This window comes from Alosa pseudoharengus, unplaced genomic scaffold, assembly GCF_046254945.1.
Source record: "Alosa pseudoharengus isolate Yale_2024_CS ecotype anadromous, Long Island Sound unplaced genomic scaffold, YU_APseudo_1.1 YU_APseudo_1.1_scf_13, whole genome shotgun sequence".
Taxonomy (NCBI): Eukaryota; Metazoa; Chordata; class Actinopteri; order Clupeiformes; family Clupeidae; genus Alosa; species Alosa pseudoharengus.
In genome coordinates this window covers 32,010,866-32,071,813 of record NW_027468598.1, presented here as the reverse complement: position 1 = coordinate 32,071,813, position 60,948 = coordinate 32,010,866, and the positions used below count along the sequence as shown (strand labels likewise).

Genomic DNA, 60,948 nt, shown 5'->3' with positions numbered 1-60,948 from the left:
TTAGTCTAGGCCTACTAGAATTAAAGCTCATAATAAGATGTAAGGCCTGGCTTTAAAGCTATCTGCCACCAACCAGAAAAAAGAACCACAAGTGCAAAACTCATTTTACTCGGGGAATTATATATTTTTTACTTATTTGGGAAGTCATTAGGTAAAACATCAGTTTTATGCCTGCAAGGCAAATTAAATGTTTTCTTTTTTTACTCGTTTACATTAGTGGCTTTTTGTAGCCTATTATGCATTGTTGACGTTTCGGTGTCAGGTTGTTATTATGCACCAGCCTGTTCTGGAAACATGCTTACATGAGCTAAATCGTAAAAATATGGATTCCTGTTGGCAAAATAATCATGTTTACCCATAGACTTACAGTCTATGTGTTTACCACAATGCTGAGCTTCAGCTATGGGTCGCCATTGTTTATGACGTCACCGCCAAGTTGTTCGACCTTGTCGAGAATACACTGTATCAAAGCCGCTAATACCGAAGCATAAGTTGTTTTCGTGTTGTAATTAAATAGCGTGGTCGTGTTATATTACAAACAATCACAGTAGGGATCTGCGTGTAGACCATTTCGAGCGGGCACCTTTTGTTGCAAGACAGAGGAAGGGTATGTCGTCTCCCCACCCCCTGTTTCCTCTGCTCTGGCGGAAGTAACTCATAAAGCTGAGGCCTCATCCTTCCAATGGCGGCTGCTAGCTGGCTGAATAGAAAGCGGGAGCAACTGTGGAGGGGGTCCGAGCAGTGGAACCGAAATTAAATAAATATATCACACTATTTTCTAGACCTAAAGTTAGTACCAAAATTGTATATCCCGAAAGCTATGGCCGATTCAGTGGCCAAAAATGGAAATATTTCGCTCCTTGAATCGGGTAAGCTGTACAAAAGTAGCAACATAGATTCACAGAATTTGCAAATATTAGCCATTCTTTAATTGATATTCCATCTTATTAACCATTTCCTTCTGTCCACTTACAGAGCTTTATTATCTTATCTCACGGTTTCTGACAACGGGTCCTTGTCGGAGAGCGGCTGAGGTGAGCTGGCTCGCCGTCGAAGCTTCACTCTGTATTGTGTCTTGTATGTTGTTGAATTGCTCATGTAGACCTCTCTGAGACATAGTTTAATGTGTTGCAGGTTCTTGTGAGCGAACTAGAGGAATATCAGGTGTGTAAATATCGTCCCAGAGCACAACGGTGTCGCTTTTCCTTGCATCCCCTGCCCAGTGCAACAGACGTAAACTTGCCTTGCTAGCTCCGGCTACTTCCCAAATGCTTCTGTGTGACTTTGACACAATACCTCCCAACATCAGTCAGAGAAAACAAAAATAAGACCATGTGGTGTTTGTGGAACTTTAATTTGTACATCCAGTTGTATTTGGAAAGCTAATACAACGACCTTTCCCCTTTAGCTCCTTCCCCGTAGGCTGGACTGGGAAGGAAATGAACATCCAAGATCTTATGAAGACGTGGTAAGTTTATTTGCAGATTTTGCATCAGGCATGCTTTAATTGTTTTGTATTAATAGTCGAACAATTAACACCGACAGTATTTTTCTGTCAAGCTTTGATGACTTTTACTATCTCAATGCTTTTCATGTTGGGTAATGTTATTCTTTAGCTTTAGGCCATGCACTATTCTGGAAGAGGGAATTGTTTTTATCTTTGAAATATGACCATCGGGTCTGCGGAAACGTGTTTTCACTGTCTCGTATTATTTAGTGTTGTATTGCAGATAGGGTGGGGATTGAGCAGTTTAGGGTACATCAAGTTCATCCAGTTAGCCAATCCGGACTCCTGAAACACTGTCAGTTCTTTAATTCGCTTGCAACACGCTTTGTGATTGGCTGTGTTGGAGAAGTGTTTTGCATGCAGCGATCTGCTAGGCGACGTTTGTTTGCAAGAAATCGAAAGATCCGACATTCGCATGAACTGTCAAAAATGACCAGTTTCAAACGTCTCGATATAATTAAGAATATCTATATTTAATTCAAAGAAGAAAAGACAAAATGCTTATTGTAGCTCCAAGCTCTTTGCTAGGATATACATGTTGTGTTTGTCAGGATTTAAACTGTGACCTGCACAATATCCCCTACCTACTCACATTTTATTTAAAAAAAAAAAACTTTTGTTACAGGCCTATTATGGCCATTCGTTTCAGAAAATTCCTTTAAATGTGCTAAATGAGAAATAAAATCAACACTCAACACACTTTGAGTGCTCCACACTTGAGGCTATGAAAATTTCATGTGCTTTTTGTTGTCTTGTAGGTTGCAACAAACAGGCACATTGCACCGGACCACTTGTTGCAAATATGCAAGCGCATTGGGCCCATTCTTGATAAAGAAGTGCCATCCAGTGTGGCGGGAGTTAGCTCGCTGCTGGGCACTGGGGGACATTCGTTACTCCGCACATCAAAAGGTGCCGTTGGCTTACTGCTTCTATACAGTTTGAAATAACATCTGTAGCCTTTTGATCTTTCTTGACACTCAGAAGGGATGTTGGGGTGACTGCATATTGCAAGCAGCAGTTATTTCATGTGCATCTTTGAATCTAGTCTAGCCCCAGGTCCAGATGTCCCCTTGTGGATCATGGTTATTTTGAAGCTAATAAATGTGTGTCCAGTCTGTCGGGACTGTTGGCTTTCTAGTTTATAATCCCCCCCCCCCATTGTAAGAGTGCACAACTGCTGGGGTTTTAACTGATGAGTATGAGTGGTGCACATGTATACAGCCGCACATCCCAAAGTTGCCACATGTCCATATGCCAGTTGTCACCACTCTCTTGAGGGCAATCGTATGTGTTGGGCAAGGGCTTCAGCTGCAGACTGAGAATGGAAAGAGATTTTTTTTTTCTTCCCCTCTGTTTTCCCTCCCGCTCTCAGATTGCGGTGTCGTGAAGTGGAAAGGCTCGTCCTTCGCTGCACTCCACAGAGGCAGACCACCAGAGAGGCCTTCGAGTTACAGAGGCGCCCCAAATTTAGGTGAGTACTTTTGTGGTTGCTTTTGGTTCAAACACGCTTTAATGTTAATATTGCATCAGTATATATCATAACATATGAATCAGTAAGATTGAAGATGAGTTTTGTGTCCTGCAGGTTGTGTTTAGTGAAACATCATCTTTAAGCTTCCACTGCTGTGCAATAACGGTTTCTGGTTACGGAGTCTAATTATCGGTTCATTTCATTTGAGTTGTGTTGATCTTTCATAAAAGAGAGGGACCTTCTCTTAAGGTTCTGTGTACATGTTCTGTAAGTGTTGTGACATGAGGACAGTGCTAAAATAGTCACCTCCAGCAGGAGACCAGACAGAAACGGCACTCCCGAGGGTGCATCTCAGCCGGTAGTATTTAGTGTGCAGGAGACAAATGAAGAGGCATGTACATTTACGGCAGCTTATTTGGGATTTGAGAAGTAGTTTTGGATTAACAGTGTTGGAGAAGAGACAGTTGGATCTAAATTAGCTAGGATTTTAGGGGGCACAGTAATGTAATGGAGCCTCTTGATTAGTGTTATAAAGCTATGCTAGTAGTTATTCAATGATGGAGAGACTATTGTTTTGGATATTCTTCCTCTTGTCTTTAACCACAGTGGTTACTCAACAATGCTCTTGGGAAATGTAGTCCAGATATTCAATTGTAACAGCTATGCATACCCAAGTGCTTATGACTAAACTGAGAGTGAGCATGGTGGTTTACATGTTAAATAGCAAACAACTGAAGTCTAGTTTTTACCTTGAATGCTTGTGTGTGGGCGTGAATGTTTCACCTTGTGTATATTTGAAACTGGGATTTTTGGGTGCTGTTGGTATTGCTGTGGTGCCAGAGGGTGCCAGAGGATGCCAGCGAGCAGGGCTTTGCCGTGGTGCCAGAGGATGCCAGCGAGCAGGGCTTTGCCGTGGTGCCAGAGGGTGCCAGCTAGCAGGGCTTTGCTGTGCTCGCTCTGTCTGTGTTGCTTTTTCGGAAGCTTACCACGCGTTCGTCTGTTCCTGCACAGTGGAAGTATGTCGTGGGAGAGAGTTGACCGGCGCGCAGAGGTTCAGCTCCGTGAGCCCCGTAAGCAACTATCAGCACATGAGGATGCACCGAAGGATCCTGGGCCACCTATCTGCTGTCTACTGCATCGCCTTCGACCGCACCGGCCTCAGGATCTTCACAGTGAGTGTCTCAACAACAACAACAACAACAATAACAACAACTTGCATTTATATAGCACTTTTCAAGACACCCGAAGCACTTCAGTCTCGAACTGGCGGTTTCGGTTTTGTTTTGGGCTAGTAGTCTGCGCATCTGCACCCTGAATGACTCCGGCTAATTCAAATGTGCTAACAGGTTCATCTGGGTTGAAACAGGCTAGCATATTTGTAAAGGTTAATGAATTGTGCTGTATAGATTAACTCTTTCCTTCACCATTTAACCTAGTCTCAAGCCACAAGGCTTTCCTTTCAGTTTCACCTGTGCTTGAGTTGACTTTGCGCCTTCCTTTCAGTTTCATCTGTGGTTGAGTTCAATGTGCGGACCTAGGTTTCTGAGGGGGTCGTTTGTTTTTAGAGCTAGGACTTGTTACTTTGTCAGGTTCTAGTTGACCTATTCGTTGAATCATCAATTTGGATGATCTCCCTCTGCATTTTGTCCAGTATTTGAAAAGGAGATCTGAGGATAAAATGTGTTCGAAACAGATTATATTATATTAAATCTTTATGAGTTTTCTTGCATCAGGAGGTATGTACAGAGAGGAGTTGAAGTAGGCTGAATTAACACGTAGAGTAGACTACTCTTGACCTAAATGTCTTCAGTGTTTTGCTGTGTAGAAAACCTAGATTGACACAAAATAGACTAAAGGATGCTCATACATTGCCCTTTAAACTCCTGCCCTTTGGTTGTGTCTTTGGGGTATAAAACCTGTTCGATTTGACCATCTAGGGCTCAGACGACTGTTTGAAGTTCTGGTTGTGTCCTGCGGGTGTAAAACATGTTTGATTTGACCTTCTAGGGCTCAGACGACTGTTTGGTGAAAATTTGGTCGTCATTCGACGGGCGGCTTCACTCCACGCTGCGGGGCCACTCGGCCGAGATCTCGGACCTGGCCGTGAACTTCGAGAACACTCTGATCGCCGCCGGCAGCTGCGACAAGACCATCCGCGTGTGGTGCCTTCGGACCTGTGCCCCCATGGCCGTGCTGCAGGGGCACACCGGCTCCATTACCTCGCTACAGGTACACTTCACCTGGATCTCGCCTGGGTAGGGACTGAGTTGCGGCCCCAGCCTAGATGGCTCAGGAGAAGCCCGCATGGGGAAAGCCGTAGTGTAGTTGGAACGTCAGCGTCACACACCATAAGTGACCTCACTGTCCACAGGGATCCAGGTTTGAGTCTGACTGGAGGTCATTTCCTGAACCCACCCCCCACCCTCTCCATCCGACTCACTTCCTGTCCTCTTTTCACTGTTCTGTCTATTAAAGAAGTATAACTATAACAGAATATAACTGTAATGACTTTAAGAAAAGGAAAGGCCTACATCCAGATCCTAAATCTGGAGTTGGTTCTATTTTTGGACCAGCACCTATTTTATGCGACACTTTTAGCAAGTTGAGTAAGAGGGCAATAGTATGTGATCTTGAAATTGGCTGAAATTTGTTTTTGGCTTTGTTTCTACTCCTTTTTAGTATGACACTGACATGAAATGTATCTAATATTTTTTTTTTCAGTTTTCTCCATTTGCCAAGGGCTCAAAACGATATATGGTATCCACGGGTACTGATGCAACAGTCTGCTTCTGGCAATGGGATGTAAATAATATCAATTTCAGGTGAGGAAATGTTCAATCATGATAAACTATACATCAAAACAATACTATAGATACAGTATGTATCCTAGTTATCTAGACATCTGGAGATGCAGTCTGTATCCTAGTTATCTAGACATGTGGAGATGGTGTGTGTGTGTGTGTGTGTGTGTGTGTGTGTGTGTGTGTGTGTGTGTGTGTGTGTGTGTGTGTGTGTGTGTGTGTGTGTGTGTGTGTGTGTGTGTGTGTGTGTGTGTGTGTGTGTGTGTGTGTGTGTGTGTGTGTGTGTGTGTGTGTGTGTGTTGGATAAACCATTTCTAGTGGGTTGCTGATCTGGAGGATCCAAGACCATGATGTTGGTGAAAGCTAATCTTGACTTGTCTTCTGTCTTGTTTTGCTCTGAAGTGATCGGCCACATAAGTTTACAGAACGGCCCCGGCCAGGCGTTCAGGTGGTTTGCTCGTCCTTTAGCCCAGGTGAGCCACAACAGTCACATCACCTGTCCCCACTGACATACCTGTGTAATTCTGTTCACACTGGTATGAATGCAAACATATTCAAATGTATGCCCTGTAATCTGTTAATGCCCATTGCTGTGTGTGTGTGCATTGTGCCCCTCTTGACAACTAGAGTATGTCACTTCCAAGACCATGACCTTTGTTGTTGTTGTTGTTGTCATTTTTAGACTAGTAGATTGTTGACGGCAGTATACAAGTAATTTACATTTTCAGGAAGATTTATAGGAATTCTCCTCCAGATTGTGTTTTTGGGATTTTGTCTATCATATATCAATGGGTATTGGACACAGGATAGATTGCTGTTCTTTGTCTTTCTCATTTGTGTGACTCATTCCAAACATTAACAAAGTTGTTAAAAACCATTTGTTTTACATTAGGTGGCATGTTTTTAGCAACGGGCAGCACAGACCATGTTATCAGAATATATTACCTGGGATGTGGCAATCCAGAGAAAGTATCTGAATTATCTGACCACACGGTAAGACACCTTACAGTCTAGTGCAGACAGTTTCTTTGGCAGACCTTAACCGTGAGATTAACTGACAGTTTTTGTGATGTATTGTATTGAATATTTGTTTGTTTGTTTGTTTGTTCTCAAATCCGTTGCGCCTCCTTCTGCAGGACAAAGTGGACAGCATCCAGTTCTGTCACACAGGAGAGAGGTAGGAGGAACATTTCAAAATTAAGCACTGGGTTTGGGCGGGGGCAATTCTTGTCTTTTTTTTTTTTTTTTTTTCTTTTTCTAAGTGCATCATCTGCTTTCACAGTGTTCATCTTGCAGTGTAATCATCTGCTTTAACAGTGTTCATCTTGCAGTGTAATCATCTGCTTTAACAGTGTGCTTTTGCAGCATTGAATGCCTGATTTAGCTTATTTGTCTGATTAAACTCTGAGCTACAGAAGTAATTTCCTCCAGGCATAATATTTCTCTAATGTGCTCAGACGGAAGTGGTGGTGAGGAGGAGGCAGCTGACAAGCTTTAGCTGTGAGGAGAGTGTGTGGTTGGATGAGGGAGAGAGAGAGAGAGAGAAAGAGAGAAAGAGAAGAGCCCAAAGGATGTGTGGGAGGACATGGAGCGAGCCAGAGAAATGAAGAGCTGTGGAAGGAAGGAGAAGGCTGTACTGACTGGGAGAGACAGACAGACAGACAGACAGACAGACAGACAGACAGACAGACAGACAGACAGACAGACAGACAGACAGACAGAGCACTTAGATGAGAGATTGAGAGAGCTAGAAGTCTGGAGGAAGGAGCTGATGGAAGAACAGAAAGAGAGAAGGAAAGAATCACACGTATCGAGTGTGTGTGTGTGGGGGGGGATTGATGGGAGAGAGTGAATGGTTGTGACCTGTGACCCCCCCCCCCCCCCCCTCCCCCTACTCAGGTTTGTGAGTGGCAGTGGAGATGGAACGGCACGAATCTGGCGGCTGCATCGGCAGCAGTGGAGGAGCCTTCTTCTGGACATGAGTGCCACTCTGCCGTAAGCACCGCCCACCGTGACATCACTTCCACACTGTGCCAAAGTTAAAGGACTTTTGTCTTATGTGTATATGAAGTAATTTAATAGGTTCTCTTAAACTGCGTATACTTGAGCTATACAGTATCGAATGGCTAGTTTGTTTGTTTTTGTCATGAAAATAACCAGAGGTGCTGCTGAAAATATGTTTATATTTTCTAATGTTTTGTTGGTTTATGACATTTTTGTTTCTCCAGGTCTGAAACTGTAACAGTGAGGGAGGACCTCTTCTTTAAGGCCAAGGTTACCATGGTGTCCTGGGATCGGCATGACAACACGGTCATCACCGCTGTCAACAACTATCTGATCAAAGTGTGGAACTCGTACACAGGAGAGCTGCTACATATCCTAAAGGTAAGGATCCACTGCGAGCTTCTCTGTCACCTGCCTGGGATGGTTGGCAAGACATGAATCAGACCTTGTCATCTCAACGTTTTCATTTTTATCCCATAACCTGGTTTTTCCTTTGGCTGCAAGTGTCCCTGGTGGTTGTAGTACAGAATTGCATTTGGTCCATATGACCTATATGAGCTAAGTACCAGCACAGTAAGGTAAAATCCAGACAGGCAATGGCTGTTCCTCCAGTATAACTCTGGTTAGCTTTCAAAGCTGACGGAAATGGACCCATGTGGTATCTTTTGCGGTGGCGTCTCCAGCAGAATTGTTTCATCACCTGGCGTTCAGGTCACCGTCCTTCCTCTTTACTGCATTACCCAGACCATAGACAGATGGGTTGAAACCATTCTCAAGTGAGAGTTTTCCACTATGTTCTAGAGTTAAAACTCTGCTCTTGTAAATCTGAACGCTTTGTTTTGATGTGAACGTCCTCCCAGCATGATGTAGTAATATTCAGATCAGTTATATTTATTTGTCACCAAAACAACAATTGAAATAGTCTTTTAAAGATGCTTTACAGAGCTGGAACCTCCTAGAGCAAGCACTAAAGCATGTATTCAAATATGCATTCTGTAGGAAGTAGTAGTAGTAGTAGTATTCAGTGTGCTCTTGAATGTTGTAGTACAATTTAGTTTTTTTAGTCTTCGGATCATAGAGTGTGCAGTCCCAAACAGCATGGCAGTGTTGAGACAGTGGTCATCCTGTGTTCTCCGCAGGGTCACGAGGCCGAGGTGTTTGTACTGGAGCCACACCCGTTCGACCCCAGGGTCATGCTGTCGGCCGGCCACGATGGCAGTGTCTACATCTGGGACCTCCTGAAAGGCACAAAGACACAGCACTACTTCAATATGGTGAGTGAGCAAACTCCGAGCCATGAGTCATGCACCATCTGCATGGATGACCTGCATTGACTCTGCACTCTGCATTTTCCTGGCATGTGGCCCTCACACAGGCTAAAGGATATCACAAAGTTGCTGGTTCTTTGGAGAATTTGGTTGATGGAGAAATAGGAAACTTTGGAGAGATCAGAGATTTTGTTATTAAAAACGCTTACACATAGACCTCTAACAACAAAGCTTCATTCCTCATTTGAAAGCCCAGTTTTGTGTGTGTTTTTCCACTGTGTGAAGTGACCTATGTTGAAACTATTGTTTCATCTTGTCATTTTGATCTGTGTCTGTGTCTGTGTGTCTGTGTGTCTGTGTGTCTGTGTGTGTGTCTGTGTGTCTGTGTGTCTGTGTGTCTGTGTGTCTGTGTGTCTGTGTGTCTGTGTGTCTGTGTGTCTGTGTGTCTGTGTGTGTGTGTGTGTGTGTGTGTGTGTGTGTGTGTGTGTGCGTGCGCAGATTGAGGGCCAGGGTCATGGCGCCGTCTTTGACTGCAAGTTCACGCCGGATGGTCAGCGCTTCGCCTGCACCGACTCCCACGGCCACCTCATCATTTTTGGCTTCGGCAGCTCCAAGCCCTACGAGAAGGTGAGAACGCTAGTTTAAACATCAGATTGTTCCATACGACAAGCTGAGGCCGCTAGTTAAACCATTAGATGGTTCCATACGACAAGCTGAGACCGCTAGTTAAAACATCAGATGGTTCCATATGACAAGCTGAGGCCACTAGTTAAACCATCAGGTGGGTTCCTACCAGAAGGTGAGGCTGCTAGTTTAAATGTGGTTTGGTGTTTTTTCATAAGTGATTGGAGACCAACCTGTAGCTTGTTAAAAATGTGGTGTGAAGTTGTGAAGTTCATGCCATTTGGTCTGCATGTATTGGTGCTTTAGTACCAGTTCAATGCCCTGTGAAGGTGAAGTGTAAAGTGGTGGTCTGATTTAAGTAGTAAAGGACTTTGGAGAAATTATATTATATAAATTATATTATATACATTATATAAATTATATTATATATTATATACATTATATTATATTGTAGAAGGAAAGCTAGTAGTGTCCCTTCAGATGTGGTTTTGGAATGAGCCAACATTTTGATGTCTTCGCAAACATCTGTCTGTCACAGTTAGTCCAAAGTCTGTTTTAAGTCCCCCAACTCGGCGGCCATCTTGCAACGCACTTTGGGCCATTATCGGGCAGCTACGTATGCAAGTGAATGGGCAGGCATACAGCGTGATGTGTAGAGGCTACTGCCATATTGGTGTTACCAACTAACCCCATCCATTTCTATGGAGCATTCTTTGAGTGCCATGTATCCTCATTAGAAAGTCTCTGGTTAGTCACAAGTGTCAGAGTTGGGGTTTACCTTGTGAAACAAAATGTGTCAGACGGGCAAGCCATAGGTGCCAAGGCCCTAAGACTAAGTGCTAATCTTCTCTAATCAACTGCCTTGGGTTGTTAGCATAAGATTAGCGTAAATCAAACAGATTGCCTACCGCTCAACTGCCCTCTGGGTGAGCCCTGCCTTTGGGCATGCAGCAGGATTAGACATGACCACAGCCTCGGGGTCAAAGGACAGTTCAGGTGAGCACTGTGCAAGAGCTATTGGCAGCGTTCAGACTTCATATTTAGATGTGAATTAGGTGTGTGAAATATTGTGTGCATGTGGTGTGTACAATAAAGGAGAATTTTGGCAATTTAAAAAAAAAAAAAAAAAAAATCCACATAGGTCTCTGTTTCTCGAGGTCACCGGTACAAAAAACCCCAAAAACAATCGGTTTTACTTTGCTCACAGGCTTGAGTTGCTAGTTTCACCAGCTAAAGCACCGGCAGCTACAGCGCTACACTCTGGGGGCATGAACATGGGGGCTCACAGATTCCTCCTATAACACACACTCACTCTGAACAAATGCATACTTAAAAAAAAGAAACAATTTCATAGTTGGTTGCTGATATATTAATGTCTTAATTTATTTGTACTGTAGGTAAGAGGTTTATCGTTGAACAAGTGTTTGTGTGATGGGCTTTTGCTGCTACAACTCCCTCCACCCATTGTGTTGTGTCCCATAGCTTCCAGACCAGGTGTTCTTTCACACGGACTACCGGCCACTGATCCGCGATGCCAACGGCTTCGTTCTGGACGAGCAGACGCAACAGGCGCCCCATCTCATGCCCCCGCCCTTCCTGGTGGATGTCGACGGCAACCCACACCCCCCCAGGTACCAGCGCCTTGTGCCGGGCCGAGAGAACATCGCCGACGAACACCTGGTCCCGCAGCTGGGCTACGTGGCCACAAGTACGTAATGCAAGCGCATCTTCATTTGCCCTCTTTTTACATCCTTGATGTATGATATGAAAATTACTACAAATGTGTTTTATCATTTATAATTCTAAATGATTTGTATAGTATTGGATCATGTAATTGTATAGTATTTGGATCATGTAATTGCAGTTACAAATTTGCATAATTGTCATTTGCATCAAAATGATGCTGTATAATGCTAAAGTTTTTCAGGCTGTAGAACTGTCAGTAAGGGGTTACATCATTTGGATTTAAATATGATATGTTTTTATGTCATGCAGCTCTGTCAGTCTGATAGAAGTGACCTTAAAGGGAATGTGTGTGTGTGTGTTTCCCCCAGGTGACGGGGAGGTAGTAGAGCAGGTAATTAGCCAGCAGCCTGGCGAGAGCGTGGAGGTGGCGGTCGGTCGGAGTGCTCTAGACCAGGCCATCCGGGTCCTGCAGCAGAATCAGGACCGGCGCATCCCAGCGCTGCCCGAAGGAGCAGTGGCGCCCCCCCCGGCCCCCCTACCCGCCCCCGGAACACCCCGCAGAGGTGCGACGACACCGCAGCACACATCTGACCATGTTCACTAGACCAGAGTCAATATACAACCCCAAATCAGCACACATCTGACCATGTTCACTAGACCAGAGTCAATATACAACCCCAAATCAGCACACATCTGACCATGTTCACTAGACCAGAGTCAATATACAACCCCAAATCAGCACACATCTGACCATGTTCACTAGACCAGAGTCAATCTACAACCCCAAATCAGCACACATCTGACCATGTTCACTAGACCAGAGTCAATATACAACCCCAAATCAGAAAAGAAAATGTCCCAACTTTTTCTGTATTTGGAGTTGTACAGCTCCGGGAAAAAAATCAAGAGACCACTGCAAATTTTTCTGAGCTCATCCTATGGTTGGGGGGAAAAAACGACCCACCGTAACAACCGCTCTCTAACTCTCCCTCCTTCCCTGTGTTTTTCTCCCAGTGTCCATGAACGAGCGCATGGAGCTGCAGTCGTCCCCTAACGTAGGGCTGCGGCGCAGTGGTCAGGTCGAGGGCGTGCGGCAGATGCATCAGAACGCACCCCGCAGCCAGATGGCCACCGAGAGGGACCTGCAGGCCTGGCGGCGGCGCGTGGTCGTGCCCGAGCTCACCAACAGCACCTACCGGTGAGGGCAGAGTAACACGCACACACAAAAGCACCAAGGATATCACATAATACACAAGAACACCCACGCTCGTGCATGAGTAGAATCACCTGTAACACACATACATACACACACATACACGCACCAAGAATATCATACAATACAGAATCACAACCTCACTACTTGTCCAGGAAGGACATGTATCACTCCTGTGTCACTCAGGCATACATGTGCATACACACACACACACACACACACATACACACACACTGCAGTGCCATTACATAATCCACATATATGACAAGGTAAAAAATGCTAAAGAAACACATTGCATTGGGTTACATAATTTCAAGGTTTTCTCTTTCTTGTGCATGAAGACATTCTAGTGTAGCTTAGCATGCTTCGTGTTGAAAAGTGGGTTTAGTTCTATCCTTTAAACCAGCTATACATTCTTGGGGAATTTAACACATTACTTTTGATCTGACACTCATCACAAAACACACACGGAATTCACAGTCCACTTCTCTGTTATGTGCAATACCCATTTTAATTGTACTGCTTGTTTTGCATTGTCATCAAGGACAGTAAAGAAGTTGTTTATTTACCATGGTTTCAATTGTAGACAGCGCCCTCTGTTGGATTGAAGTTTATAGCAGTAGGCTACATACTTGCATACAGAACTCGTGAGTGTTTTAATACCATAAGCTTAACAGAATGGCAATTAAAACAACATGTACACTACCATCGGTCCTGTATAAATGTTGGCACAAATCCACTGTGTGCATGAGCCATTTTGCCAAGCGCTGTCAGTCAAACTAAACACCTCTCTCGATCTGTCTTTCCCCACAGGTATCAGGAGTGCTTCCGAACAGCCAAAGGCGAGGAGGAGACGACACTCTTCAACATGAGGAAGCGCAGGATCATTCATGGCGGTTTCAGGGTACGACACGCAACCCAACCCAACACACTTGGTCACACTTGTGAAGCCATCACTTGCTATAGGTGGACAGAGCAAAAGCAGGGAAAAACTGTTTTGCCTGAGGTTATCACTGCCTGCCTTGATGGAGTTGATGTCGCTGTCATTCACATGCTTGTTGCTCTTACTCCTTATTGTTGAGAAAAGAAAAGATGCTCATAGCCCAGAGTCCATAAGGATGGGTCAAAAATATCTAGTATACTGGGTCTAAAAATATCTGGTATACTGGTTCAAAAATATCTGATTATGGGATGAACTGCACATTGTATAGCAGTCATTTACATTTCGGTGTGAAGTTTAGAACCCAGAGTTCTTCGTCAGATTTCTTGCTTGTTTTTTGAACTCTAGCTGACTAGTGATGCAGACTATTAAAAGATGTGTGAGCCCCATTCATTTCAGTCCCGTGGTCTGGGAGACCCAGAGGATAAGCCTGGGTATTGACTGATGTCCTGTATTGTTTCAGTTCCAATTCACAAGGTCAATTCTGATAGGGATACTTCCAGTTATAATACTCATTTTGCTTGGATTTGAAGATTACTCAGATGTTTTCTTGTGCAAAGTACAACATTAGTTTCTCTAACATCATACCTTAGTAAAAAATATTGATGGTTACTTTAAGGATTGGCCTATTAGTGTACTTTTTATTCACGCTTCCATAAGTAAAGGCACATTACATTACGTCATTGATTATTTTTAAAACGATCGATTCAAATAGATAGAGTACATAAAGAAGTAATGATATTGTGTCCTGCTGGCTACGTAGTGTTCTGGGTCAATGAGTATGTTAAGTGACCGGTCTTTGGCTTAAACCTCCTCAGGACGACTCGGACGATGAGGTGCCTTGTGTGAAGCGGGTGCCGTCACGCAAGCGCCAGCGGAAGGATAGCGTCGCGGAGGAGTTTATCGAGTTTTCCTGTGAGGAGGGCGAGGAGACTGCCGCAAGTTCTGAGGTACGGCTGACCTCAGATTAGCATCCCGTGCTAATGTTTACCTGCTTGCTTCTGCCTGCTACTCACAGCTGTGATTCTCAAACACTGACTTCAGACCAGGGTATCTGGTCACTCCTGCAAGCTATTCTGTGTCATTTAATAAAATGCAGTAGAGATAGACATTATACATCCATTCATATTCAAAACACAACACATCGTCTTTTGAAAATGCACATTCTTGTTGCTGACAAACGTGTGTGTGTGTGTGTGTGTCATTTTATGGATTTCTTGTAGCATATGTCTGTATGGAGCTGCTGTTGAAGTCCTCAATCTAGGGCCGCAAACTGAAACATTTTAGAGTAGTTTTAGCCGTAGAGGCAAACTGAAACATTTTAGAGTAGTTTTAGCCGTAGAGGCAAAATCCATCCATCCGTTGTATGACCTTGTTTGTGTTTTTGTTTGTTTTTTTAGGACCCTGACATGGAGGCCACTGAAAATGACTCATCCAATGAGGAAGAGTGGAAGAGTGACAGCTCTAGGTACAAATCGGCGTGAATCGTTGTGAAACAATATCCTGTTTATCTACATACCTAAAAAAGGATAGAGTAGTAAGAAACAGTCCTGAGGTTTGTGTATACTTGTGGTACTATTAATCTACTCGGAAACATTGTCTGACATGAACTCGGAAGAGCAGGACAAATTTGGCTTATTTACAGTGATGAAATCAGAAATGGGTAGAAATAGACTGAATTGAGATTGGACTCTTCACATGGAAAGAAATAGTCACTGATGTCTGATTGGCTCATACTTCTCTTCCCCTCACAGCAACTCCTCTGGCGAGTATTCTGATTGGACGGCTGACGCCGGCTTAAACCTAGATCCCAACAACCCGCAGTCATGGAGACGGTCACGACGCAAGCTCAGCAGCTCGGAGGAAGAGGAGGAGGACGAGGACGATGCTGAGGAGGAAGAGCAGACGACACGCGATGAAGAGGAACAAACGTCTCAGTCTCGCAAACAGAAGAAGGCCAAGAGTAAAGCACCCAAGGTGTGTGAGAAACTCGGGGATCCATGGGACGGGTGAACTGCCTATAGCATCACATGATAAGCATATGTTGTAATTATGTTGGAAAGAGTGCCACTCTAGGGAACAGTAAGACATGTACAATGGAGGTGTCCTTAGGTTAATATGGAAAGCAGTGAAGATCCCATTTATAGATTTCTTTATTAATTGTGACAAAAAGTCTAGTGTCTTGGTGAAATTTAATTTATGGTTAATTTATTTGTGCTTTCTGACCCTTTGGCATTCCCAGCATCCCAAAGCTCGGCCGTCCATTAACAGGGAAGTGTCCAACGAGTTCAGGCCCTCTGTATGGATCACGGACGTCTTTCCCAGGAAGTCTCCTTTCGTCCCGCAATTGGGAGATGAGGTAAGCGCTATTTTTAGATTTTTGTTGTTTGTGGTGTTCTTGACCCTGGTCTACATGGTTTAGGTGTAGAAGTAGCATAAGTACGGTTTAATCACGCACATCCATATAATTCAGGTGCAGGACCAAAGATATGGTTCTAAAGAAAAAGTGAAGATCTGCACACCTAAGAGCTCCCATTCAAGTTTTTTTTTAGTACTAATAAAACATAAGTTAAATGGGAGCTCTCCGGAGTGCAGATCTTCACTTAGGTATAGTATGTAAAGTATACATATCAAAATTGAGAGGTTTAGATTCTTTGTGTGTGGGCCCTTTACCACTAACTAAAATAAATCACGTCTTCCTCAACTGTTGTCCCGTGTACGACTGACTAAAATAAACTGTTGTCCTGTGATGACTGACTAAAAAGCTGCCTGTCTTCTCACACTCCCCCTCTTTCCTCTCGGCTCTCTGGCGCACCCTGCAGGTGATCTATTTCCGTCAGGGCCACGAGGCCTATGTGGATGCGGTGAGCAGGAATAACGTGTACCCAATCAACCTGGACAAGCAGCCCTGGAAGAAGATGGAGCTGAGGGTTGGCATGGCTTTATTGATCTGCACTTCTCCCCAGCAGCTCACCCCACACGCATTAGTTTAGACATCTCTCAGTTCAACACACACACACACACACAAACTAGTTTAGCCGTCTTTCAGTTCACCACACACACACACACACACACTAGTTTAGCCGTCTTTCAGTTCACCACACACACACACACACACACACTAGTTTAGCCGTCTTTCAGTTCAACACACACACACACACACACACACACACTAGTTTAGCCGTCTTTCAGTTCACCACACACACACACACACACTAGTTTAGCCGTCTTTCAGTTCACCACACACACACACACACACACACACACACACACATTAGTTTAGACCTCTCTCAGTTCGCCACACACACATTAGTTTAGCCGTCTTTCAGTTCACCCCCCCCCCCCCCCCCCCACACACACACACACACACATTAGTTTAGCCATCTTTCAGTCCACACACACACACACACACACACACACACACACGCTAGTTTAGCCATCTTTCAGGACACACACACACACATTAGTTTAGCCATCTTTCAGTCTACCACACTCACACACACATTAGTTTAAAATCATATTGGAGTTTTGAAGTGACATCCAGCCTGTGATGTGTCTTGTCGTATGTTTTATAGTCTTATGTTTTATAGTAAGTCTTATGTTTTATAGTAAGTCTTATGTTTTTGGGTCATTAACAAACATCCCTAAAGTATGTGCATGTTGAACCAGAACTTTAAGCAGAGTCTAAGCTTAAAGCAAACTGTTTTTAAATCTCTTTACTGTTTTAGGAGGTGTGTGTGTGTTTTTAAGGTTTTTAATAATGAATGCAATGTGTGACCATTTTTTAGCACCTGCTGCATAGTTTTTTGGTTGTGTGTGAGTCTAACTTTGACTGTGTATGTGTGTCTGTGTCCTATGTTGCAGGACCAAGAGTTTGTGAAGATCACAGCGATCAAGTACGAGGTGTGTCCTCCCACCCTCTGCTGCCTGAAGCTCACGCTGATTGACCATGGTACAGGCAGGACAACAGACAAGTCTTTCTCCATCAAGTGAGTCTGACGGATAGCTACTGGGTATTGTATTGTGCAAACACATGGGAGGAGAAGTGTTAATAGCGATTGATTAGGTGTTCCGCCATATTTATGAATACAGCGCATGTCTGTTTGGGGCGGTGGTTGTAGTGTAGCAGTTAAGTAGTGTAGTGGTTAAGGAGCTGACCTAGCATGCAGTAGCCTGAAAAGTTGTGGATTCAATTCCCGGCTACCACCGTTGTGCCCTTGAGCAAGTTGTTCCGGGGACAATGTAATCCCTTTGTAATGTAGTTGACATATGTAAGTCGCTTTGAACAACAATGTATGCTAAATGACTACATGTAAATGTATTGATTTTAAGAGCTATCATTTGTAATTTAGTTTGACTTTATCACCCTAGCCGTTCATTCTTGGAAAAGGTTCAGACAACATTGCCACATTAATCATGGGTTCAGTACTAGTATGTATGCATTCTTAGAGTTAAGGCCTGTGTGTGTGTGTGTGTGTGTGTGTGTGTGTGTGTGTGTGTGTGTGTGTGTGTGTGTGTGTGTGTGTGTGTGTGTGTGTGTGTGTGTGTGTGTGTGTGTGTGTGTGTGTGTGTGTGTGTGTGTGTGTGTGTGTGTGTGTGTGTGTGTGTGTGTGTGTGTGTGTGTGTGTGTGTGTGTGTGTGTGTGTGTGTGTGTGTGTGTGTGTGTGTGTGTGTGTGTGTGTGTGTGTGTGTGTGTGTGTGTGTGTGTTGGTAGGGTGAGTAGGAGGGTGAGTAGGAATGTGTGTGTGTTTGGTAAATTGTGGAAAGTTATTTTATTTTTCTGTCCTGCAAAAACCTGCGTAGTCAGCTGTGTAACCACTTGAGAAATGGCAAACTGTAATGCCACGGTCTCCCATCTCTAGGTATCATGATATGCCAGACGTGATTGACTTCCTGGTTCTGCGGCAGTGTTACGACGACGCCCGGAACAGACTATGGCAGCCAAGTGAGTAGACCATTTCCTTTAAGAGTCAACATCAGCCATGTGCCAAAACATGGGGTCCATAAAAACATGTCTTTTTTTAATTTTGAATGATCTTTTTTACAGCAGGCACCAATACAGGCACTGTACTTGTTCTTAAAGGTTGTAGGCCCAAATATAAATGATGACATTCATCTAATCTTTCCTAACGATCTGCTAGCTGCCCGCCCCATAAGCAGGCTGTCAAAAAAACACATCTCTGTAGGCAGCCTAGTTTCTGAGATCTGGACACAAAAACAATTACTAACAAACAGTGTTGCCAACAACTCAAAGGCAAAATAAAGTGTTCCAACCAATAACCGACGTTCGGTTCGCGTTTAGATTGTGCGGGAAGGGAGTAGGGGAGGGAGTAGCGAGCTAGCTCTCTGTTTTGTTTGAAAGCCAACAGAAATGACGTTCCCCCACCATCGCTGATGCAACCTTTAAGAACATTAAGATATTCTGTGCATGTCTGACAGTAAGTCTATGTTTTTGTCACCTATTCCCATTTAAGCAGGCAGCAGTGGTTTCAAAGAGAGTGCCGACCATTGGACCTCATTGCGTTTTATTAGTTATTAGTCATTCGTTTTATTCACGACAGTTCCGACAGCCCCTGTACGTGCTCTCAGTCTTTGTTTTCATTTCTCTCTCTCGATCACAGACGATCGGTTCCGCTCCGTTATCGATGACTGCTGGTGGTTTGGGTCCATCGTGTGTCAGGAGCCGTATCAGCTCGAGTATCCCGACAGCCACTTCCAGTGCTTCAAAGTCAAGTGAGAGAGAGAACCATCTCATTCAAAGCCACTTTAAGACAATCACATGCAAAGCTACTTTAAGACCATCACATTCAAAGTCACTTTAGCACCATCACATTCAAAGCCACTTTACCACCATCACATTCAAAGCCACTTTAGCAACATCACATTGAAAGCTACTTTAAGACCATCACATTCAAAGCCACTTTAGTACATTCAAATCCACTTTAGCACCTACTCTGAGGCGTGATTACTATGGCCCAGTTGTGTTATTGTCATGCAGTTGTCCTAGTAACTGTATCCCATGGTGCTTTGTGTTGCTCATGCCAGGTGGGACAATGGGGAGACTGAAAAGCTGAGCCCATGGGACATGGAGGCCATCCTAGAGAACGGTACTCACTAGACCTTACAGCTGCACTCCATGCACTCCAGCCATTGATTAGCCCCTAAATACCATTCAAAAGATACATATACATTACATACATACATATACGTTACCAACATACATATTCAACTAAATATACAAATACAGCTAACATACCATCTAAACCAGAAGTGTGTGTGTGTGTGTGTGTAGCCCAGCAGCCTGAGTCTGAGGGGGGAGGTGTGCCAGTTACCGGAGAGGAGATGATTGAAGTCCTCTACAAGCCCCAGGCGGGAGAGTGGGGCGTCAGAACGCGCGATGAAGAGTGTGAACGCATCATGGCTGGCATCGACCAGCTCATCACCGTGGGTACGTGCAGTATTGTGTAACTGGTCGTGTATACTTCTATCAATACTGACTGGCACCTGATACTGAATTTACGTAAGCACTGACCGCAGGCCTGGAGACAAGTGAAAAGAGCATGTCGGGCCAGTAGGTTGGCCAGTTGTTGGACTGCAGTCACCAGCACGAGTCGGCTCAGCTCACCTTTGGTGCTAAGTGGTTGAAGCAGAGACTTTCTAATGGGGAGACACAGCACTCAAAGAATAGACTAGAATAGATCTTTATTGTCATAGTCACAGGTAAAACTAAATTTAAAGTGCTCTCCAGTCATTGCATCATTCATAGAGTCTATATATATAAAAAAAAGAAAATAAATAATTTTTTAAAATAATAAATAATTTAATTAATCAATTTAAGAAAATACATAGGAACATCATTACCAGCATACATAGTCATACACACCCAGTCATTGCATTAAAAAACAGTATGGACATTGCATTAAAAAAAGTATGAACACAAGTCATTGCATAAAAACAGTATGGACATACATCTGCAGGCATGCATACTATCGGTCATTGCATTGATCCATTTAACATCTGAATCCATATTGCACATTATTTTTGTGCAGCATTGAGGGTGGTTATTGCAGTTGGATAAAACTGCAATAGAAATGGATGGGGTTAATTTGTAACGCCAATATGGCACTAGCCTCTACACATATCACGCCCCTTCCTGTATGCCTCCCCATTCACTTGCATACGTAGCTGCCCCATAACTGCCCAAAGAGTGTTGCAAGATGGCCGCCGAGTTGGGGAACTTGCCTAAAAGTACTTTGGTTGAACTTAAGCATGTGAGGCTGTTAAAATCAATGAAGAATATATTACAATGTAACAGATCAATGGGGATGGGGCGGAGGCAATGCTACGTTTGACACTGCAGACTGATCGAGGCTTGTTCTCTGTCCGTGTTCCTCCAGATATCGCCGGTCCGTTCTCTGGCCCGGTGGACATCAACCAGTACCCCGAGTACTGCACGGTCATCGCGTACCCCACGGACCTGGGGACCGTTCGCATGAGGCTCCAGCATCGCTTCTACAGGTCTGGCTGCAGTCTGTCTGTAACCACTGCATTTACACAGGGATCGGAACGGGCTTCACTCAGTCTCTCTTTAGATTCTTAGAATGCTGGACCAAAGCTGTAGCTTAGTAGAAGAAGGGATAAAAGACCACACTTTGCAGAAGTTTATTTTATTGCTGTAAAATTAACTTATTCAAAGTGCGGCCTTCTCTCCCTCCTTTTACCCCGCATTGACACCACCTCCGGCCGCGTTCAGCTCTGGATGCGATACTGCTTCCAGAAGTGTCCCAGAAACCTTTCTTCCAAAATAAGCCAAGTAGGCCCTAGTATCTGTGAAGTGGCGCAGAGCAGAGAGTCTCTCCTGGGACACTTCTGAAGTGTGCCAAGGCACACCCAGGGCAGGACAGAGACGGACTCGGACTCGATGGGAATCTGGGCTTATTCTCCTCATGTTCCGCTCCGATTCAGCAGAAAGTGAGCACTAGGGCTGTTTGTGTCGGGTTCTAGCTACTACTGTCCATCTGAGTGTCTCCACCGAATACTTTATTTATTTATTTAAAGTGTGTATATATATATATTTATTTGTTTGCCTATATTCGGATAGGACAGTGAAGATAGACAGGAAGTGAGTGGGAGAGAGAGATTGGGTGGGATCGGGATCCCCGTGGGCACTTGGACCTCTACATGGTAGCCTGTTGCGCCACAGTGCCCCCCTGAATGTGTTTTTATTTGTTATTTTTTTGTCTGCTTGCACATAGAGGTTGTGCTCAAATTATGAAGTGGTCCTGAGCACAACCTAAACACACCCTTGGAACAATCAGTTTGTCATGCATGCATGTGTGTGTGTCTGCAGGCGAGTTTCTGCACTAGTCTGGGACGTCAAACACATATTCCTCAATGCCAAGACCTTCAACGAGCCTCGCAGCAAAATTGCAGACTCTGCCAAACTCATCACTGATGCCCTCCTCAAGTTCATTGGGTAGGACCCCTTCCCCTGCTGCTGGTGTTCTGTCTCCATGGCGCTCTTACAGCGGTGGAGATTTTCTTGGCTCCTCTTGTCTTTTCCCGTTTTAATATGGTCAGCCGGCTTGGTATTGGTGCATAAAATAACTGTTAGTGTAAATTATGTTTCTGCTACCAGTAAGCCAGACTGTACGGACATCATAGAGATCTACAATGCACTGGAGAACTTGGAGTACTCTGATGAGGTAAGTCATTTGGAAATATTGCCATGTGGAATTTGGAAGTCCACTAATTTCCGTGTGGACTTTGGAAGTCCACATGGAAATAGTGGATGTTTTATCCAGTCATCATGAATCGGTATTGTGTGGTGTGGAAATCTAACTGGTCCATTTGGTTGTCTGCAGGACATGGAAGCCGATGTGCCCGGAACATCATCTGGACATGCTCTGCGTCAGGTACTTTAATATTTCGCACAATTCAGGCAGTGTTCAAAACAACCCCTTGACAAACTAAACTGCCAGTTAGTGTTCACCCTCTAACTTGACTTTGGTGTGTGTGTGTGTGTGTGTGTGTGTGTGTGTGTAGACTGCAGCAGAGCCTGCTCCTGATCCAGACGCATGGAAGGAGCAGTGTAGGCGCCTGGTGAACTACATATTCGAGTGCGAGGACTCGGAGCCTTTCCGCCATCCCGTGGACCCCATAGAATTCCCTGTAAGAATGCCAGCCAACCCTTTAAAAACCTGCTCTGAGAACGCCAGCCAACCCTTTACAGACCTGCTCTGAAGCTCTGCTATGGTCTGAGGAGGGCTTATGCCCCGTTCGATTTGTCTGTGTTAGCATTTGGTCATTTAGTCATGGGACAGTCCGGTTAAGAATTGGAAATGAATGTATAATCGTACACGACAGCTTTGAACGTTTCTGATGACTAAGGGGCTTTAAACCACAACTTCGGTCTAACAACAACCTAGCCTATTTTTGGATGACGACAAGTGTACATTTGTGTTCGAGACAAAAATGACGTCGTCAATCGGTGTAGTTTTCTAGTAAGACCGGAATATGTCCGGATTTGATTGATTTTAGTCAGGAAAATTGTTGCACTGTTGATTTTTATGCCTTGATTTTTTTTATTTTCAGGATTATGCAGACATCATTCACTCCCCGATGGATTTTGAAACTGTGCGGAACATCATAGAGCAGGACCGATATGAAAACCCCATTGAATTTTGCAAAGATATTCGTCTTATCTTTGTCAATGCAAAAGCCTACACACCGAACAAGCGCTCAAAGGTTTGTGTTGCAATGCGTCTTATTTTATAAACCCTCTGGAAATAATACGGCATCAACAATTGAGATTTGATGTATAACACTTTATTCATGATCCTTTTCATGAATTCATGAGGTTTGTGTTCCAATGTGTCTTATCTTAGAACCCTCTGGAAATAATACGGTATCATCAATTGAGCTTTGATATGGAAGCATATGTGTAGCTTAATTCAAATGAGAATGCAATCTGCAATTCAAAAAGACATTACATTATGCAATTGCCAATTCATTATGTAATTTAAAATTGCAATTTGCAATAATTTCCAACAAATTGTATTTTAATCTGCAAAGTGACAATGCAATCCTAAAATCAATTTGAATAATTTTGGTTAAAAAAATAGAATAAACATGGATTGAATTGCATTCTATTTTACCATGGTACTTCAGTCTCAAAATTCATTTTGCATTTCAATTTTCAATATTCAGTTTCATCATTTAACTGTCAATTCGGTTTGGAATTTAATATTCAAAGTGCAATGTAGGATTGCATTTTGAAAACATATTTGGCAAAACTGACAATGCCAGCCTGAAAACAATTTGGATTATTTTGGGCAAAACGTTTTGCCATCGTTTTGAGGCATTTTATTCAAATGGAAAAGAAATAGCCCCCCCCCCCCCACCCCCCCTGATTGCATTGCACTTTGCCACGCTCTTTGTGTTGCAAAATTCAAATGGCAATTCGATCAGTAATCTATCAAGTCACTCGTCAAGGCGGGAATTAGGCTACGTCACTTCCGTGTTTACGTCTTACCCAGTTAGCGTTTGCAATGGAGGAGTTTGCAGCTGCAGGTCGTTTGAATGACTGAAGTACCATGGCAAAATGGAATGCAATTCAATCAATGTTTATTCTATTTTTTTTAACCAAAATTATTCAAATTGATTTTAGGATTGCATTGTCACTTTGCAGATTAAAATACAATTTGTTGGAAATTATTGCAAATTGCAATATTAAATTACATAATGAATTGGCAATTGCATAATGTAATGTCTTTTTGAATTGCATATTGCAGATTGCATTCTCATTTGAATTAAGCTACACATATGCTTCCATACTTTCATACTTTGATGTATAACACTATTCATGATCCTTTTACAGATTATTATACAAGATAAGCGATAATAATTTCAAATGACTCTGTCTGTCCTCAGATCTACAGTATGACTCTGCGTCTCTCTGCGTTCTTCGAAGAGCGCATCAGAACGATCATATCTGATTACAAGACGGCGGTGAAGAGTAGCGCAAAGCTGCGCCGCAGCCAGAGGTTCCGCAAAAGGCAGCAATACCAGGAACCTCAGACGCCGGGCCACGGATCCACCAGGTGGGTTCTTGTGTCTGCGTACAACTTAGCAGGTTACCTAACGCTAACCTTAATCGGAACACTGACAAGAGAATCTGTGAGAATCTACGCACCAGTAACCCCATTTCCCCATCTCAAAGCTGAGGACGTGTGTACACACACACACACACACACACACACACACACACACACAGACACACAGACTTGTTAATGTCTGTTTTTAGATAATCTTATACCTTTTAGAAGTTTGTCAGAGTAACCCCCCTGTCCGCCCTGTCCTGTCTGCCCAGCAACCAGAAAAGGGCTGCTCTGAATGCTCAGGAAAAGGTGGAGACGTCTCCAACCAAATCTACCTCAGCCAAAGTGACTGCAGCGGAGAGGAGCAGTAGGAGGACGCGCCGGCGACATGGAGGGCGCAGGTCTCCAACACACTCTTCCTCATCCGACGATGATGATGATGACTCCAAAGGAGCCTCCTCCACTCCGGGTAGGTGTCTCTTTTACCCAACGAAAGATTTGTCATAACTTCTTATGTAGCTGGTTTGCTGGCTTCAGCTTCAGTATCAGGTGCCAGTCAGTATTGATAGAAGTATACACTACCAGGTACACAATACTGGTCATTCAATGGAAAATCATTAGCTGCTGTCCAAATGGGTTGTCCAAAAACAGGAATGGCTAACTTCACAGAATTACGTGTGGCAATGTTTAGCGATTGTAAAGTTAGTTCCTTGTATTCTGGGTGGTGACTTGAGGTGTCATCTTAATGTGTGTTGCCCTCTCTGATGTGCTGTTTTTCAGAGTCAGAGAGTGAGAGCGAAATGAGTCTGAACGACTCGGAGGGCAAATCGCGGGGTTCGTCTCGACGGCATCTCAGGAGAGACTCTCCGTGGTCAGGCCGTGCCACACGGAGCAGAGTGGTCCCCCACAGGAGGATGAGGACGCGTAAGCATGCTGTCTAAAGGCCTATTCCCATCAAGAACGATAACGATAACTATAATCATAACGATAAAATCGTTCACACTGAACAACGATAAACAAAGTCTCTCCTTGTGTTAATGAATGTGACGGTTAAAATTCGATGGGTTCTTATTGGCTAATAACTTTTTATCGTTCTGAAAATTGCTCTGAAAGTGATCCCAACGATATCGTTCTTCATGTCGTTATCGTTATAGTTTATGTGTGAACGCCGTCATTCATATTAACGAGAACGATATTTATTTATAGTCATCGTTATCGTTCTTGGTGTGAATGGGCCTTAAATCATCACAAATAATACATGACTCTGGAGTTACAATACACAGTTAGAGTATGACTCTGGAGTTACAAAGATTATAGCCCAAGTTGCTGTCTTGCAAAGCTATTTTAGGTAGAGCAAACAATAAGCGTCTCACATAGATTTTTGAGTAACAAATGACTCCATGATTAATCACTGACTGTGACTATAGTCATGACTGAAGAATGCATGTAAAAGTAGTCTTCTTAATTCCAAATGAGTTGATTAACATTAGATTTTAAATCCAATCATGCTAGCTACTGTATAGAGCAGGCGATAGTTCTTTATTCTGGATGTTACAGCAGAGTACCCACACACAGCATTCAGCATTCAATGTTACTAACGTAAGCCAGGGTAACAAAAAGCACCGAGCCAGAGAAGACAGTCGTCAGATATAGTGTCAGAATCTACATATCTGTCTGGGGTCGGATGAGGAGCAAAAAGTGGAAGAGATGCCCCCGAAGTAACCCTTCTTACCGTAATTTCCCAACTATTAGCCGCGGCTTATACATTGATTTTGCTAAATTTCTTCAGCTATGAGGTTATGTTTGGTTTTGTTTCTCTTACCTTGCATAAAACACTGTCCTGTGGCTTATACACAATGCGACTAATACACAGGAAATTACTGTAATGTAAATGTTGCTTGTGGGGGGAGAACAGTTAATTAATAAACCTTTTGGAGTTATAGGTAGAAACTCTGTTTTCTTAAAATAAACATCCTGTTTACAAATAAAACATGCTGTCTCAGCCAACTCCTTTGGCCGAGACAAAGAGACAGTACGATATTGAAATTCACCAATATTCTTCATGACTAACAACAAATGACTACAAGAACTGCAGAGAAACAAATGACCACCCTAAGCTGCCAAAATGTGATGTATTGTCTCTGTGTTCAGTGGCAGAGAGTGAGAGTGAGAACGAGGGCTTGTCTGCCAGGAGTTACCCCAGCAGAAGCACCAGGCTCAGAAGGAAACACGCAGAGTCCTTGGACCGGAGGAGACCAGGTGAGCACTTAAGCACTCCGCAAATAAGCGCCAAAATGAGTGTGCTGTCACTTGCCAAGCACGTCAGCGCTGAAAATTTTAACTGCCAAGCAGCATTGAATAAACAATGGATTTTACTTGAGCAGTCCCGACAAAATATAACTGAATCGTAATCTATCAGTGGCGACGGCAAAGTGCAACGCTGGTGTGCAGAGTTGTATTGAAAATAATGTAATCTAATGTAATCAAATGTCGGGAGTGGAGTGTGCTATACTCATGTTGGCGCCAATGTGTGGGGCCCTTTACAGGCCTTAAAGTTCTCAGGCGGTGTTGTGGGCCAGGCTATTTGAAAATGGATCATCATAAACACGTAACAGATGTATAACAGCATCGAAAGTTTCTGATAACTTCAGGCACAGAATTTGTTCTTTCTTTAAGCCCTGCTCAGTTCTATTTTATTTTAACCAACAAAGACAGAAAGTATGATTAGGTTATGTGGCTATGTGCGTATTGTGGGATAATTGAGGTGTATTGAGGGTAATTAGGGGAGTTGGGGTAACTAGGGGAGCTGACCACTAACAGCCAGTTGTTCATGTGTGGGCTTTTTCTTTCTCTTTGTTTTCCTTTAGAGACCCACGCTCAAATGAATGGCGATGACAGGGCTTCACGCCTGGAGAGACGAAGGCGTTTAAATCACATCGCCCGCCAGACCTCTCAGGAGTCCGACATCTTCACCAAAGACGAGGAGGAAGACGAGAAGGATGATGATTATTGCGACGATGAGGATGATGATGATGAGTCAATATCACGCAGACCCAAGACGAGGAAGACCGCTCGGGCTGCCGCCACTAGGTTTAAGATGCTTGATGCCTCTGAAGAGGAGGAGGATGACGAGGAGGAGCCGGAGGACAGTAGGAGGTCAAGCAGGAACCAGGGGTCTCGCTCCAGCAAGCGCAAAGCAGTACTGCACAGCAGCTCGGAGTCGGAGGGCCAGAAACCTTCACAGAGTATGTAGCTCTGCAACTGAGTCTTCTTAATAACACAACACTTACTGAAATGAATATTCAACTATTTGGAATCACACATTTACTCAGTAGCTCTTAGTTATTTATTTTTTTCCAGCTTTTAAATTTAGCTTGAGGTTGTTTTTGGCACATGTGAACAATAAAGATGAGCACTTTATGAAAAAGTAATATATATATATATATATATATATATATATATATATATATATATATAAATATAAATAAGAAGCCTGTGTATTGTATTGATCCTCCATGCTGCAACCTTCAGGTGAAAGTGAGAATGAAGAGTCTGGGAGTGAGGAGGAGGAGGAGGAGGAGGGCAGTAAGGAGAGTGGTGACTCATCACGTCGGAACGGAGAGCGCAAAGGAAGGTGCCTTCGACCAATGAGGAAAAGTGCCTCCAAGGGACGCCATGGTGAGTACTACGTTATTGCCATGTTTTGAACTCCCAATATTCAATTATTTTTAATCATCATTTTATTTAATTGTTGACTATTTACTTGATTATTTTCCAACCAATGCTTTATTTTCCCTTCCTGTTGTTTAGACCGTCAATCACACCTGAATGGCCACAGAAGTAAGCATCAGGTAAAGAGTGAGGAGAACTCCGACGGAGAGGCTAGTCCCGGAGACAGTTTGGAGGAAGACGAGGACAGTCTCATCGTTCGTCGGAAGTTAACTAGAAGGACAGCAGCTGCTGCCGCCAGCAAAATAAAAAATCTGAACACCAGCGAGGCTGAAGAGGAAACCCCTTCCAGAAGCAGACGACAGCAGGGAGCCCCCAAAACCTTTGAGGAAGAGGAGTGTGATGACGACGAAGAGGTCAGAGATGCAAAATTCCAGAAGCACCCTCACCAAAACGGACGGAAGATGAGCGGAGAGGGCGAAGCCACTTCAAGAAGCCAAGAACAAACAACATCTGCCTCACGCACACATGCCACCAAGACACCTTCGGATGCCGCTGCCTCACCATGCACTCAAGGGTCTGACGACCTCAGCAGCGTTCCCAGGAAGAGTAAGACGCGGAAAAAGAAAATCATGTCAGACGACGAAGAGGAAGATGACGGGGAACCGTCAGATGGAGAAGATGAGACCCAAGAGAGCAACACCACTGAGGAGGATGGAGCCAGTAAAAAGAGGTCATCACGAAGCAGAAACGGATCAAGGGGACATGAGTCCAGCAAGAATCAGGAGTTCTCAAGGAGTTTACAAGAGTCCCCATCTGAAAGTGTAGAAGAGGAGGAGGAAGAGGAGGAGGAAGAGGAGGAGGAAAAGGAGGAGGAGGAGGAGGATGAAGATGAAGGGGAGAGGCCAAGAAAAAGCGTCAAGAAGAAGCAAGGTGCTTCGTCAGATGAATGGTCTGACGGGAAAGAGGAAAGCGTTTCCAGTCGAAAACCACAACTGAGAGCACTGCCTAAGAAGAAGTATATTGCTGATGACTCTGAAGAAGACCACCTCTCTGAAGCAGGCGGTCACTCAAGGAATGGCAAGGAGGAAGAGGAGTATGATGAAGGGGAGAGGCCAAGAAAAAGCTTCAAGAAGAAGCAAGGTGCTTCGTCAGATGAATGGTCTGACGGGGAAGAGGAAAGCAGTTCCAGTCGAAAACCACAACTGAGAGCACTGCCTAAGAAGAAGTATATTGCTGACGACTCGGAAGAAGACCACCTCTCTGAAGAAGGCGGTCACTCAAGGAATGGCAAGGGCTTGACCAGTGACCCAAAGCATCATGCCAAATGGAAAAAGGAGCATCAAGACAAACACGGAAGGAGTAAAGCCACCTCTGTAAAACGAGAACAAACATCTGCCTCAGACACACATACCACCAAGAAACCTTCTGGTGCTGCTGCTGCTGTTGCTGCAAGCTCAACACCTGCGCACGAATCTGAAGACCTTAGCGACGTTCCCAGGAAAGGAGGATTGCAGAAAAAGAAAATAATCTCTGATGAGGAGGAAGAGGAGGAGGAGGAGGAGGAGGAAGAATTAGAAGAGGTAGAAGAGGAGGAGGAGGAAGAGGGAGAAGAGTCCTCAGAAGAGGCAGAAGGAGAGCGCCAACAGAGGCAGACCACGGAAGAGGATGGAACCAGTAAGGAGCAGTCTTCATTAAGCAAGAATAGATCCAGAAGATGCGACTCCAGAAGGCATCTTGGGAAATCCAGTAGGAGAGCAGATGAGTCCCTCTCTGAAAGCGAGCCAAGAAAAAGCCATAAGAAAAAGCAAGGCTCCTCCTCTTCCTCCGAGGACTGGTCCCACAGCAAGAGCGAAGAGTCTGACCGGGAAGAGAAACACTTGTCCAGCCGAAAACGACGACTGAGGGCACTACCTAAGAAGTATGTAACCGACGACTCCGAGGATGACCTGGAAGCAGGTCACTCGAGGAACGATAAGGGCTTGACCAGTAAGTCAAAGCATCGAGCCAAACTGAAACGCAACAGAGGCTCAGAAGACTCAGGAGAAGACCACAGAAGCCACGGCAAGAGACTGAAATCGAGGGACCAGTCAGAGAGCGATAATGATGATGAAGATTACCACAAACAGAAAACGTCAAAGTCGACATCATCCAGAGGTTCCCTGAAGGAGCTCAAAAGGAGGTTGCTCTCTGAGGAAGAGGAGGAGAGGCGCAAGTCTCGACATGGCCAGAAACTCAAACGGAAATGTGGTGTCTCCAGCCCCGAGAGTGAAGAGGAGGTGGAGGAAGAAGAAGAGTCAGGCTCCGAGGTGAGCACCTCTAAAAGGCGAACGGGGAGACGACAGCCAGAGAGCAAGAGGAGGTCCCACAGGAGAGGCAGTGACTCGGATGCAGACAGTGATTACGGGAAACCCGAAAGATCCACGAAAATCCGGACCAGGTACCGTGGAAAGAGAACTGTGACCTACAATGATAGTGAATGAATGGGTTCAAGCCAGCCAGCATTCAGCCGACCAGGAAGGAGGACGAGGTAATAAATGAAAGAAATAAATAGACACTAACTGGAGACCTTGAAGACAACTTGATGTCCAGGGAAGGGAAAAAAATGAATTGGTAGCAGCACTGGAGTTAACACAGAGCAAATACTGTGAATCTGTTTTAATTCAGGGATATTTATATTTTCTATGAAAAAAAGATTTATAGAACTGCTGGTTTTTGGTTTGGGCAAACCAGTGCCATTCTGCTTCAGTGACTTGTGATTCATTATTTTTTTTCCGTTTGGCCAGCAAAAGTGGGGAAGTAAAGAAAAATAACACGCATACACAAACACGTTCGGGGGTGGGGTGCTTTGGGTGCTATCTTAATATACCTCCACTCTAATCAAGCATATGTTGCTGGCTTGCACTATGATGCACACTGTACTGAGGTGTTTTTCCTACACTAGCTCTAGCAGAATAGAAACTCAGGGGTCAACTACGTTTACCATAGTCTCAAACTTGCAATTTTTTGTCCCATATTTTGTTAAATGCTGAAGAGAGTAGAGTAGCATTATATTAAATAATTTCAGATATGGCGGTTTGAAGTTGAAGCACACTCAAAAAACTGAAATAAACATGTCACCCATTTTCAACACTCCTTTTGTGAAAACGCTTTGGTATCCATGGTAATTGTGGTATTGAATAATTTGTATGAGCCAAAATGTACAAATTTGAGTCCTTAACTTCTCCCCTGCTGTTATTGTTTTCTCTTTTGGTATTTTTTTTATTATGTATAATTTACTTTTTGTTCTTCCTAGTTGACATTTTTGATTGTCAAATGACCTTAATGTGCAACAAATTTTTTTCCATTATGTAGCAAAAGTTTGGCATATTTAAATTGTTTCAGTCGAGCATTATTCCTCCCTCTCTACTTTGGATGCATTGTCTTGCCATAATCAAATATAATTGGTACCCATTTGCGAAGTACAGGAGATCAGTAGTACTTATTGCAAAATGCAGTGATTTCTCATATTGGGAAGAAGTTCTAGTGTTTTGTGTTTATGTATTTTCAGTATTAAACTCCTTGTCAGATTTTGACTGGATACAACTGTTAATTGCCACTTGAGTTACTCAATTGTGTGTGTGTGTGTGTGCCAGAGAGAGTGTATTCTTGTTCAGGTTGGGTGTTATGAACACATTTATGTAATCACATTTTTGATAAATGTCCTTTTCTTATTACCAACACTTTAATATAACATATTTCACAGGACAAGACCGGTTCTGCAGTGAGGGGCTTAACTTTCTTAATAATAAAATTATTAGGGGTGTTAATGAGGCAGATTGATCAGTTTTAACTGATCATAATCTTATCATGTAGGCCTATTATCTGTTGGAATACCCCCCCCCCCTCCCCCCCAACATTATATGACCTCCCCCTCAACATTATACAAAGTCTAATTTCTATTATTTAAAAATAGTTTGGGGCAGAATAATGATCATGATCATGTAGCCAACATGTCCCCCCAGGATCTTGAGGGTTTATTGTTAGTGTTTTACAAGCAAACATTACTGAATTGGCTCTGGGAATTCTCAAAAATTGTGATTAGGAATTCCTAAAAAATATGTTCTCAACATATTTATCTATCATGATCAAAATCAAAATAATGCATAATGCATTAGCAGATTTTACATTTACAGGTTTTAGCATATATGAGCATAGCATCCGTGGTCTACTGCAGGGGTTCCCAAACTTTTCAACCCGCGACCCCCAAAATAACCGTGCCAGAGACTGCGACCCCCACTATCCCTGGATGTGACTCAAAAAATAAAATAAAATGTGCGCACCGGCCATACGCACTAGGCTTATCCAAACACGGGCTTAACGACAACACAGAAGAACAGAGCAGCCTGTTATGATTTTACATATAGAACTTTACTATATGATAAAAGCAGAATACCTTAGTCAAAAAATAATATCCATGAGTGCACATTATTGCTGTCATGTGCAAACTTAACTTTGAAACATTACTTTAATTTCCATTTTAAAGCAACACCAAAGCACTTTTCCTGTCGCACGCACGCTTGTTTATCCAGCACTGGCTTTGGAAAAAACGATGTCTACAGACAAGGTGCATGATTTTATGAAAGTATAATGTATTGCGACATCAGAAGCAAGTCAAATTTGTAGTTTCTTATGTCTCATTCCATCGAACTACAGATCCGCTACCCGACCTGGCAAACTTGCATAGTGCGGTTATAGCCGATAGAGGGTCGCGAAGAGAATGCAGAAGTGCTGTTCACCCTGTTACGAGTTGATGATTTTGGAAACAATATTTTAATGTACAAAAAAATCTTTGGTGTTGCTTTAACAGAAGAATATCTCGGTCAGGGTAATATCCACAAACTGCTAATGAGATGGATGCGCGCTATGCGCGGAACACAGCAAGTCCATTCTTGGTTTAATTGTGGAGACGGCCACACGGATCATCTTCATTTAGACGCGATCTGTATTTGTTTTTAATATATGTCAGTGCAAAGAACGGCGTCAGTACGTCCATCGCGGCCTTGGATAGCTGTGGATATTCCCTCTCGACTGAAATCCAGAACTCAGCAAGCGTCTTGGAATTAAAATCTGTCTTTAAAGTGCGGTCACATAACAGCTCAACCAGTGCGTCCTCCATGCCGGCTGACAGATGACTTGCGGTGGTTACATTGAATGGTTATCTTATCCAGTCATAATTTTTCAGAATTGTATTTTTTCCAAATGTATTTGATTTATGGAAATCATTTCGCGACCCACCCCTCGCCGTCCCGCGACCCCCACTTTGGGAACCCCTGGTCTACTGTTAGGGAATCGGACTTGTGGCCGAAGGGTAGCCAGTTTGATCCCTGGCTGGTTGGGGGGAGTGATTGAACAACGCTCTCCCACATCCACATCCACGTATGAGGTGCCCTTGAGCAAAGGCACCTAACCCCCAGCTGCTCCCCGGGCGCCAGGATTAAGGCTGCCCACTGCTCCGGGGGTGTGTGTGTGTGTGTTTGAAATGGTGTAAACTGTGTGTGAGTGTGTTGTATACCCCCAGATGGGTAAAATGCAGAACACAAATTCCTTGTATATAAGTATACTTGCCTATAAACCTGATTTACATTTACATAGTACTGGGCTGATGAGGTCTGGTCACGTAGAGGGGGACCTTTAAAAATAGAGAGACCTTTAAAAAGTTAAAAAGTGACCTATTTTACAGTGTAAATCTAATTAGTTATTTTCAAATTTTTTATGTAAGAAGTGTTTAGTATAATAAATTGATTTCATAGGCGTACAGGAAAAAACTTAGAGTGTACTTACTTTTATGTGAGTAAAGAAGTTGAATCACTAATACTTTTACTAAAGCTTTCTTTACAGATGTATCTGTACTTTTACTTGAGTGTGGAAAAACGTGTAGCCCAATTTTAACGGGTGTGTGGGGCCCCGGAACACTTTCCCCCTAAAAGTCTACATAGGCCTACCCACAAGTTTCATGTTCCCCGGTGTTTCGGTGAGCCTGGAATCGTTGACGAATAATTGACGGGGTAAAAAAAACTCCCTTAAAAACCATTAAAACTCCATTAATCCAACAAATCAAACACTGAAGTAGTACCAAAATTCAGACTGTGGTAGGCCATCTCTGTAAACACTGGAAAACGCAGGCGCATTCACAAAATGAGCAACAGTATGGAGCTGACCTGACCTGAGTGGTTAGTAGAAGTTTGTATTACATAACAGTGTTTAGCATGTAATACATATTCGTTCACGCGAGCCTGTTTTTGCTTTTCATGTTTTAATATTGGTTGAAAGTTGAAATCCGATATAGCCACTGGAAGGAAATTAGTATTTTTCAGGTGAGAGGCCGTAACTAGCTTCTACGTTAATAAACGTATCCACGCGTTTAATGACAGCTTAATTCTATTAACTTCGGCTGGTTTTGACAAAGTAACGTTTGTAAATCCTTACTGCCTGCGCTTTCTCAAAAGCAATGCATTTACTTCGAGGTAGGCATACCTCTAAAATCTGCTATTGCACGCTTCAACTTCCTGCTAGCAATAACTAGCTAAGTTAACTATCAGCCAAATATATATTGTTATATATAATAACAACATAAATTTTGCATTGCATGATACGTTACTAGTATTTTGTGTCATCCATTCGTTGTCAACATCACATGTATTTGTTAAGTTCATTAGGCCTACTAGATTGTAGATTTTGCCCTGTCTGTCTAGCATGTTAATTGATTTGGCTTTGACCAATTCTGGGTGGAACCTCAAACAGACCTTATGGATAAGCGCTCAAATTATTCTGGTGCCTCAGAAAGCACCTTCTGAAATTAATAATTTCAGACAAGTAGCTTTAACATGGGTATGTTAGTAAATAAAAAGGTATTGGATAACTATAACCATTAATTTCAAGGGTTAGAGAGCTACTGTCAATGAGGATTATTTTATACTTCCGTTTTCTTATGGAAATGCATCTATATTTTTAATTATTCCCCTACCAGTAAGCCAGAGGGCACTGGCATCACAGAGATCTGTAGTACACTGAAGAACATCATGGAGTACTCTAACAATGTAACCGAGGTAACTGCAAAAACAAACAAAATCGTTTTGATGTATGGTACTATTTTTTTTCTATGTAATTTGGCATTGACAGTCCCTCCACTTTTTGAAAGCACCTTTCACTGAACTAACTCAGATATTTGGTGTGTGTTGGTGTGAATTTTATGTTATTGTTTTGGGTGTTTGTCTAGCCAGGTGCAGAGCCTGCACCTACGCTTGGCCCTCAGGCTTGGAAGAAGCAGTGTAGACGTCTGCTCGATGACATAGTCGAGTCTGAGGATTCTAAGCCTTTCCGTCAGCCTGTGAAGCAGGACTCACTCTCTGTAAGAACTCCAGCTACAGAACTGCAAACAATACCATACTGTAAAGACAATACCATACTGTGAGGTAACTCAGGCCAGCCGTGGCCTACTGGTTAGCGCTTTGGACTTGTAACCGGAGGGTTGCCGGTTCGAACCCCGACCAGTAGGAAGTGCCCTTGAGCAAGGCACCTAACCGCTCACTCCCCGAGCGCCGCTGTTGTAGCAGGCAGCTCACTGTGTCGGGATTAGTGTGTACTTCACCTCACTGTGTGCTGAGTGTGTTTCTATAAATTTATGGATTGGGATAAATGCAAAGACCAAATTTCCCTCACGGGATCAAAAGAGTATATATACTTACTTATACTTAGGCCAGAGAGGAACTGATGTGGCTATGTACAGTATGTGTGGTGCAGTTTCCAATAAATTAATCGATGTTATTGTCCTGTAATGCATTGGTCATAACAAACTTGTATCTTAAATGTCATTTATTTTTGACATTCAAAATAATAACCTGTTATCTGAATATCATGTTATTTGGATTTGAGATTAAGGTATCAATTAATTTTGATTTGACATTGAAACTGTGGCACTCATGATCGTGTGACTTTCACTCCTCTCAGTACAATGCAGAGGCTTTTGACCCACCAATGGATTTTGGGACTGTACGGCGTACTCTAGAGCAGGATGGATACGAGAATCCTATCGAGCTTTGCAAAGATGTTCAGCTAATCTTTGTCTATGCAAAAGCCTACTCGCCAAACAAACGCACAAAGGTTTGCTTTTCAATGCATCTGTTAATTTCAGAGACATTTTGAAATAAATGAAGTGTTAATGATGATGAAAAATCCACTTCGCCCCTCCCCTTCTCTCCTCAGATGAACAGAATAAGTGTGCGTCTGTCTGCATTTTTTGAGGAACGCATCAGAGAGATCGTATCTGATTACAAGGCGGCAGTAAAAAGCAGTGAGACGCTGCATGACAGCCAGGCCTTCCACAAGAGACAGCAATGCCAGGAGCCTCCGACACCCAACCACGGATCCACTAAGTGGGCTCTGCTGCCTGAGGAGAGAGTGCAGTCTAGCAGGTTCCCTAACTCAGATTTTCCTCAGAACACCGAAGAGATTTAGTTACTGTATATCACTTTCATCTGTGGAGGTCTAGGATCCTCCATGAAAACTTGGGAGGTATTGGGTATTGTAATCAGGTTTGGCTGTCTGTGTTTGCTTGTGTCTGCTCACATAACTTTTGAAAAACACTAGTCCGATTATCTTATTTATACAAGGTAGAGGGGGTCATCCTATGTTGGTTCTTCTACATGATCAGGATGCTGGATTTTAATTTTTTTCTAATTTTCATCAACATTATGAGATATGGGTGATGGTCTACAGACGCCACACATCTCTAGAGGGCTTCTGTCTTTTGTTTTGACGTCAGTTCAGCAAAAAAATGCAAAAACTAATTCCTGAAAAATATAACGGTTAAAGGAGAAATCTGGAGATTTTTCACATGAATCTCCATTTCTTGAGGTCACCTAGTACAGTCGGTATGAAGCAAAACACTTCTGACAGGCAGCTACAGCACTAAACTCTGGGGGCATGTACGTGAGCCCCCATGTTCATGCTCCCAGAGTGTAGCCCTGTAGCTGCCTGACTGCTTTAGCTGTTGGAACTACCAACTTGAGCTAGATTGTTTTTTTGTTTTTTTCATACCGACAGTACTTGGTGACCTCGAGAAATGGAGATCTATGAGATAAATCGCCGGATATCTCCTTTAAAAGCTCTGTATATGAACCTTTTCTTGCTTTTGTCTCTTCATCAGCTAGAAAAGAGCCGCTTTGAAAACACACAACACATACAAGCACGCACACACACACACGCACACACATGCGCACACACCTATACCTCTGTTAATGTCTGATTTTTGACAGATTCATTTCTATCTTTCAGACAAACCAAACCGGAGTGTATTAGCATAGATCTCTATAACGCACTGGAGAATATTGTAGGGAAAATAGATACCTTCCTCGCACAGAAAGCCACGAGTAATGTAAGTACAATGATACCTTCGATCGGCACCAAATATATTTAAGTGCAACTGTACAGTAATGTTGATACTTTCCTCTCGTGGGCCACCTGCACTGATATTGAATGAACATGGAAGTGCAGAAAAAGTCAAGTTCAAATCTCTTTCAAAACATTGCTCTGTGTGGAGTGGAGGGTATTTTAGAGGGGTAGATCACCCACTACACTCAACCCCTACACAGTAACACACAAAATGGAAGGGCAGGGCCTAGCATACGGGGAGAATTGGGAGGGCACCTTTAGTTAAACTTGTGCGATTTGCTGTTTTTTTTGCAGGACTTGGATGCTGAAGTGCCTGGAACATCCTGTGGACCTGGTTTGCGTCAGGTACTTTTATATCTTGCTCTATTAAAGGTGCAGTCAGTGATTGTACACGATTTCAAGCCCATAACATTTTTTGTCACATTCAGCAATCATCTCCTCACGACTGCTAGCTGACCATTCGTTCTGTGAGTACACTGTAAAAAAAAAAAAACAAAAAAAAAAACAGTCTCTGTTGGCAGCCCAGACTCTGAAGAAAACTGAAAACAAAGTGGTGGCAGAAAGAATAGCGAAAGCTTCTCTGGGAATACTGAAGGTAGGGGTGAGGTACCTCCCTGGCGTGTTTCGTTTGGTCCTTGGTTAGAATGTAATGTACATTGTTTTGGACAAAACATCTGCGAATAAATTTAAATATAAACACAAACAAATATTACTTCCTGCGCAATCACCGACTGCACTTGTAAGGTCATTTCAAAAGAGCCTGTCTTGAGAGACTAGTCCTAAATGCTCCACTTTTTGGTGTTTGTCTGATTGTTTTTGGTCTCTATGTTTTTCTAGCTGGGACTAGAGCCTGAACCTATACCTGCCCCTGAGGCTTGGAAGAAGCAGTGTGGAATGCTGCTGGAAGACATATTAGAGTCTGAGGACTCCATGCCTTTCCGTCAGACTGCGAACCAGGACTCAGACACTGTAAGAACCCTAGCTACACTTCTGCAGACAATATCATACCGTAAATACAATACCATACCGTAAACACAATACCATACCGTAAATACAATACCATACTGTACATACAATACCATACCGTAAATACAATACCATACTGTAAATACAATACCATACCGTAAACACAATACCATACCGTAAATACAATACCATACTGTAAATACAATACCATACCGTAAATACAATACCATACCGTAAACACAATACTATACCGTAAATACAATACCATACTGTAAATGCAATACCATACCGTAAACACAATACTATACCGTAAATACAATACCATACCGTAAGCACAATACCATACTGTGAAGACAATACCATACTGTGAAGTAGCTCAGGCCAGAGAGGAGCTGTTGTGGCTAGAGATGTACCGTATGTGTGGTGCAGTTTCCAATAAATTAGTCGATGTTATTATCCTGTTATACATGGTTGTTCTCTAGTGATGACTTGTATGTTAAGTGTATAGGATATATTTTTTTTTACCATAGAAAATAATATAATTTTAGCACAATATTATATATGGATTTGAGTTTAAAGATTGATATATATTGATATATTGTGTATATCACCATTATGGTGACTTGGTGAATTGTCTTTTCAAATCCCGATGAATATTCCATGTCTGTATTCCCTATAGTTTCCAGCATGATTTATTAGATCAGACTAGATTAGATTAGATTCAACTTTATTGTCATTTAGCAGAGTACAGGTACAGAACCAATAAAATGCAGTTGACATCCAACCAGAAGTGCAAAGAAGCATTAAATACCAAAGTGCAGGTTGAGTACAGTATTCTGTGCAGTTATGTAGATGATAGAGATTAATTAATTATGGAGGGGTGTGTGTGCCTTACTTTTGGTTCTCCTGAAGTCCACAATGATCTCCTTGGTCTTCTGGGTGTTGAGTGCCAGGTTATTATTTTTACACCACATAGCTAGGTGCTGAACCTCATCCCTATATGCTGTTTCATCCTCATCTCTGATCAGGCCCACCACTGTGGTGTCATCTGCGAACTTGATTATGGCATTGGAGCCATAAACAGTCGCACGTAGGGGTGCAGTCGTATTATTGCAGTCGTATTATTTTCTTCATTATTTCCTTTCCGTTATACTTTTTGATTTTATACTTCTCACCGCACATTGTATATCTCTGTATGTATGTTGCATGTCAACCACCAATTAGGTGGACAGTACCTTTTAAGAAAATGCCAACCGCACTTCAACCTAATTAGGTTGATTGAGTGGCAGATCTACTGAACTAGACGCAGTCTATTTAAGGGTGTTTCTCCTTTTTGATCGTTTGCACTGATGATAGTCTGAATGGGATCGAAAATGTTTTGCACTTTGGTAGCACATTGCACTTTCCACCACTTTATGGATTAAAAATCTACTCTATTGCATCGGCAACATTGGTGTGCGAGTTCATTCTTGATTGAAGGACTGACACACTATTGTAACTAACGCACCCGCTAGGCCTGGAGCCGTTGGCGCAATACCCTGTTTGCCCAAATTTTCATGCAGTCCATGACTTGCAAGATCAGTCTTGATTTATCATTGAAATTGTGTCACCCTTTTGTTTTTAGTCCTTTCAGGACGATGACATCTTTGACCCACCAGGGGATTTCGTGACTGTACGGCGCACGCTAGAGCAGGATGGATACAAGAATCCTATCGAGCTTTATAAAGATGTTCAGCTGATTTTTGGCTATGCAAAAGCCTACTGCCCGAACAAACGTTCAAAGGTTTGCTTTGCAGTGTGTGTGAAACATTTGTAAATAATGCAATATCAATTTAAGTATCTAGTTAATTGAATCAATTCAATTCAAATCAAGTATCGATTATGATGATGATGGTGATGATGACGATGGAGATGATTTCTTTTAGTTTTATTTTAACTTAATTTGAACTGAATCCACTTCCTCCACTTTCTTTAGATGTACAAAACGACTATGCGTCTGTCTGAGCTCTTCGAGGAGCACATCTGGAACATCATATCCGATTACAGGACGGCAGTGAAAAGCACCACCAGGTTCCCTAAACTCTGTCACTCAGACCAGATCATTTTGATCTGTGAAGTACCAATGTGCAGAATGCATTAAGGGTTAGCTCAATGTGCGTTCAAGCCAGGACTAGGATCTAGGAAAGGGAAACAGGGGCTGTAAGACAAAGACAAGCTTAATGGCATTTCATGACAGTCATATCATGCTTTGTTTTCACTGTAGTAAACAGCTGCAAAAAGTAAACAGCTGCAAAAAATGTAAATCTGTTCATTCTCAGTATAAGGAATCTCCTTGGTCTGCTTTTGGCCAGGAAAGGGCTACTGTGAAAGCTCAGACACAGACACACACACACACACAGACATACACACACACACACACACACACACACACACACACACACACACACACACACACACACACACACTCACACACTTGGGCCTTTATTAGTGTGTGAGCAACCCCCCTCTCTGCCTTGCCTGCGCAGCAACCAGAAAAGGCCTGCTCTGAAAGCTCCGGAAAAAGTGGTGGTGAAATCTTCAACCAAATCTACCTCAGCCAAAGTGACTGCAGCGGAGAGGAACTGCACGAGAACGCACCGGCGACACGGACGACGCAGGTGCCCCACCCCCATGTCCTCATCCGATGATGAGGAGCAGGTGTCTTTGAGTAGGTGTCTCCTTAACCCAAGGAAACAACTTGGGGAAATTGTGGACCAAATGGCTCTGGCTTTTATTTTCTTCAACTGACTGTTGCAGGCAGAGTGAAAAGAAGAAACTTGTCTGAGATTTATTTCCTCAAACAGCACAATACACCAGTTAAAAAGGGTGCACTGGGGTCTAACTAGTGAAGAAGAATGATGGATGCTCTTCTCAACTCAAAAATTAATGTGTCATATAGTTAGAATAGTTCTCAAATAGATACCTTGCTCACTTGGTGGTAATGAGATTGAGGTATCATCTTAATATTTGTTCTCTTCTCTAATGTGCCGTTTTTCAGACTCCAAGAGTTAAGTAAAGCAAAGGAGCCGAAATGTTAAATATTGTTTTGCTGTCCAGTATTAGAGAGCGAGACTGAAGTGAGCCTGAGCGACTGGGATGACCTTTCACCTTTGTGTCAACAACATGTTCGGAGAGACAAATGGCGGTTCAGCCAGCCCACTCGGCTCAACGTTGGCAATTGCTTGAGAAGGGGTAAGAGTTGTCGTAATCATCACAAATGAGACTGTACCTCTGAAGTTACAAATACAACAAATAAAGCTCAAGTTGTAATCTAGAGTGTTTTCTCGTTTAACAACAGTATTACAAACAAAACACGTTACTTACAGATGTTGAAAGGTGCTATGTGTTTTTTTCTTATTTGTTTGATGGCATCCAAAAATGACCTAGAAAAAGCAAGAGAATGTGAAGAAACAGTTTTGATTAACATTAAAAACATCTAAGCTCTGTGTTGTCAAGATATTCACTGAAGTTACCTTGCAAACCAACTAGCGCCAGGCCGGCTCTCTTGTAAGACCACAAGGATACAAGGATACAAGGAAGTTTATTGTCACATGCATATAGTTACTGGAAGTAAGAAATGCAGTGAAATTATGTCTGGTGTCAGCCTATTTGTGCATTTATGGGGGGGGGGGGGGGGTAAAAAGTGCAGTAGAAGAGGGGTTTAGTAGATTAAGTGGCAAGGGCTGCATAAGAAAGGTGGGGGAGGATTGGGATTGGGGGGGGGGGGGGGGCACCAACAAGGAGCACCCAAGAGCAATTTAATGCAATATTTTGGCTGTGTTCAAGACAACTTATAACCTACAGAATTCCACATAGCTTCCACAAGCAACTCCACAACACAAAAGAGCTGAAATGTTAAATATTGTTTTGCTGTCCGTTGTTAGAGAGCAAGAGTGAAGTAAGTCAGAGCGACTGGGATGATATTTCACCTTTGTGTCAACAACATGTCTGGAGAGACAGGCCACGGTCCAGCGGACCCACTCGGATCCAAATGGGTAACCACTTGCAAAGGGGTAGGAACATTGTCTTAATCATCACAGACAAGATATACCTCTGGAATTGTGTTCATATAGCAATGCCTGTTGTGTGTGATGTATGTATGCTACTGAGACCTAAAATTTCCCCTTGGGGATCAATAAAGTATCTATCTATCTATCTATCTATCTATGCATGCCGATTTTGCTGTGTTGCATAATCAAGATGCCAGTATATTGTGTTGACTCTATGCTGTTCTCGCGCAGTTAAAAGTAAACATGAAGAGATGGCAGCTGGAGGAGAGAGGAGTGAGGGCAGGATGGAGAGCGGTGTCTCCTCATCACGTTGGAACGGAGAGAGAAAAGGGGGGAGCCACCGACCAATAAAGAAGTGTGTCTCTAAGGGACGAAACGGTGGGTACTACAGTATTGCCATGTTTTGGGAGTAAACTCCTACCAATATTCATTTATTTATCTAATTACTGATCAATGTTGAATGATTATTGACTTTACTAGAGTCTACCAGAGGCACTTCATGGAGACACAACAAGTGCAAAGAGGCTGCCAGGGAAGGAAAACAGTTGTTCTGCCGAATACTCCAACGGAGGCCACCACCTAAGAAGAAGTATGCGGTCGATGACTCTGAAGGAGACCTGGAAGGTTGTCACTCGAGGAGTGGGAAAGGCTTGATCGGTGACCAAAGGCATGGAGCCAAACAGAAACGCGCCATAGCTTCCGAATCAGACCAAAGACGCTGTGGCAAGAAACAAAAAGCACGGGAGCTTTCCGAGACTGGGAGTGATCGCGAAGAATTCCATGCACGGAAAACAAAAAAGGTGGCACCATCGAGAGGTTCCCTCAGGGAGCACATAGGGAGGTTTCTCTTTGAGGGAGAGAAGAAGACCAAGACTCGACTTGGCCAGAGGGGAAGCTACAGGTCACAGAAATATATTTGCTCTATCTCTGAGGGTGACGATGAGGAAGAGGAGGGAAGGAGCAAGACTCGCCTGAAGGCAAACCACATGTCGCAGAAACTCAGTCAGAAATGTGGTTCCTCCAGCCCTACGGAGGAGGAGGAGGAGGAAAAAGAGGTGGTGGAGGAAGAAGAGGAGGTGGGGAGCAAGTCTCGATTTTGTCTGACATTGCAGGGATCGGAGAAAGAGGAGGAGGAAAAGTAAGGCTCCAAGCTGAGCTGTTCTAATGTTCTGCGTTTTTGTAGCTTCAGTATTAAGGTCCTTGACAGATTTTGAAGAAGGCACCTGTTACTTGCAGTTACTCAGTGGTTTGTTTGTGTGTGTTCCTGCGAATGCATGTGTTTGTTGGCAAAGGTGTATGTCCTTGTACAAGAGGGGTTTTCTGTGAGGACGTTTTTTGATCACTGTTATCTTATAGCCAGCACTTTTACCAACAGGATCAGAGATGTTTGATTTTCAACTTTTCTTATTAAAATAAATGATAGTTCATAGCTGAGATGACTGGTTGTGTTCATGAAGCAAAATTACAGGGAATGTTTAACTGTAAACAATGACAGTGCAAGTAACTTAATGATCTGTCAGCCTATCCTGTTTGCAATGCAAATCTCAGGTCATTGCAACTGAAGACTTGTCATATTGGCAATTAATAAAATAAATAAAAATACAGGAATGCAAGGGGAAAAAAATAAAAAATGTACTTAGCAAATTTAAGATATGTAGCAAATTTTAGGAAATGTATTTATTTATAACAGCAAGAGAAGAGCACTGCTCCCTCGACTGCCCTAGGAGAAGATGTCACAAGATGGTTAGTGTGATGTCATCATTCAGCGACCGCCATAATCTTTACTAGCCATGTGAATGTTGTAGCTGTGTTGGTAAGAAGCGACAGCCAGTTTTGAACGATTTTGATGTTTTAACGGTAATAATATACACCGGTAAATGGTTTGCTTGGCTTGTTTTGTGTTGTGAAATACTTGGAATTCCTGCGTTTGGCTAACGTTAACGGACAGAGCTAGGAGCTACATTGGCTGTAAGTTAATGATATCCATCTAACAGCTAGTTAGCGGTTAACATCAAAGGGCAAGGTTAAATTAATTACTTCGTTGTATAATTATGTATATGTTATTTCTAAAACTGTATGTATTGTACTTTCCACCAAAAACAGCCTAAGCACACTCGCAATGTCATCTTGCAAACGATTGCTGTCAGTTTTGCGACATAGAGGGGCGTCCTCAGTGATCAGAAAAGTCGCTACCTGGTCACCTGTTGGAGCTGCCTTCAATGCCAAACAACAGAGAAGACTCGACCTGTTTGAGAAAAATGTCGTACGTAGTGTACTTTTCACTTCAGATATCAAATGTTAAATGTGGCTGGACAGTTTGGTTCGTGGGCTAGAAATGTAACGTTAGCACCACAAATGTTTTCTCTACAACGTAGAATGTTTTGCATACTGATTCAGTGATGTCCCTCTTTGTCAAGGGTCTGTTTGGTGTACCAGAACTGAGCTCCCCTGATGGGTTTGCGGTGGTTCAGGACAGGGCTCTACGGGAGACCGAGCAGTTGGTTGAGCAAGCTTGCCGCAGCCCACCTGGAGCCATCACCGTGAAAACATTCGACCAACTCTCCGACACACTGTGTAAAGTTGCAGATCTGGTAAACAACATTTACTGTACACTCCGGAATATGCAGTTATTGCATATTTTGTGTTCTCTTAAGCAAAATTATTCCTATTTTAGCTGGTAAATGTTTTTTGTAGCATATATGCTTTTGTTTTCCTTCATATATTGTGTTAACGAGTTGTAACTGAAGGATTTTAGATTATAGGTAATACTTATGTAATTATTGCTGCTAATGACAGCAGGATGTCTTATGTAATAATGATTTGCTGTGCTGTTCTTTCAGGCTGACTTTGTTAAAGTAGCCCACCCTGATCCAGCTTATCGGGAGGCTGCTGAAAAAACCTGTATTAATATTGGCACCATGGTCGAGAAGTATGTTTATTTTTTAAATGAAGATTAACACATTTTTAAATGTGAGTGACGTCTGGTCTGACAACTTGTGGTTGTCCAACAGGCTTAACACCAACGTGGAGCTCTGCGGTAGCTTAAAGAATTTGCTGGACAACAAAGACATAATGAACAGCTTGGACCCAGAAACAAGGTGTGTGAAAACAGCTTCTCTAGTGTGTTTTTTTGTTTTTTTTTTGTTGTTGACACCATTACTGTTTGAATCAATTAATTTGGAGTGTTTGCACAAAACGTTCAAATATACAGGTTAAAAAAAAAACACATTTAACCTGTTTGGCAAATTTGAGCACACCTCTTGTTTTGCCAGTTGAGCTGTGGCAATGAAGCCCTCCATAGCAAATAATGCAGAATTACATATAATGTGAACTTGGCTTGCATTCCAGGAGAGTGGCCGAGCTGTTCATGTTTGACTTTGAGATCAGTGGGATCCACCTCAATGAAAAAAAGGTCAGTATGAGTAATTCTTAAGTGTGTCCCCTCACCCATCCCCCTGACTTTACACCCATTTTGACATTTGACTTTATTAATGGATGTCCGTATTTGATTAACCATGTAAATGTGTCTTAATGTGTCAATATGGGCAGCAGTTATACTTTTTGTTGTTAATGTGGGCTTGGTGGAGCTGCGGCAATTTCACCAACTGACCATTGGTCAATCCTGGTTCGAGTCCCGAAACCACTGTTGGTTTAAAAGTCAATGTTTAGCTTAAACTTTATGTGTTTGTGTGCCTTTTGTTGCCTTGTCTTAACAGCGCAAGGAAGCGGTCAACCTCAACGTGAAGCTTCTGGACCTGAACAATGACTTTCTTGTGGGTTCTCACATGCCGAATAACATTGAGAGGAATGCACTACCCAGCCACATTCAGCATCACTTCTTCAAAGACAGCCAATACATCCACGTCAGTGGGTTTCATGCCGACACCTCCGATGACCTGGTAGGTATTCTCTTAGCTTATTGTCCCATAGCAAGTTATGCCTCATTTTCTGTAAATACTATGGATCTACAGTACCAGTTCAGTGTTTTAGTACAGGTTTTTGTCTATTCACATACATTTCAGTTGTATGCATATGATAAGCACACACATATTATTTTCATTCACAAATCTATAGATCAAAATATATTTTGAAATTTGAAACAAAGACAAAAATGCTTATTCTATCCTACTTTTAGAAGCAGTCTTCTTGAGGTAATAATGTGCATGCATTTGAATCTAGATATCTTTGGATAGAAGTGTGTCAAATGACACAATGTTGTTCAATCCAGCACTATCGTATGTTCCTTGAACCTTTTGTTGTGCTGTTGTTCCTCATGTTGCCTTTGGGCCTCAGCTGAGTGTGTTAATCCCCCTCAGGTTCGCGAGGTGGCCTACAAGATTTTCCTCTACCCTAACACCCAACTGATGAACACATTGGAGGAGCTGTTGGTGTGCAGACACGAGCTGGCTAAACTCGTAGGCTATGACTCGTACGCACACAGGGCCCTGAAAGGGACAATGGCTAAGAGCCCAGGTAAGCCACAACCGCTTTAAAGGAGAAGCCCTTGATTCTTATCCCCTCCACTTCATATTCAGCAAATCCGCCCTCAAAAAATAACTCCAGTGTTTGTACGTAATTCTGGCTCTGTAAGCGACAAACAAGGCTCGGGCTGAGCCATAACCATGCCAACCAATGAAATGAGTGCTTCGGAAGTATGGAAGGAAAGAGTGTAATTTGATTGGCTGTTTAGCTCAACAATCAAAAACCCTTTATCATAATCACAGACTGTATTTTCAACTCCAGAACATCATTAGTAATAGTTCATACAACAAAGTTCAATTTGTATGATGCAGCTTGAATATCAGGGACACAATTATATTGGTCATGCATTAAATGTGCTTGCTGCCTCTACTGGTAACTGTGATTGTAACTGACCGTACTACATATAATTTGTGCTTTGCAGAAACTGTCATGAATTTCCTGCAGCTTCTCACAGACAAGCTGTCAGACAGGTATGGTGGCAGTGTTGTTTATCTTGTGTAAAGAGTTCTACTGACTAGAACATCTGTGCTTTTTTAGTGTCAAATCTGTAGAGTGTAGCTACATGTGAATAACCTGCAGTTTTGAATTAGTGCTGACTGGTTTGGCCACTAGATGGCAGTGCATGCCTCTAAGTTGTACAGAACACATCATTTGCAATAAGGGTAATCATAAAATAAGTTTTTTTTAAAGCTTTATTGCACACATTGCAGTGCCGTGAGTTCAAAACAATGAAAGAAATACTACAATTTGCAGACCTTATAGTCTGGACCATTGTTCACCACTGCATTACTTATGATTTCAGTATTATACAGAAAATATAGGAATAATGTTTTATCCGATATTATATATTGGCATCAACTTATTTAAACTTCTCACGTATGATGAGGGCTGGTCTTTGTTCAGGGTTTGTTTTTGTATGTTGAGTTTACTGTGTGTGTTACTGACGGGGACAGGTCAGCACAGGACTTCTCAATGATGAAGGACATGAAGACCAAGCTCAACCCCAGAAATGCAGTAAGTAGGTTTGCACAGTCCAGCTGTGTTGTGGTGTAATGTTGGTATTGCCTGCTGTTTCATCTACTGATGTTAGACATCAAATGCATGAGGCAGGGAAGTATCGCTGTGCTCAGATGACAGTTTTTTAGTCCTCTTTTAATAAAGAGCAAGAGTCTCTACTGATGTTAGGCATCAGATGCATGACTGACTGATGCTGCTAGGTCTCTGTTGTCTTCATTTATGAAAGTTTCTTTGGAGCATTCTTTTATTACTCAGTCTTGTTCTTGGATGCCGGGGTCAGAGGTCGGATGAATAATATCAGTGGCAAGATGGCAGTCTGCAGTGAACTGAAATATACTGTCAGAGATGGCACTTCATCCAGACATTAAACCCAGATAGTAGACGGTGGCTGGATAAGTAGCACTGCTGTCTCTATACAATAGCTGTTCCTGACCACTGATGTGTTTGCTTTTGTGCAGGACCTCATGCCGTGGGACCATCCCTACTTCAGTGGGGTGCTGAGGGCAGAGAGGTGAGTGTCATGGCAACACACAGGGGTCACTCACGGTGCTACTGAAGGGCTGATTTATGGTTTGTACTGTTATTGTGAGCGCTCATCACGTCACGTAACTATTTGGATGCCTGTGCTATATAGTTCCAAAAAAAAATGGAATAGAAATGGCTTCTACTGCCATGACCGCTACGACACACTGTCTGCTACAAAAGTAACGTCTCTTAAATGTCATTCTTGTTTTACTGTTGACGGTACCACTGGCAGAACTGCTGGTGCTGGATGCACTAAAACTAATGATGGGAACAGTAGGCTCATTGAGAGAAACAGAAGGCCTCTGGTGAAGAATGCAGCACTCAAATAATGACCTTATTGGACCTATTAGTGCTGGCGGCATTGTGAAGGTCACTGTTTGGGAGGATCCCTCACCGTCCTGTTAATTCCCTCTAGTTCTGGTTCTGTCCGCCGCTGGACTTGCCATCTCAGCACAAGCTGAATGTCTTTTGGATGGGATGTGTGTGTGTGTGTCTGTTGGATGGGATGTCTGAGTGTGTCACCTTCTTTGGGGGCGAATGGTCTTTTTTTTTGGTCTTCCACAGATGGGCATATGTTTTTCTTGAAAAGCACATTTTAAAGGGTTTGGAACATGTCCCTATTCCCTTTGGCTTGGCTTTAGAATGCAGTGCAAGTTACCCAGCCAAAAAGGCAAAGCTTGCTAGTCTCTTTCCACAAGACGTCAGCAAACTTGTATTTCTCTCTTGGTTGCATAATTCTGCAGGTTTAGTTCATTTCAACACGTATGAATGCTTTGGGGGAAGTTCTTAACAAATAATTTGTGGACATTACATTTTGACTTGCTTACTTAACTTGCTTCACATTAAACAGTGCCGTTTAAAATCAGTAAACACAATGCAATACACATGCAATGCACCAAGCAAGGAAGACTTGGAACGAACCAGTGCTTGATTCAGTGCTGACCTTGACCTTGAGACATGCTCGATGTGGCTCTGACCAGGCCCTGATCTGGCCCAGCTTCGTTTCAGAGTTCACTCTCTCTTGGGCCGTGACCTTGAGGCCTCCGTCTAGATAGAAAAAGGCTTTGGCAGTTTATGACCATGTGTTCCAGCTAGGCACCATAAAGCTTAGTGATACTAAATACTACTATGAATCACTGTACCACATCTCTCATCCTTGTTTGGCCTAACGGCTTCTACACACAGTTGCGTTCCGTCAACGCATGCCAGTGGGTGTTCCCGACGGTAGCTATGCAAATGACTTGAAGTATAACTGTAATTTGATTGGTTGGTGCCGTTCGTCGATTGGCTTGATTGGCCGGTGCCTTCTGTCGGTGCAGCAACAGCTGAACTTCTCAACGCGAGCAACGGGATGGATTCGGCAACGGATGACGTGAGCCCATGTAAAGTGAATGGGATGCGTCTCCAGCACTGCAACGCACGCAACTGTGTGTAGGAGCCATACCTCCTGCTGCCATGCCTCTGTTTTTCCCTTAGCCTCAGACATTACAGCGTTTCCCACAGAATTGAATTCTATTTGTGATGGTAGGCTTGCAGAATTAACTTGAATGCAACCGTTTTTAACACATTATCGCAGCGTGGTTATGATGCTAACCAGATTTAAGTACAATTTAATACAACCTGGAAACTCATTGTGTGGTCGTCAATGTTGATATTGTGGTGGCCCGCCACAAATAAGTCAATGTATGGGAAACACTGCATTAGTAGTAGCACAACGATGGCATAGTCCCCCATGACTTCATTCACACAGTGTGCAATGTGCCAAACAAAAATAAGTCGTGGCAGACTTGCACAGCCTCTAAAATGGAAACTTTATTAACTTAATTTCATTCTTATTCATTTCTCTGCTAGTTTGTGTGGAACAACTCTTAATTGCCTTGTGGTCAGACACACACACACACACACACACACCCACACACACTACCAGACCAGGTCTGGGAAAGGTCCTTTTGCGAGTGAGTCCAGCGTAACAAGCATCTGCCCTCCGTCCAGCTTCCCCTGCTGGGCCCATGGCCAGGGCTGGTGGGAGAGTGTAACGTTAGCCGCCGCTGCCGTCCCACTGAGAGGAAAAGCGATATCCGTACTCCGCAAACCCCAAGCTCACCCGCTCGCTGCTCCAAAGCCATAATGAAGGGCTTTAGTTCGCTAGTGTTTCCACTGCACAAAGTAATACCCCAATAGCACTATGCGTCATGCAGGAGAAGAGAGGGATGATGGGGAGGGGGGGGGCACACTCACCCACCTCACCCCTCCCACCCCTCCTCTTCCCAAACCCTCTTCATTCCTCCTGTTCTGTGGAAGTCAGTCATTGATATTAAGCTTGTAAATGAAGTGTAATTGAAATATTAATTTGGCCGGGGATGAAGCGGACCTCTCAGGCCCTTGGCAGGCGTGCAGGCCAGCAGCTGGACATGGCTCCAGACGCTCCCCTCCTCCTCCTCCTCCTCCTCTGCACAATCTCCGCTCTGTCCGGCTCTGGTATGCGTCTGCTCTGCTCTGGTCTCTGCTGACTGCGCTGCGATGCACAGACTGAACTGGAGCGTCCAGCTGTGCGGTATCTGTGGGTTTGGAGAGATTACAATGCAAGCAGCAGTGTTACAGAGCAGAGTACTGCTGCCCAGTCCCTTCATTCCATTTCTCTTTCTGTCTGTCTTTCTTTCTTTCTCTCTTTCTTCCTCGTCTTCTTTGTTTTGATTGTAAGTACAGGCTTGTTCTGACCACTCATGTTTACTCTGGGTGCTGCTGCTGATGATCTGCCCCTAATCCCGCGACCAGATGTGCTCTCAACCGCCCTCCCACCCCCCTCCTTTCTTAATATGACCTGTCATGCGAAACGACAGGATTTCAGGACTTCAACACAGCTCTGCCGTTGCGGTGGACTTAAGCTTTTGTTATTGAGTTTTGGGTTCGCTGCAAGACCAGATGAGTTTATTTCTGAGTAGCTCTCCCTGTACGGGCGGGCACTGTACTTGATTGGACTTCTGTGCGACTTGATCACCATCCATAGCCTCCAAGTGGTTGTTTAGAGGTTTAAAATAATCATGACGAACACTATGACGACAGGTTAGAGCTAGTTTAAAGTTAAGTTTACATTAATGTGTATGGTAGTGACTTTTACATTTACGTTTATCTTTATTCATTTGCCAGATGCGCTTATTCAAAGCGACTCACAGCAATAGAATAACATGAATTTTAACATTTACAGTTAAGCTACAGAGTTACAGCTATGTAAGGGATAATGGACGACACGGTGGTCTGTTCACAGAAGTTAATGCACGGTCGAAGTTGTAAAACGGCCCCGACGCGAAGCGTCGAAACCTCGTAGTGCATTAACTTCTGTGAACAGACCACCGTGGAGTCCATTATCCCGCTTATTCCACTGTTGCCACTTGCGTTGTGTTCATTTCCTGTTACAATTTAAACGTTTTAATCGCTAAAACTGTCTTGTTTGTAGAACTAATTTCTTCCGACACATATCAACTAATTTCTCACCTCACAGGACAAACTGCCGTTACTAGTTCTAAATGGATGGTTGCTACGGCCAAAGGCCAGTCGTTAGTTCTATCTCTCCCGTTGTTAAGCGGGCGTATCCCAAGATTCTGATGAACTTTAGCTTTGAAACATCGCTATTTTACTTAGCCTGCTGTCATCCATCTAGCTAAAAGCCACCTCCGTCATATGCTACAATGTTGCAATATTCTGAACGTCTGCATTTTACAGCTCGGATGCAACGTGACAGTTCATTTAAACTTCACAACGAGTTAGGCGAATTAATATACAAGTGTGATACGGCCAAAAAAATGGATCTACTTCATAGGTGTGCAGATAACATACGGTTAATGGTCGTTCTAAATTACGTAGGACAATGGGAAATTCAACCAAGCAGTGGAATAAAGCAATAGAACATCTATAAGACCGGTTTCAGGTCCCTAACAACCGTAGTCAAGAACGAACTCGGAGGACAAGCACTAGTTGTTTACACTGACAGCGCATAGAAAACAAGCTGGCTGAACTTGATATAAGATGAAGAATAAAAACATATTGCCGAAATATTTCGGTGTAGCCGAGTCTGGATTGTTTTCATCTAGAGGTGTAGTGGATTTACCTATGAAAAAGCAACGGATTTTACGGAAGGTAGGCTAAACATGTGGTCACTGTAAAGTTAGGTTAGGCTTAAGCTGTTAACGTTAGGGCTTCGACTGCAGAAACAATTAGTTTAGATTTAGAGAGAACATTACCTAACTACTTTCTCAAAGGGTACATAATGACAGGGGTGGACAATCATTTCCCCCTGAGGTCAGAGGATAATTACTTTGATAAAGTAGCCTAGGCTGGCCACACATTGAACGATTGACTGAATAACGTTACAATGCACAAAATGCATTGTGCTGGATGTTAACTGACAGGACAGGAGCCTATGACGGATTAGCTATAAGCTAGGCTACCTTATAGTAGGCCTATGCAATAACGTTACTTGCAAGCCCATGTCTTCTTTTCTAAAACAAACAACTCAAATGGAGTGTCAACTTTAACTTTAGGCTACCCTGCATATTGTCATTTGCGTGAAATGTAGGCTAACGTTAGCCTCCGTTCTCATGGATCATAAGTCTCTCATTAAAATGATATGCTGAGGAATATGATAAAAAAAAAAACACTTTGTTAACGTCACTACCCTATGTTATTTAGCCTACATGACTTGAGTTTTTCCTCTTGAGCATGATGAAGATAACATTTGTGGCATAACTTCGTAGCTTCATAATGCATGCTTCGTATCCAAATGTCTAGCACCTGGCCTGCCTACTTTATTGGCGTTTTAATTTTTTTTAGCTTTGAACGGACACATCACAAAAAATGAAATGTCTCCTGTACCACACAGGGGCATTTCCGTCTGCTTTTATCTGCCAAAAGTTAACAATTTTCAACCTCCTTGCGTCTTTCTCTCAATGTATTGCTATACGGCTCTGGGTTTGCTTGTCCTCCGAGTTCGTCCTTAACGACGGTTGTTAGGGACCTGAAACCGGTCTATAGCTTTAAGCAATTTTTTTGTTTGTTTTTTACTTAAAGTAGCTCACAGCACGGTACACATTGTTTGGCAGTCTGAGTGCAACCAGGGAATGAAGTCCATGACCTGGGTGTTATTTACAGTTTGCAGGGGTAGTTTAATCTAAACTCAAAAACTAGCTGTCATGATGACCGTTGTTGGACAAAAATGGGCCTCTGGGGATGTACTGATTAGAGAGAGAGTGTGTGTGTGTTTGTACATCTGTCGTCTTGTTACATGTGGTTCCTCCTCCTGGCCTCTTACACTTTGATGATGATGAACATCGCTTTGCTGTTTGTGCTACACAGAAGGCCAATGACTCATGTTGCCAGACGAGCAGATGAGATTAATACTCTGGAGCCCTATTCATGGGTTTCATCAGGTCCCTTTCCACAGGTGTATACAATCATGCACCTTGATTATGAATGCAGACTGCATGGTGCTTGATTAATACACCTGTGTAAAGGGACCTGATGAAACCCATGAATACCCAGTTACTTGGCCCGGTGCAGTATTTTGCTGTTCTGATGTATTGCATGCAGTAGCATGACCACGAGTTAGCGTGACCACGGGTTAGCGTTAGCATGACTACGGGTTAGCGTTAGTCTTACTTACACTTTGGAGAGTCTCCCTGGGGAGTCTCCCAGTAAGAAGGAAATATTTCCTTGCCCCCATCACTTACATATTTGTCCAAAGACATATTGGACACCTGTGTGTGTGTGTGTGTGTGTGTCTGCACACTGGCGGCTCGTTGGTTGGCCGGCCACTGGGCTGTATGAGCAGAGGGGATGTGTGTGTACAGCCAGATGAGCAGACGAGAGGGTGTGTGTGTTTGAGCAGATGAGCAGAGGAATGTGTGTGTGTGTGTGTGTGTGTGTGATGCAGGTGCTCCTGCTTGGAGAGAGAACACAGGTCAAGCTGTCTTCAGTCGCTCTCTCTCTCACTTTCTTTTTTCTCTCTCACTTTCTTTTACTCTCTCTCTCCCGCTTCCTTGTGCTATCTTTTCATCACTGTCTCTGCCTTTCTGTCCGCCCCCCTTTCATCTCTGTGTTTTTTTTTTTAATCCATCTTCCCCTCTTCTTTCTTTCTTTCTTTCTTTCTTTCTCTCTCTCTCTCTCTCTCTCTCAGTTGTATGTGTGTATTGGAAATATTCTCCTTCATCTTCTGCTTTCTGCTCCAGTTGAGACCTGACTGCAGCATCCTCGCATGTGGAGGTCAAATGAGATGCAGAAAGTGTAGGTTTTCAAGTTTGAAGGATGATGGTGGCCTTTTGTTTGGCTGGAGACTTATTTGTCTGTTGGCCCCGTGTTGGGGAGAATAGGGTTTATTTTAGCAAGGCTGTCACCCTAGGGGTACCCTGACAGTCTCCACAGCCTTTCATCTCTGTGTGGAAGGCACTGAGGTTTTTTATAAATGTACATGCCCTGATGAAGACCAAGTGTGGTCGAAACATGTTGGCGTTTTATGCTATGGATTAGCCAGTAACAAATAAAGGCTTTTTAAATATACCTTCCTCAGTCACCTTTCCTGGAGTGCCTGGATTGCTTTCCTTCTCATGAACTGATCACATTTTCCAAGAGGAGGACCCGATACGAGGATAAAATCTACGCTTTACAACCAAGAGCTACCAGCCTCCTTTGCTGTAAGATTATAAAAGATTAAGGTCTCCAAGTCTCCAAGTCTTTGGTTACTCAGTGGTTGTGGTCTACTTCCAAAGCCACATTCCATATATTTGTCAGTGTCAATGTTTCGTATATATATCACCACAAAAGGAATAATACAAATGTCTTCTGTCTATGTAGTGGAAAGTGCTTCTAACACCTCGTTCCCTCATAGTTTAGTGTCCTCTTCCAAGTCAGCCTGGATGTCCAAATAAAGTCAGGATGACCTCATTGTCCACATCAAGTTTGCAGCCGTCGCATGGAAAGGGTCTCAGAAGAAGCATCAAGATCCATTCAGATATGAAGTCCATCAATCACATACAGTGTGTTTTGGCCGTTTTTGCCGTGTGTGTGTGTTCTGTTTCACAAGAGTCCTCCCAGAGCATAGGAAATGAAGGGCTGGACCCGGGCAGTGAGGACATCCAGGACATTAGGCCTCGCCGGCTCTCACACCAACACGGACGTCCACAGCACACAGATAGCTTTTCCTCCCACAGTTCAGAGGTCACGGAGGGCAGACTGCTGGAGAAGGAAAGATAAAAAAAAAAGATGGAGGGAGAAGGGAGTGGGGGAGAGAATGTAGAGAAAGGGAAGAGAGGAAGAAAAAGTGTGAACTCAGTGACTCCAAACCCTCCAGCTATGTGTGGTATCCACCTAACGCTTCTGTTCTACTGGAAAACGGTGAGAAAATGCAAATGAGTGATTTGTAGCACCGTAGACCAGGACTGGTCTGTGTTCCTGGAAGCTTTCATCTGTGCCGCTTACGTCACACTCTTTGCAATATCACCATAATTGTCCTGTAATTGTTGGAAACGTATGTGTGTGTACGTGCGTGTTTGTGTGCGTGCGTGCGTGTGTGTGTGTGTATGTATGTGCCCGGTAAAGGAGCTCACCTCAGTGCCCCAACCCCTTTTTAAATGAAAGTCAAAGTGACAGTTAAGGCATGACCGTCGGCAGTACTTTGGGTGGCGCTGCTTTCTGCGCACTGGGAGGAGGGTAATTGTAGAGGGCCGGAGGACATGTACTGAGTGCCCGGGTGAATGACAGATAAAATGCTACGCTCCCGCTTTTAAGTTTCTGGAGAGTTTGAAGATACCTCGCTCACTCGTTTGCCTGCAAGACACGTCTCCTTTGGGCGAGAGAGAGAGAGAGAGAGAGAGAGAGAGAGACATTTCTGAGATTCTTAACAACCGCCAAACGTTCCAAGGACAGAATTATTTGGGCATTCCTTTTTTTTCCCTCTCTGCTCAGAAGAGAGTGATGAGAGCTCTTCTGTAACCAGGAAACAATGCACCCCTCAGTGATTATGGGATGTTCTCCACAAAAATTATCGCTCACTGTGATTTTTGGTGGTTGAGCAACCACGGGCCTTCAAGTGTGTGCCTGCCTGTGGGTAAAGTAAATCATGGTGGGGGTGCTGCCATGACAACGGGGTCAGGGAACCCCCCACGTGGGGCCCGGTAGCATGAATTGTGGAGCAATACAGGTGACAGGGAAATGCTGAACTGAACCAAATGAACCAAATACATAAATTCCTTCATGAGTATGAACTGAGGTAGAAGCCTAATTATGCCCTCAGTGTGACACCTGACAAAGGTTCAGTGAGTTTAGTTATGTTCAGTAGGTTCTTCAGGGGAGCTGCAAAGCAACTTTTCCTGGGTTGACTGCTTTCCCTTTCCTGTCTTTCCCTTCTCCAAGCCTACCTTAATCAGAAACCACCACCTTCTCCAAGCCTACCTTAATCAGAAACCACCACCTTCTCCAAGCCTACCTTAATCAGAAACCACCACCTTCTCCAAGCCTACCTTAATCAGAAACCACCACCTTCTCCAAGCCTACCTTAATCAGAAACCACCACCTTCTCCAAGGCTATCTTAATCACAAATACACCACCTTCTCCAAACCTGTGGTAAGGTCTGTTCTCAGGTTTAACATTGACACGTGTGTGTGTGTGTGTGTGTGTGTGTGTGTGTGTGTGTGTGTGTGTGTGTGTGTGTGTGTGTGTGTGTGTGTGTGTGTGTGTGTGTGTGTGTGTGTGTGTGTGTGTGTGTGTGTGTGTGTGTGTGTGTGTGTGTGTGTGTGTGTGTGTGTGTGTGTGTGTGTGTGTGTGTGTGGTATGGTCTGCTCTCAGGTTTAACATTGAGCCCAGCCTGTACAGTCCCTTCTTCTCCCTGGGCGCGTGCATGGAGGGCCTCAACAGCCTGTTCACGGAGCTCTTCGGCGTGTCGCTGATGGCTGAGCACCCCAGTGCTGGAGAGGTGTGGAATGACGACGTCCGCAAGCTGGTGAGTGATTGCACCAAAACACCCTCATTCATACAGTATACAAGCACAGATGCACACACACACACACCAGTACTCACACACTATACAAGCACAGATACACACACACACACACACACACCAGTACTCACACACATATACAAGCACAGATACACACACACACACACACACACACACACACACAGACACACACCAGTACTCACACACACAGATACACACACACACACACACACACACACACACAGACACACACCAGTACTCACACACACACAAACAGTGCCACCACACACATACAAGCACAACAAAACCCATATAGAAACTATACACACACACACACACACTCCTGAAATGTTGTGTTGTGTTTGTTAAAGTGCTCCCGAGACTAGACTAAACTGTTGAACACAAGCTCTCCCGCTATACAACTAACCTGAATTCGACGTGACGACTGACTCATCGTGTTTGCTCTCTCTGTTCAGGCGGTAGTTCACGAGACAGAGGGGCTGCTGGGATATATCTACTGTGACTTCTTCCAAAGGCCAGAAAAACCTCACCAGGTAGGCGGTGTACACCCACCCACACACACACACACACACACACACACACACACACACACACACACACACACACACACTCACACACGCACATACAATAAAGAAGCATGCGATTCACACAAACACAAATTTACATGTGATCCAGCCCCCCAAACACAGTCACACACATAACCATCTATGAGGACAGTGTCGAAGTATCTGGAATCTGCATGCAGCTACATGAAAACAGACGAGTGTGTGTGTGTGTCTGTGTGTGTGTGTGTGTGTGTGTGTGTGTAACAGATTGGTAACTGGCTCCTAGATCAGTAATTCATTGTATTCCTTTCACTCAACCACACCCAAGTAGCAACCCCATCAAACTCCAAATCTTTCATCTCCCTCGACTGTGGAGTGAAGCCATTTAATGATTAGCTGTGATCGGCTCAAGGCCTGCAGTGAAGAAAGAAGCCACCAATATAATGCTTTCATTTATACGCGGTTTGGCTGGTACGGCTACCCAACTGTGCCAAAACACTCCCTGGAGTTCTTTTGTTGCCAGTGTGCGGCACCTCAAGAGTCCTGCGATTGTGCCAAAGACTTGCTGAGCGAACAGCAATTATTCAGTGATTGGAATTTGTGTGTGTGGTGGTAGAAGTAGTGGTGTGGTGGTAGTTGTTCCTGTAAAACAACCAAGGTGTGTGTGTGTGTCTGTGCACGCACACAGTGTGTGTGTGTGTGTGTGTGTGTGTGTGTGCGTGCGTGCGTGCGTGCACTGATGGCTGTGTTTGGCGAATGTTTCTCAATTTCCAGCCAGGTAATGGCATGTTTAGTCATTGTGTGTGATTGGTTCTCAGTCATCAGACAAGCTGACAACCATGCTATAAATATATAAATAGTCACCTCAAGAATAGTTTTCCACCCACTTAAAGACTTGTATTAACTGTTCCACTCAAATAAAAGTGCACAAAATGGGAAACGGACGATGTGTCACTGCACAGGATCTAATAAACAAGTAAAGTCTGTTTTTATAAGCAAGTGCCAACTGATGGTTTGCTCACAGCCTCCTTCTTGGTAGCTTAATAGTCACTGTAGAAAGTGTAGAAAGTGTAATTCCAGATTGAACTAACAACTTATCATCACCGCTGCTGCATACTAGAAAAAATCCAAAGGCTTTCTCAAATTGAAATGCAAGTAGACTTTATTGGAATGAATTGAAATGGATAGATAGTTTCAAAGGCAATCACCAATTAACATTGTGCGTGCGTGCGTGCGTGCGTGCGTGCGTGCGTGCGTGTGTGTTGTGTGTGTTATGTGTGTGTGTTATGTGTGTGTGTTGTGTAAGGATCAGGTACAAGTTCCAAGTTTGATCATTGTTTCTCTTCCACTCTCCGCCCCCAGGACTGCCACTTCACCATCCGTGGCGGGCGCGAGCTGTCGAACGGGCAGTACCAGCTGCCGGTGGTGGTGCTGATGCTGAGCCTGCCTCAGCCCAGTAAGAGTGCCCCTACGCTGCTCACCCCCGGCATGCTGGAGAACCTCTTCCATGAGATGGGCCACGCCATGCACTCAATGCTCGGACGCACCCGCTACCAGCACATCACCGGTGAGCAGGACGGCACTCTTTCACAGGCCGCACTCTCCACGCACACGGGAAGGAGAGAAGGACGTGGTATATGATCCAGTGATCAGCAATAACATGAATCCATAACAGACAGCACATACATATTCAAAGTGATCCAATATACATGTGCAATAGAATCAAATAGAACTGAATAGAATATAGAAAGTGATACCTGGAGGTGCTCCCAGTGGGTATTTTGGGTTTTTTGGGCACTCACACACACACACACACACAAACACACACACACACTCACACACACACACACACACACACATACACACACACAAACACACAAACACTCTTCAAGCAGTTCAGACTGTATTGTTGTTACACTGATTGAGTTAAACATGTAAGACTTGATGCTTCCAAAGAGTTGCAGGACTAGTGTGTGGAGAGGATTTGGGAAGTGTGGAGTTAGAGCATGGAGAGATGATTTGGGAAGTGTGGAGTTAGAGCATGGAGAGATGATTTGGGAAGTGTGGAGTTAGAGCATGGAGAGATGATTTGGGAAGTGTGGAGTTAGAGCATGGAGACAGGATGGCACTATTGCACTATTCTCTTTGCATTGCAGGTGGCAACACCATGCCGCATTTACGCAAAACAATGCTCATAACCGCTTTCATAATGTTTGGTGCATTAGGTTAGGTGCATTTTTTTGTAGTCTGTCATCATGGGATTGTTTTGGAAACGTCTGAGCCTGGTTTTCCCCTGAGGGCAGTGATAGATCATCCTAGTCCAGTGACAAGTGGCCTTGGTTATCTAACGACTCTAATGTACCGCTCCCTTTTGTCCTTGTTCTCATTCTGCATGATTAACTCCAGTCTAACACCCCAACTATGCAAGGTATTTTCCCAGGAGAGTGCCAGTCTAGTTAATGAAATACCCCACTGTAAAAAAGATTTGAAAGTACACTCTATAGTAGTATGTAAATAATACGTCGTCATCATTCCTTGTGTAAGAGGTCGGACAATATATCGATATCAGAATACCCCTACCTCCACGCACCCATGACCTGTGTGGTGATTGCCCCTTGCTCTGCCACTTAAGCTACAGGAAGAAA

The 60,948-nt window shown here is 43.5% G+C and overlaps 2 protein-coding genes across 3 annotated transcripts in view; both read left to right on the top strand.

Annotated features, from left to right (window-relative positions):
- The first annotated feature begins 658 nt into the window (after positions 1-658).
- Positions 659-31,874, top strand: brwd1 (bromodomain and WD repeat domain containing 1). The gene is made up of 43 exons (XM_076282847.1): positions 659-869; positions 976-1,034; positions 1,135-1,164; positions 1,409-1,468; positions 2,266-2,416; positions 2,880-2,978; positions 3,990-4,150; positions 4,986-5,207; positions 5,700-5,800; positions 6,182-6,252; positions 6,672-6,772; positions 6,916-6,956; positions 7,679-7,774; positions 8,008-8,164; positions 8,923-9,057; positions 9,550-9,678; positions 11,158-11,383; positions 11,730-11,924; positions 12,376-12,559; positions 13,388-13,478; positions 14,333-14,464; positions 14,915-14,982; positions 15,269-15,491; positions 15,757-15,873; positions 16,337-16,444; positions 17,379-17,503; positions 18,377-18,459; positions 19,136-19,247; positions 19,560-19,621; positions 19,807-19,962; positions 20,912-21,032; positions 21,865-21,990; positions 22,153-22,219; positions 22,379-22,429; positions 22,560-22,685; positions 23,109-23,261; positions 24,447-24,616; positions 24,886-25,082; positions 25,394-25,537; positions 26,765-26,872; positions 27,481-27,858; positions 28,145-28,291; positions 28,424-31,874. The coding sequence occupies exons 1-43, from the start codon at positions 821-823 to the stop codon at positions 30,763-30,765; spliced, it is 7,674 nt and encodes a 2,557-aa protein (XP_076138962.1). The 5' UTR covers positions 659-820; the 3' UTR covers positions 30,766-31,874.
- A 12,624-nt stretch (positions 31,875-44,498) lies between these two features.
- The window catches only part of mipepa (mitochondrial intermediate peptidase a), a 47,181-nt gene continuing 30,731 nt past the window's right edge, over positions 44,499-60,948 (top strand). The window contains exons 1-14 of one of the 2 annotated variants that reach the window (XM_076282846.1): positions 44,499-44,586; positions 44,833-44,992; positions 45,147-45,320; positions 45,570-45,658; positions 45,741-45,827; positions 46,078-46,141; positions 46,446-46,628; positions 47,046-47,202; positions 47,633-47,681; positions 48,165-48,225; positions 48,687-48,739; positions 57,587-57,740; positions 58,214-58,291; positions 59,666-59,870. In XM_076282846.1, coding sequence (XP_076138961.1) covers positions 44,849-44,992; positions 45,147-45,320; positions 45,570-45,658; positions 45,741-45,827; positions 46,078-46,141; positions 46,446-46,628; positions 47,046-47,202; positions 47,633-47,681; positions 48,165-48,225; positions 48,687-48,739; positions 57,587-57,740; positions 58,214-58,291; positions 59,666-59,870 — 1,498 coding nt within the window. In that variant the 5' untranslated portion in view covers positions 44,499-44,586; positions 44,833-44,848. Of the gene's footprint in view, positions 44,698-44,832; positions 44,993-45,146; positions 45,321-45,569; positions 45,659-45,740; positions 45,828-46,077; positions 46,142-46,445; positions 46,629-47,045; positions 47,203-47,632; positions 47,682-48,164; positions 48,226-48,686; positions 48,740-57,586; positions 57,741-58,213; positions 58,292-59,665; positions 59,871-60,948 lie in introns of both variants that reach the window. The other variant, XM_076282845.1, reaches the window with a different exon arrangement.

Excerpts from the sequence above, each read along its gene's own strand:
- brwd1 (XM_076282847.1), top strand. The coding sequence starts at position 821 with ATGGCCGATTCAGTGGCCAAAAATGGAAATATTTCGCTCCTTGAATCG. Across the intron at positions 2,979-3,989 it reads CAGAGGCGCCCCAAATTTAG|TGGAAGTATGTCGTGGGAGA; the intron begins GTGAGTACTTTT and ends GTTCCTGCACAG. Across the intron at positions 16,445-17,378 it reads GGAAGAAGATGGAGCTGAGG|GACCAAGAGTTTGTGAAGAT; the intron begins GTTGGCATGGCT and ends CCTATGTTGCAG.